At 44.6% G+C, this 71,877-nt stretch overlaps 1 protein-coding gene and 2 pseudogenes across 6 annotated transcripts; all 3 read left to right on the top strand.

The window, feature by feature from the left end:
- Positions 1–28,172: 28,172 nt before the first annotated feature.
- FAM111B (FAM111 trypsin like peptidase B) lies at positions 28,173–43,964 on the top strand. Of its 5 annotated transcripts, XM_055424185.2 has the most exons (4): positions 28,404–28,781; positions 29,303–29,429; positions 30,413–30,528; positions 39,994–43,964. In XM_055424185.2, the coding sequence occupies exons 2-4, from the start codon at positions 29,372–29,374 to the stop codon at positions 42,118–42,120; spliced, it is 2,301 nt and encodes a 766-aa protein (XP_055280160.2). In that variant the 5' UTR covers positions 28,404–28,781; positions 29,303–29,371; the 3' UTR covers positions 42,121–43,964. The 5 variants fall into 5 exon arrangements, with proteins under 5 accessions (XP_055280163.2, XP_055280164.2, XP_055280160.2 ...); XM_055424188.2 differs by lacking the exons at positions 28,404–28,781; positions 29,303–29,429 and adding an exon at positions 28,173–28,306; XM_055424187.2 differs by lacking the exon at positions 29,303–29,429 and having other exon boundaries at positions 28,404–28,722.
- A 20,165-nt stretch (positions 43,965–64,129) lies between these two features.
- On the top strand, positions 64,130–66,406 carry LOC129553748 (serine protease FAM111A-like; annotated as a pseudogene).
- Positions 66,407–66,496: 90 nt separating this feature from the next.
- On the top strand, positions 66,497–71,491 carry LOC148775788 (serine protease FAM111A-like; annotated as a pseudogene). Its single transcript, XR_016039022.1, has 2 exons — positions 66,497–67,361; positions 68,452–71,491. The product of XR_016039022.1 is annotated as a serine protease FAM111A-like (transcript).
- Positions 71,492–71,877: the final 386 nt, after the last annotated feature.

Below are 71,877 nucleotides of genomic sequence, written 5' to 3' on the forward strand. Positions count from 1 at the left end.
TGCTGTAAATCTGGTAGCTTGTTCAGCCCAGTGTGCTGTGTCAGGACCTGCTATCAGGAGGATTCAGGGGAGAACTAACGACTAGGGCGGGGAATGAAGGCTGAGTGTGAATGAGTCAGATTTAAAACACAGTGATGGGAAATCCTAGATAAAGGGGAGAGCTCATTCCACGCACAAGCCGCTTCTAACCGAAAGCTTGTATTATACACTCAGAATCCTTGATCTAAAAAAAATGCATACTTCAGGTCCTTGTTGAAACCCGCTGCGTCGGGCGGACACTTGGACCCCAGCTAGCTGGAAATAAACCTCGCTGTGTGTCTTGCATTATCGTGAGTGTCCTCTGTTCCTTTGAGGGAAAGGCGATTCCGGACTCTAACATTTGGGGGCTCGTCCGGGATCCCAAGACCCCTCCTCAAAGAGACAGACAACCTCCGATACCGAGGTTTGCACAAAAGCCGCAGCAGGAGGTTTGGCCACCTCCTAGAGGGGAGGACTGAAACAGGTCCTCGACCAGAGACTGAAACAGGTCTCTGCCCAGTCCCAATTGAGAATTCTCGTGGAAGGGAAGAAGCCGGTTACGACCCTGGAGGCTCCATTATTGGAAGTCGTGGGAGACGTCCCCGACGAAGGGGTGCCTGAACGACGTCCACAGTGGACGCCGTTTGGAACCCTAGGTAAGGGTCCTGAGTGTTGTGTGAATGAGACGGCGCCTGTGAATGTGGTGTGGCAGACTGGCCAGTGGGTGTTGAAATGCTTGGTTCGAATTTGTGTGTTTGCTGGAATTGTATCCCTTGTTTCTTTTTTTCTGGCTCTGCAAGGTCTGTTCAGGGGCAAATTGATCGCCATAGCCGGCGTAAGGCCGAGGCCCAGCATTCGCGCTGGAAGGCAGCTGGCTCTGCGGGAGAGAGGAGGTCTCTCCCAATCCGGAATCTGGTGGGCAGTGGATGCCCTTCGGTAAGATTACTTTAAACTGCAGGAAGCCTCAGAGGTCTCAGAGACCTAGTAGTGTGTTTTCGGCCAACGTTTGTCTGTCTTCCGTTTGTCGTGTTATCTTGTGTGCCGGCATTGTCTCTGTCTCTCTCCTGTGTCTTTTCTCTCCCATAATCTATTCTGTGGTCATGGGTCAAGGAAGCTCAGTAGCTGTTACAGGTGCTCTTCACCACGGAAGAACGGGAGCGGATTCTATCAGAAGCTCGGAAACGTGTCCAGGGTGTGGACGGGAGGCCCACAATGCAGCCGAACCTAATAGATGAGGGATTTCCATTGACCTGGCCCCAGTGGGACTTTGAGCACGCAGAAGGTAGGGAGCATCTCCGAGTGTACCGCCAGAATCTTATGGCAGGCCTCTGAGCAACTGCCTGGAGACCAAGGAATTTGGCTAAGATAAAGTTGTTCAGGGATTGGTTTTGGCTATGGAGATTAAATGAAAATTATGCTGCGAATACAATCCCCAGAGCTCGGGTCAAGTAAAAAGGATGAATCGGACCCTAGAAGAAACATTGGCAAAATTGGCAATAGAGACTGGCGGGGACTGGGCGACTCTCCTTCCTTATGCCCTTTTATTGTTTATGGGGTCCCTCCGCCGACCCCCTATAGAATCGGTCCAACTGTTTTTATAAACTAGTAAATTTTATATTGTAATGTCTAATTCATGACTAAAGACTCGCACTGTGTCTGTCTTAATATGTCTTGGTATGTCTTTGTCTCTGAGTAATATTTTTGAAGTTAATTTGTAAATGAGCTCTATTTAATTGGCTTAAAAAAGGGTAAGCGCTTACAAATCAAACAATTTTAAATTAAATAATAAATTCCAGGTTCATGTAAACTGGAAAATATTCAGTATTAAATACCTGATATTAATGTTTGTTGATCTATCTAATATAGACATGTCTTAGAGTAATTCTGGTATTTATGTTCACCAATCTATAGAATGCTAATATAAAGGTCAATTCTTGGTTGCTTAAGGGAAGTAAGATGTGTGTGTTCAGTAAAGAAGGTATGAAGAATGAAGTTACATTTTATGAAGGAAAAAGGTAGTAGGTCTGACTTACAGTTGGCTGTTCCAGGATGGGAGAACAAATGGGTACAGAAAGTGATAAAATGGTTTTGTGGAAAGTGGACCCCAAGGAAAGAGTTTTGTGTATAAGTTTATTTGTCTCTTAAGTGGTCTGTTCTATATTTGCCTCTGAAATCCTATATTGTTACTATGGCTGAGTGAATAGCTATTGTTTCACAGTGACCTATAATCCCATCTTGCCTGGAGAATCCTAGGGACGGGGGAGCCTGGTGGGCTTCCGTCTATGGGGTCACACAGAGTCGGACACGACTGAAGTGACTTAGCAGCAGCAGCAGCATAATCCCATCTTACTGAGTGCTCTAAACCTTTCTGATATTTGTTGACAACTTGACTTATAATTCTTATTTTACTAATAACTGCTAGCTATGGCTGTGTTATTTTCTATGTCACTTGTTTCACTGAGCCTGTGATATAATGCTGATATGCAGTTCCATATGAGATCAATAATTGTAATAATGTGACTCTGGGTATGAGAAAAAGCAACAAGAGGAAATATTTTCCTGGACCAGGAGGCTAGTAAGACAGTGGTCCAGAGACTTTCGCTACTTGCAAGGCCTGGTCCAATTTTAGCACACTGAGTGGCCCATCGCTTCCCTAGACCTGGGAATGAGCCTTCCCAGCAACGCGGGACACAACGGCCATGAAATGGTGTCACATGGTCAGATATGTGGCTATGAAGGGACCCTGCTGACTGGAAGCTGGTACTTGCCAGCTGCCTCTACAAAGATTACATCACGACCATTGCAAGCTGCTGACCTTCAACACCCTCTGAAAGAAGTTCAGGGTGAAAATCAGGAATGAGGCACTCTGTGCTCTGAAAAAAACTGGCAGAACAGGCCTTCAGATAGTCAGATCTTTTCAGAAAAATGTTTTATGAGTTCCAATTCTTGCATCTTCTCATACCTAGAAAAACACTAACGTCATTAATGGTGACATCTGCTTTGGCTATTAAAAAAAAAAAATTTTTTTTTTTACAATTAAAAGTCAAAAAATAGTTGCTATGGTTCAGACATCCTGGGAAATAACTATTTCCCAGATATCCTGAAAAATGATATTATGGGTGTGATTTCAGATTAGATGCTGTGACCTAATGTAGAACTTAATGCTCCTGTAATGCATTTTTGCTTCTGTACTTTGCTTGCTGCTTGTAAAACCATTTTAAGATAAGGTTGTTTTTAAGTAAAGATTCCTAAAATTGTTTTTGAGAAAGGATGTATAATGATCCCTGGATCAAACTCTACCCAAACGAAGATTCCTCCGTTTGAACAACAGGAAAGAGGGGAATGTAAGAATGGGTTAGCATAAGAACGGCCATCTTAGAGGCTGGAAAAACCATTTTTACTGAGTATGTGACTTGAGGGAAGAACTAGATAAAACCTGGGAGACAAGTTAATCTTAAATACCAAGAATGTGGGTGGCTTGGACACTGAAAATTAGGTAAACAGGTCTGATAAACTTATCTCCTTAAGACCCCAGGAGAGAGATAGGCACAGCTGTGGGGGTGTGTGTGTGGAAAATTCCTGTGAGTTAGGTAATTTAGAAATATCATGATTTGAAAATGCTATATAACCCCTTGGCTCTGAGTGCTCGGGGTCCTTGTTGAAACCTGCTGCGTCGGGCGGACACTTGGACCCCAGCTAGCTGGAAATAAACCTCGCTGTGTGTCTTGCAAAAAAAAAAAAAAGCATACTTCAGGAACAGCACAGACACAGCAATGGCCTCTTTTGGCTTTTTTCCTGACACTGGAACTTGGGTCATTATGGACACTGCAACTACTGCTTAAAAAAGAAATCTTAGCTGAATTGGCTTTGGGTGATTAGCCAATTCCCATCTCTTTATAACAGGCTTCCCAGGTGGCACTAGTGGTAAAAAGCCAGGCTGCCAATGCAGGAGATGAGAGACGTGGGGGTCAGGAAGATCCCCAGAGGAGGGCACGGCAACCCACTCCAGTATTCTTGCCTGGAGAACCCCATGGACAGAGAAGCCTGGTAGGATATGGTCCATACAGTCACGAGGAGTCACACACATCAGAAGCGACTTAGCACATCTCTCTATAAAAAATAGTAAACCTCTATAGAATTTACTGTTTACATTTGGTATGAGCTTAAAGGATGAGGTTCCAGCAATTAAAGAATTGTATCAGTCAACAAGCTTTTTGTAAGAATTGCAAATCACCTAGAAGGCTAAGGTAGGTTTTTCACTCACAGCATAGTATAACTCAGTCCGCTCAGATTATTAGACCCCTAAGGGCTGGCTGAATGTTACACTGGCTGAATGAAAGCAGACACCAAGAAAGAAAGGAAAGAGGTCGTTCTGGATTTCAAAGCACGTAGAAGTCTTAGATAGAATAAATGATTAAAACCAAGAAGTCGGCGCCATATGAAAACAACTATATTCTGGCAATCAGTATTCAGAAAACACGGAAGGTGAAAGAAGAGAAAGCAAATAAGATTTGTCTGTTTCAAAATGATGCCTCAGGCAGGTCTTATATCCAGAGAAAAATATTTATTCAAGGATTTAGGCTCAGACCATTTTAGAACAGACCTGCTGACCTTGAACGCTCCAATTAAGACAGTGATTCCAAAACTGATCATGAGCCTGAAATAAACAATAAAGAAGTGGGAAATGGAGTCTTTTTTAATGCGGCAAAACTAAGCATTTGATTATCACCGCATGTATTTTAGTATGTATTAGTTGCTCAGTTGTGTCCAACTCTTTGTGACCCCATGGACTGTAGCCCTCCAGGCTCCTTTGTCCATGGAATCCTCCAGGCAAGAATACTGAAGTGGGAAGCTTTTCCCTTCTCCAGGGGATCTTCCTGACCCAGGGATCGAACCTGGCTCTCCTGCCACTCAGGGAGATTCTTTACTGTTTGAGCCACCGCGGAAGCCCATAATTATCAATAATCACTGTTAAAATAGATAAATTAATTTTCCTACTAAAAATGCAGGTCTCTTATATATTGAGTTAAAAACAAAGTCTGAGAAGCACATATTATTATGCTTGGGCTGCAGAATCCCATAGGCTGGGTAGCCTAAACGACAGAAATTTATTTCTCACTGCTCTTGAGTCTGAAAAGCCCAAGGTCACGGTACCAGCAAGGTAGATTCATGCTGAGCCTTGTCTCTTGACTTGCTGGTGAATGCCCTCTCACCATGGCCTCACATGGAAGAGAGAGAGAAGGACAGAAAGAGGGCTCTGATCTCTCTTTTTCTACTGAGAAGGACGCCAGTCTCATCATGGGGACTTCACCCTCATGACCTCAACTAAACATCCAAAAATCATCACACCGGGGCTTAGGGCTTCAGGCACAAAAACATTCAACCCACACTGGGGCACATCTGCAACAAACAACTTGTGAGGGTTAAAAGGATGGAAAACAGACACACTAGACAAATGTTAAACTGAAAGCAAGCTAATAACATCAATAACTGAAGGAGAAAAAAAGAACTTAAGTTGAACATTTGATAAACACAGAGTCCTCCCCACAAGATGGGTTATGAAATCTTCCTGACAACACAAGACAGGTATGGAATATACAGACATGCAAAGAGTGATTAGTAAGTCCACAATCAAAGGGGGAGAATTCAGGACCCTTTCTGCAGAAAGCAACAGATGGAGTAAACTCTGTTTAAGGAGGATTTATACCATACCAGTATAATTTGAGTTTTTCGTGATTTCTGGTTTTCTACTTAGGTGTTTGAAAACCGTTCATGTGCTTGTCCATTCTAGCTGACCTCCAGGGATGCGTAGCCATGTTTAGAGCACTGGGCACTTGTTTCTAAGTCTTAGTTCTGGTCCCTGCTTGTGATCATCAACTGTCTATTGAGCAAGAGCTGTATCTCTAGTCCAGTGCTGACAGCCGTTCCTTTCACCTGCAGATAAATGCTGCCTAGGAGAAAGCGGGATGTGAGGACGGAGGAAAGGCAGGGGCTTCCTAGACATCCTAGGCCGTCTCCCGCCCAGGCGCTTACTTCTGTCACGATAAACGTGAACTTTTGTTTGTTTCCACAGCTCCCATCTCCACAGCAGTCTGCTCCAGTCTGGTGTTTCCTCTATGCTCAACCATCTGCTCAACATTTCAGACTTAATGGAGTATGTTTGGGGACAGATTGCTGTCTTTGTCTGTTTTTTATCTTTCCCATTGTCTTATGTAATTTTTGGTGTGAAGAAGACAGACATGTGTTCAGTTCACCACCTCTATCCCCTCTCCACCTGGCCTTCTCTCTGCACTCCTTCTCCCAGGCTGGCCCCACCCTCCACATCACACCAGCTCCTTTGTATTTACCTTGTACCGCTGCCCTTACAGTCAGATGAACTCGTGAACAATCCTTTCTTTTACCTTCAGGGAGGGCTTCAGTTTGGGAATATGGGGAGAAGACAGTGGACTATCTCTGATACGTCCTTTTAAAGTCTTTTGAAAGGGGAGAGGAGGGGATAGGTTACCAGGGACCGTCCCACCTCCCTCCCTCTCCTGAAGCAGCAGCTGTTTTCACAGAGTAAAAACAGGAGCAGTCCGACATAAGTTCTTGGCAACCAAGCCTTATCTTGTCTCCATGGGATGAGTAGCCGGTGTGGGATGTGTTTAAAAATTTAAGAATGATGCCCAGCATTAATAATAAAATTACTTAAAACAGGTAAAGGCATCAACCTTTTAATTTTTAGAAAAGTGTATCCATTTGTCTTGGTGGAGCTGGGTCCTTGCTGCTGTGGGTGGGCTTCCGCCAGTTGCGGGTAGTGGGGACCACTCTTCATTGTGACGTGTGGGCTCCCCATTGCAGTGGCTTCTCCTGCTGTGGACCACAGGCTCGGGCAGCATGGACTGCAGTAGCTGTGACAAGCAGGCTCAGCAGCTGCAGCTTGAGGGCTCCACAGCGTGGGCACATTCGTGGCGGCACATGGGCTTAGTTGCTCCAGGGCATGTGGGCTCTTCCCAGACCAGGGATCAAAGCCATGTCCCCTGCATTGGCAGGCAGATGCTTAACCACTGGACCACCAAAGAAGTACCGACACCAACCATTTCAAACAGTTTGTCTCCCCACAGGCGACTCCAGGACCTGGAGATCGTAACACCTCACTACCATCCTAACAGCTACCCACCTGTCCCTACCTGAACACACACACCTCTGCTAGCCTCTTTATCTCCTGATCTCATATGAACTTAGTCTAAATATTTATGTTTCTGTGTTCCAAAATCAGGCATTATAGAGGCTCTGCAAATCCCTTTTTGGCATACTCACTGAATGTCTAAAAACTATCCATGACAAATGTATCTAAGGTAAGACTTCATTTCCTGCCAGATCAGCCAGTCTTCTTATGTATGAACATTGAACTGGTCAGCGGCCATGAAATATGTTGAAAATGAGTTATTCTGCTTATATAGTCAGTGATTGTCCCAGAAAAGGTAGTGTCTTGAAAATGAATCTATTTCCTCTGTATACACTTTTTTTTTTAAATTGTACTCTGTGTCTGGAGAAGGGATGAGCTACCCACTCCAGTATTCTTGGGCGTCTGCTGTGGCTCAGTTGGTAAAGAATCTGCCTGCAATGAGGGCGACCTGGGTTCGATCCCTGGGTTGGGAAGATCCCCTGGAGAAGGGAAAGGCTCCCCACTCCAGTACTCTGGCCTTTGTCTTAGATTAATTGACCATAAGTGTGTAGGTTTTTTTCTGAGCTCTCTATTTCATTAATCTGTGTCTGTTTTTGTGCCAGTACCATACCGTTTTGACTACTGTAGCTCTGTAGTATAGTCTGAAGTCAGAGCACTTGATATTTCCAGTTTTGTTCTTTTTTTCTCAAGATTGCTTTGGCACTTCAGGGGCTTTTGTAGTTCCATATAAATTTTAGGATTGTTTAGTCCACTTTTGTGGAAAATGTCATGGGTATTTTCATAGGGACTAAAATTTAAATTTGTAGATTGCTTTGAGTAGTATGGCCATTTTAACAACACTAATTCTTCCATCCAAGAACACAAAATAACTTTCCATGTATTCATATCATCTTCAAGTTCCTTCATCAATGTTTTAAAGTTTTCAGAATATAAACGTTTCATTTCCTTAATTAAGTTTATTCTTAGGTATTTTATTCTTTTTGATGTGATTTTAAATGGGATTATTTTATTGTTTTGTCTTTCTCATGGTTTATTATTAATATGTAGGAAAGTAACAAATACTGCCTCCACTAAGGAATCTTATGAACTCACCTATTCACTGTCTTTTATTACTGTTTATTCAATCAGTAGTACTCACAGTTGAACACAAATTTCTCTACTATTATATGTACACAAAGTGCCAGTATTCTCACTCTGCTCCCACTTGCGTCCTAATAAGATAACATCTCCCCAAAAGACTCATCCTCCTCTTCTTGTCCCTCCTTTTACCCAGAAGAGTGTGACGGTAAGACAAAATGCCTCAACAGCTGTATCTGTGGTCCCCTTGAGCCATACCCTGGCTGTTTCAGCTCCAGATACCATGAAATTCCGCTTGTAGTCAGTCACTTCCATTTAAGACTCCTTCATTAAAAGTTTTATTACCCATTCCCAGACAGTCTATGTCTGTTCATTTAAATTTAACTATATAGGTAATTTCTATATAGAGAGAGCAAGTCTTCAACAGTACGTCAACTGAGAACTTCAAGATGTTCCAGCTGGGCTTAGAAAAGGCAGAGGAACTAGAGATCAAATTGCCAACATCCGTTGGATCATAGAAAAAGCAAAAGAATTCCAGAAAAACATCTACTTCTGCTTTATTGACTACACTAAAGCCTTTGACTGTGTGGATCACAACAAACTGTGGAAAATTCTGAAAGAGATGGGAATACCAGACCACCTTGCCTGCCTCCTGAGAAATCTGTATGCAGCTCAAGAAGCAACAGTTGGAACTGGACGTGAAACAACAGACTGGTTCCAAATCAGGAAAGGAGTACATCAAGTCTGTATATTGTCACCCTGCTTATTTAACTTATATGCAGAGTACATCATGAGAAATGTTGGGTTGGATGAAGCACAAGCTGGAATCAAGATTGCCTGGAGAAATATCAATAACCTCAGATATGCAGATGACACCACCCTTATGGCAGAAAGCAAAGAGGAACTAAAGAGCCTCTTGATGAAAGTGAAACATGAGAGTTAAAGCTGGCTTAAAACTCCACATTCAAAAAACTAACATCATGTCATCTGGTCCCATCACTTCATGGCAAATAGATGGGGAAACAATGGAAACAGTGACAGACTTTATTTTCGTCACCTCCAAAATCACTGCAGATGGTGACTGCAGCCATGAAATTAAACAACACTTGCTCCTTGGAAGAAAAGCTATGACCAACCTAGACAGCATATTAAAAAAACAGAGATATTACTTTACTGACAAAGAGCCATCTTGTCAAAGCTATGGTTTTTCCAGTAGTGAGATGTGAGAGCTGGACCATAAAGAAAACTGACCATTCACTGGAAGGATTGATGCTGAAGCTGAAGCTCCAGTACTTTGGCCACCTGATGCAAAGAGCCAACTCATTGGAAAAGACCTTGATGCTAGGAAAGATTGAAGGCATGAGGAGAAGGGGACGACAGAGGATGCAATGGTTGGATGGTGTCACCAATTGAATGGACATGAATTTGAGCAAGCTCCGGGAGATGGTGAAAGACGGGAAAGCCTGGAGTGCTGCCGTCCATGGGGCTGCAGAGAGTCAGCCACGACTGTGTGGCTGAACACGACATGGACAAAGGGCTTCCCTGGAGGCTCAGTGGGGAAGAATCCGCCTGCCAATGCTGGAGACAGGGGTTCAATAGGTAGGGAAGCTTCCTGGGTAGGGAGGCGCCTCTTGGAGAATGAAACAGCACCCACTTCAGTATTCTTGCCTAGGAAATCTCTGGGAATGGATAAAGGAGCCTAGTGGGCTACAATCCATGGAGTCACAAAAGAGTCGGACATGACTGAGCTACTGAATGACAACAGCAACATATACAGATAAAATTTGCTACCTTTTTTTTGTTCACCACTATTTGCTCTTCTCTTTTTCTGTTCCAATATAAGGTTTATGTTCCTATTTATTTGATGTTTGGTTGGAATTCTCACTCTACTATTTTCTATATATGAGTGATATATGATATAACTAGTGATAAAATGTCTGAAGTCTTCCAAATCCAAAATATCTTTCTTTGACCCATGAGGGATTGACACCCTGTGACCTCATGTTTTAGACTGACCTTTTTATTTTTCCTTTTTATGAGGAGGAAATTGAGGCTCAAAGAAAGAAGGTAACCTGTTTAGGTCATATTGCTCTTAAGAAGTGGATGATTAGTAAAGGGGTTGGAAGGGAGCGAGAGTGACTAAAATAGGGATTAGGAATCAAAGGATAAGCTAGGGCTTAACCCAACTTCAACCCACTCCAGTATTCTTGCCTGGAGAATCCCAGGGACAGGGGAGCCTGGTGGGCTGCTGTCTATGGGGTTGCACAGAGTCGGACACGACTGAAACAACTTAGCAGCAGCAGCAACCCAACTTCAAGTTTATGAAATGGCGTAAGACTGCAAAGAGATGGCTGGAGGCGAAGCTGGCATGAGTGCACACCATGTCAGTACAGGGAGGCTCATGCACGTCTATACACTCCACTTTATAGCTTGCTGTTTGCCCTAGGTCCTCACGAGTGTGTGACTGATTCTCAAATGTCAGTGTACCTGAGGCCCACTGACCATAAACTGTAATAAATAATCTCTACGCTCTGCGCAGTGTCTCAATACATTCTGCTTATGTAACACAGAAGCTGGCAATCAGGCAGGATTCATTGTTTCTTAGTTCAGGACACAGTTTGGGTAAGAAACTCCATCCAAGATCAACTCGTAGGTGTCCTTGGCTCCTGTGTTTGGGAGGGACGTTGGATAGTGGGGGAACAAGGTATTCAACCATCCCATTTACTCTTTTCTTCAGAGGCAAATCCAGTAACGGACATTAGGTCTTTTGGCTCCTAACCCGGAACAATTTATGCAATCACAAATGTCTTCTCCTGTCTTAAATGAGAAGAAGCAGACAGAAACAAACAGCTGAGTCTTTCTTTGTGTGTCAAGCCTTCACTTTTGCTAACCTGTAGCAGTGAGGACTAAAAAGGTGCAATTCCTCTGAAAATCAGAGCGAAGGGGAGAGTATAGACAATGGGGAGAGAGAAAGGTTGGGGGATCCTGGCCCTGAGGATTGCAAGAATGCTGGACTCAGGGGAGGCACGGGCTAACTGTCACCCATGTGCCCTTCACGCCCACCCCTGTCCAAGGGGACTTTAGGGGGCACTTGACCCCCAACCCTCTGGCTCTGTTGCTTTCCTCTCGAACCCCTAGTCTTCAAGAGTCCTCCCTGCTCCTCTTGAAGCTTACATTCTGATGCAAGGAAACAATAACTAAACTAATTTAAAAAATCATACTATACAGTGAAGTGCAACATATGAAAAATTGGCTAAGTGGCCAGAAGATGACAGAGGGGAGAGAAGAATATTTTATAGGGGTGGTCAGGGGAGATATCTCTGAAAACCTGGCCTTTGACACAGCTCCAAAGAAAGACAGGAGAGAGTCAGGCCTGCATGTACGGGGCGGTGGTGGGTGCAGGTGGTCGATTCCAGATCACGGAAGCTCTCCAGGAAGTACCCAACATGTCCACTGGAGTAAAAAAAAAAAGTCAACCTCCATTTATGTTTTTATCCAAAAAAAAAAGGAAAGAAATTGAGCTAACATTTAGTATATTAATTATAGAAAAATATATATACATATATAATATAAATAATACATATGGGGTGGATGCTCAGTTTGTTAAAAATCCTAGGGGTGGGAAATTAAAATTATAACAACTACTACACTTCTTAAAGCCACCCGAAAGGCAAAGGATAGATTTTATCTATGTCTTTTTCTTCAGACTCCACCATTTTACCTGGACTATACTATATATCAATATTTCATGTATAGCATCTTTTTAATCTCCGTGTATATATTTTTATAGCCTCCACTTTAAAGCAGTGTTCCTTTCTTTGTTTTTTTTAATAGCAACTAATTGTAGAAGGAAATGGCAACCCACTCCAATGTTCTTGCCTGGAGAATCCCAGGAATGGAGGAGCCTGGTGGGCTGCCATCTATGGGGTGCACAGAGTCGGACACGACTGAAGTGACTTAGCAGCAGGCCTAAGCCTTGAAGACTAAGTGAAATTCGCTCAGTCATATCTGACTCTTTGCGACCCCACGGACTAAACAATCCATGGAATTCTCCAGGCCAGAATACTGGAGTGGGTAACCTTTTCCTTCTCCAGGGGATTTTTTCCAATCCAGGGATTGAACCCAGGTCTTCCACATTGCAGGCGGATTCTTTACCAGCTGAGCCACAAGGGAAAACAAACAATATTGGAGTGCTTCTCCAGCGGATCTTCCGGGCCCAGGAATTGAACCGGGGTCTCCTGCGTTGCAGGCAGATTCTTTACCAACTGAGCTACCAGGGAAGCCTTGAGGATGGGTCCCTAATAATTGAACAGATGAACAAATGGTTGGAAGGATGAAACAGTATGAGAAGAGATGATTTACTGGAATTGCATGCATTGAAATACTGCAAAGGCAGCCTTAGCACCATAAAACACTTTGGGCGTTGGCATCTGACGGGAATTAAAATCATCCAAGGACCGCCCTCGGGCGATTTATCCACTGTGTTCCCTACTCTGTGGAAGAGGAAGTGGGTGGAAGTGAACGATGATGAGTAGAGACAATCCTGTGGAAAAGCCCCAACCCAGAGTCCGGCACTGAGTGGACAGTTCCCATCTCTCATCTCACTCTCCTCTTTTCAGCCTCACAGCCAAGCAACCCGCTCCACACGGTCAGTGCCGTCAGTGCCGGGAAACAGCCGCTGAAACAATGCGAGGTGGCTTGCAGGCTTTGCTCCTATGTTGCTTTTACCAAATCGACAAGGGAACTGATGAAAACAGATGAGCTGAGCCTTAGTTAACTGCGAGGAAGGTCAGTTGGGGCGGGGGAGAGGGGTGGGGGGAAGGCTGAGCCAGCACGAGCTAGTGCAACCTTGGACTAACAGTGGTACTCTCAGGGAGCACGTGACACAGCATCTGTCACCTCCACTTCTCCGTTCCCTGCCACAATTGCAGCACCTTAAAGGTGTGTGAGACTGCAGGGAGAAATATCAATAACCTCAGATACGCAGATGACACCACATTTAAAGCAGAAAGCAAAGAGGAACTAAAGAGCCTCTTGATAAAAGTGAAAGAGGAGAGTGGAAAAGCTGGCTTAAAACTCCACATTCAAAAAACTAAGATCATGTCATCTGGTCCCATCACTTCATGGCAAATAGATGGGGAAACAGTGGAAACAGTGACAGACTTTATTTTGGGGGGCTCCAGAATCACTGCAGATGATAACTGCAGCCACGAAATTGAAAGATGCTTGCTCCTTGGAAGAAAAACTATGACCAACCTAAACAGCTTACTGAAAAGCAGAGACATTATTCTGCCAACAAAGGTCCATCTAGTCAAGGCTATGGTTTTTCCAGTGGTCATGTATGGATGTGAGAGTTGGCCTATAAAGAAAGCTGAGCACCAAAGAATTGGTGCTTTTGAACTGTGGTGTTGGAGAAGACTCTTGAGAGTCCCTTGGACTGCAAGGAGATCCAACCAGTCCATAATAAAGGAAATCAGTCCTGAATATTCACTGGAGGGACTGATGCTGATGTTCATGTGTAGAGTCTTCTCTGTTGTTGGAAGAGGGTGTTTGCTATGACCAGTGCGTTCTCTTGACAAAACTCTATTTGCCTTTGCCCTGCTTCATTCCGAGCTCCAAAGCCAAATTTGCCTGTTACTCCAGGTGTTTCTTGACTTCCTACTTTTGCATTCCATTCCCCTATAATGAAAAGGACATCTTTTTTGGGTATTAGTTCTAAAACATCTTGTAGGTCTTCATAGAACTGTTCAACTTCAGCTTCTTCAGCATTACTGGTTGGGGCATAGGCCTGGATTACTGTAATATTGAATGGTTTGCCTTGGAAACGAACAGAGATCATTCTGTCATTTTTAAGATTGCATCCAAGTACTGCATTTCGGACTCTTTTGTTGACCATGATGGCTACTCCATTTCTTCTAAGGGATTCCTGCCCACAATAGTAGATATAATGGTCATCTGAATTAAATTCACCCATTCCAGTCCAATTTAATTCACTGATTCCTAGAATGTCAACGTTCACTCTTGCCATCTCCTGTTTGACCACTTCCAATTTGCCTTGATTCATGGACCTAACATTTCAGGTTCCTATGCAATATTGCTCTTTACAGCACCGGACCTTGCTTCTATCACCGGTCACATCCACAACTGGGTATTGGTTTAGCTTTTGCTCCATCCCTTCATTCCTTCTAGAGTTATTTCTCCACTGATCTCCAGTAGCATACTGGGCACCTACCAACCTGGGGAATTCCTCATTCAGTATCCTATCATTTTGCCCTTTGATACTGTTCATGGGGTTCTCAAGGCAAGTATACTGAAGTGGTTTGCCATTCCCTTCTCCAGTGGACCACATTCGGCTGTGGTCCATGTGATCAGATCGACTAGTTTCCTGTGATTATGATTTCAGTGTGTCTGCCCTCTGATGCCCCCTCACAATACCTACCGTCTTATTTGGGTTTCTCTTCCTTGGGCGTGGGATACCCAGATGATCAACACCGAAATCAGATTGATTATATTCTTTGCAGCCAAAGATGGAGAAGCTGTATTCAGTTAGCAAAAACAAGAACAGGAGCTGAACGCGGCTCAGATCATGAACTCCTTATTGCCAAATTCAGACTGAAATTGAAGGGAGTAGGGAAAACCACTAGACCATTCAGATATGACCTGAATTAAATCCCTTATGATTATACAGTGGAAGTGAGGAATAGATTTAAGGGACTAGATCTGATAGATAGAGTGCCTGATGAACTCTGGATGGAGGTTCGTGACATTGTACAGGAGACAGGGACCAAGACCATCCCCATGGAAAAGAAATGCAAAAAAGCAAAATGGCTGTCTGAGGAGGCCTTACAAATAGATGGGAAAAGAGGAGAAGCAAAAAGCAAAGGAGAAAAGGAAAGATATAAGCATCTGAATGCCGAGTTGCAAAGAATAGCAAGGAGAGATAAGAAAGCCTTCCTCAGGGATCAGTGCAAAGAAATAGAGGAAAACAACAGAATAGGAAAAACAAGAGATCTCTTCAAGAAAATTAGAGATGCCAAGGGAACATTTCATGCAAAGATGGGCTCGATAAAGGACAGAAATGGTATGGACCTAACAGAAGCAGAATAAATTAAGAAGAGGTGGCAAGAATACACAGAAGAACTGTACAAAAAAGATCTTCACGACCAAGATAGTCACGATAACGTGATCATTGACCTAGAGCCAGACATCTTGGAATGTGAAGTCAAGTGGGCCTTAGAAAGCATCACTACGAACAAAGCTAGTGGAGGTGATGGAATTCCAGTTGAGCTATTTCAAAACTTGAAAGATGATGCTGTGAAAGTGCTGCACTCAATATGCCAGCAAATTTGGAAAACTCAGCAGTGGCCACAGGACTGAAAAGGTCAGTCTTCATTCCAATCCCAAAGAAAGGCAATGCCAAAGAATGCTCAAACTACTGCACAATTGCACTCATCTCACACGCTAGTAAAGTCATGCTCAAAATTCTCCAAGCCAGGCTTCAGCAATATGTGAACTGTGAACTCCCAGATGTTCAAGCAGGTTTTAGAAAAGGCAGAGGCACCAGAGATCAAATTGCCAACATCCGCTGGATCATGGAAAAAGCAAGAGAGTTCCAGAAAAACATCTATTTCTGCTTCACTGACTATGCCAAAGCCTTTGACTGTGTGGATCACAATAAAGTGTGGAACATTCTGAAAGAGATGGGAATCCCAGACCACCTGACCTGCCTCTTGAGAAACCTGTATGCAGGTCAGGAAGCAACAGTCAGAACTGGACATGGAACAACAGACTGGTTCCAAATAGGAAAAGGAGTACATCAAGGCTGTATATTGTCACCTTGCTTATTTAACTTATATGCAGAGTACATCATGAGGAACGCTGGGCTGGAAGAAGCACAAGCTGGAATCAAGATTGCTGGGAGAAATATCAATAACCTCAGATATGCAGATGACACTACCCTTATGGCAGAAAGTGAAGAGGAACTAAAAAACCTCTTGATGAAAGTGAAAGAGGAGAGTGAAAAGGTTGGCTTGAAGCTCAACATTCAGAAAACAAAGATCATGGCATCTCGTCCCATCACTTCATGGGATATAGATGGAAAAACAGTAGAAACAGTGTCAGACATTTTTGGGGGGGGGCTTCAAAATCACTGCAGATGCTGATTGCAGCCATGAAATTAAAAGACGCTTACTCCTTGGAAGGAAAGTTATGACCAACCTTGATAGTATATTAAAAAGCAGAGACATTACTTTGCCGACCAAGGTCCGTCTAGTCAAGGCAATGGTTTTTCCCGTGGTCATGTATGGATGTGAGAGTTGGACTGTGAAGAAAGCTGATCGCCGAAGAATCGATGCTTTTGAACTGTGGTGTTGGAGAAGACTCTTGAGAGTCCCTTATACTGCAAGGAGATCCAACCAGTCCATTCTAAAGGAGATCAATCCTGGATGTTCATTGGAGGGACTGATGCTAAAGCTGAAACTTCAATACTTTGGCCACCTCATGAGACGAGTTGACTCACTGGAAAAGACTCTGATGCTGGGAAAGGTTGGGGGCGGGAGGAGAAGGGGACGACGGAGAATGAGATGGCTGGATGGCATCACCGACTCTGTGGACATGAGTTTGAGTGTACTCCGGGAGTTGGTGATGGACAGGGAGGCCTGGCGTGCTGTGATTCATGGGGTCGCGGAGAGTCGGACACGACTGAGCGACTGAACTGAACTGAACTGAACTGAGACAGCATATTAAAAAGCAGAGACATTACTTTGCCAACAAAGGTCTGTTTAGTCAAGGCTATGGTGTTTCCTGTGGCTAGGGTCCCGGAGGGACAGGTTGGGGCAGCAGGAAGCGAGACGGGAGGGAAGCAGTCCGGGAGGTGGTGGGGTGGGCCGGGGCAGTGGAAGCTGATGTGTGGATGTGAGAGTTGGTCTGTGAAGAAAGCTGATCTCCGAAGAATTGATGCTTTTGAACTGTGGTGTTGGAGAAGACTCTTGAGAGTCCCTTGGACTGCAAGGAGATCCAACCAGTCCATCCTAAAGGAGATCAATCCTGGGTGTTCTTTGGAAGGACTGATGCTAAGGCTGAAACTGCAACATGCGACGAGTTGACTCACTGGAAAAGACTCTGATGCTGGGAAGGACTCGGGGTGGGAGGAGAAGGGGACGACCGAGAATGAGATGGCTGGATGGCATCACCGACTCTGTGGACATGAGTTTGAGTGAACTCCGGGAGTTGGTGATGGACAGGGAGGCCTGGCGTGCTGTGATTCATGGGGTCGCAGAGACTCGGACACGACTGAGCGACTGAAATGAACCGAACTGATGCTGAAGCTGAAACTCCAATCCTTTGGTCACCCGATGCGAAGAGCTGACTCATTGGAAAAGACCCTGATGCTGGGAAAGATGGAAGGCGGGTGGAGAAGGGGACGACAGAGGGTAAGATGGTTGGATGGCATCACCGACTCGCTGGACATGAGTTTGAGTGAACTCCGGGAGTTGGTGATGGACAGGGAGGCCTGGCGTGCTGTGATTCATGGGGTCGCGGCGAGTCGGACACGACTGAGCGACTGAACTGACTCAAGTCACGGGGCAGAGCGCGGAAGCCGGGCGAGCCACCCGGAGCTGCCATTGGCCGTCGTGACTGTCAGTCCGCGCTCAGCTCCGCTTGCCCCGCCTCCTTGCTCCGCCCCGTCCCCGGGCGGATCCTCCCGCGCGGTCTGCAGGCAGTCTGCGTGGAGCTTGCATGGAGTCTGCAGGCAGTCTGCGGGTGTCCATCCACCAGGAAACAGCTTTACCCGCCGCGAAAACTCGCTGGGCTTGCGCGAGTGCCAGCGTGGGCCCGGGAAGGGGCTGCCCGCGCAGACCTCGGTCACAGGCCCCGTGCAGGAGGGTCCCGGAGGGACAGGTTGGGCAGCAGGAAGCGAGACGGGAGGGAGGCAGTCCGGGAGGTGGTGGGGTGGGCCGGGGCAGTGGAAGCTGATTAGAACCGCAGCGGAGAAACACAGTGGGGGCCGCGGGGGGAGCACTAAGGTCACGTGCCAGCTGCCCGCGTGCTTAGGGAGTGAGCCTGACTCTGCTGGTAGCTGTGTGCCTGCAGGCCAGTTGCTTGATGTCGCTGGCCACAGTTTTCTTTTGAAATGGGGATGACTGAAGTTGCTCCCTGGGGTGTTATGAGGATGAAATTCGTTAATGTTTGTGAAGTCCTTAGTTTTTGTTCAGTGAAAAAGGATGGTCGCCAGCGGGGTTGGCATCACTTTTTGAGAAATGCAGGTCACCCCACCCGGCCACACTCCAGCCTTATGGCCTCAGGAGCTCCCAGGAGCTCAGAAATGTGTTTCAAGGATATCACTACAGGATCCCCAAGAAGTGCTGGTCTGAGCTTCTCAGGCAGATCTGTTGATGCCTCTACTGGTTAAAAGATGCAGATATCCAAGCCTCACCTGGTGAATTTACGTTGAGATTGAGTCCCAGAATCTGTGGTTTATTAAAAGCTACGGAGAAGGGGACGACGGAGAATGAGATGGCTGGATGGCATCACCGACTCTGTGGACATGAGTTTGAGTGAACTCCGGGAGTTGGTGATGGACAGGGAGGCCTGGCGTGCTGTGATTCATGGGGTCGCAGAGACTCGGACACGACTGAGCGACTGAAATGAACTGAACTGAACTGAACTGAACTGAACTCATGTGATTGAGTTTGAAAGCAAACGGTTGGAGAATCACAAAGGAACAGATCGTTTTAATTCACAGATAAGGAATCAAGACACCCGCCGACCCCATCCCCCAAAACGCAACCAGAGCTTGCCTAAGGTCTCCATTCAGGGTCCTAAGAAGCTGTGAACTCTAAGGTTAAACTCCGCCCGGACACCCCTCCACCTCTGCCCCAACTAGTCCAGTGGCCTCAAAAGTATCTTGTTTCCTATCTGTGAAATGGGGGCAAAAGTCACACCTAGCTCAAGGGGTGACTGCAAAGATCAAATATGACCCAGAAAAGTCCCCTCTGGGAATATGAATTGGACAGAAGTGTTCATCCATGTCTAGCCCCAGAGCCTGCAGTTCCTGCAGGTGCCTGCTGCTGTTGCTGCTGCTGCTAAGTCACTACAGTCGTGTCCAACTCTGTGCAACCCCATAGACAGAAGCCTATACTCCAGGCAAGAACACTGGAGTGGGTTGCCATTTCCTTCTCCAATGTGTGAAAGTGAAAAGTGAAAGTGAAGTCGCTCAGTCGTGTCCGACCCCTAGCGACCCCACAGACTGCAGCCTACCAGGCTCCTCCATCCATGGGATTTTCTAGACAATAGTACTGGAGTGGCTTGCCATTGCCTTTGCCTGGACCCTGCAATTTGCTCGATAAAATAAGCCTCCTTGGAAACTCAAGTCAGTAAGTGAGGGGCCTCGGGGAGATACCCAGGCCTCTTAGTTTGGCCTGAGTCTGGTCCAGCCCAGTTCTGAGCCATCCCCAGAACCAAGACAGGAGCTCAGAGGATGGTTTCCAAGTCATGGTGTGCCTGCGAGGATGCGTGAATAAAACCATCGAGCTCACGCTGCTTCTCGGCTTCAGGCAATGTCCAACCCCATAGTACTTTTCCTGGTGAGGAAAAACTCCCTGCTTGCTGGCGACCTCCTTGGAGCATCTGGTGTCCTGCAAGGGAGGGCTTTACCGCCCCCCAAGTGTGTTGTCTTCCTAGGACAGGATGGACCAAGGGTCTCTGTAGACAGTTTAGCTGCCAGGCCTTCAGGGCTAACCCTATGGTGCTGCTAGAAATTTAGAGCCCCCACCCCCTCCTCTTTTAAGAAAGGAACAGGGTTGGAGGGAGGTTGAAGAGGGACGGGACATATGTATACCTCTGACTGATTCATGTTGACGTAGGGCAGAAAGCAGCATTGTAAAGCAATTATCCTCCAATTAAAAATGTTTTAAATGTTAAAGTAAAAAAATAAATTGAAATAGATTCACAGACGTAGAAAACAAACTTACAGTTACCAAAGGCAATGCGTGAATGCTCAGTCATGTCCCACTCTTTCCTCTTCCAGGGGGTCTTCCGATCCAGGGATGGAGCCTCGGCTCTGGTGCCTCCTGCATGGTGGTGGATTCTTTACCTGCTGAGCCATCAGGACACCCCTACCAAAGCGGGTGGTGGGGGATAAATGAGAAGTTTGGGACTAACATATACACACCACTACTATACACAAAACAGGGAAACCACGAGGACCTATTGTGTAGCACAGGGAACTAGACTCAGTATGTCGTAATAACCTATGATGGAAAAGCATCTGAAAAATAATATATATACATGTATATATGTATAACTGAATCATTTTGCTGTACACTTGAAACTAGCACAACACAGTCATGTAATTCGGGAAGATCCCCCTGGAGAAGGGCATGGCAACCCATCCCAGTATTCTTGCCTTAAGAGTCCCATGGGCAGAGGAGCCCAGCGGGCTACAGTCCATGGACTCGAAAGAGTCAGACACGACTTAGCGACTAAACCACCACATTCACATAATTGTGAATTAATTATGCTTCAGTTAAAAAATTAAAAGTAAAAAAAAAATTTTTGTAAAAGAATGAAAGGGAGGGAACAGCTTCTAAGTTGAACTGTGGTGGGCCCACTGTAAACTTATGGGTGAGGAGGAGGAGACCTTCCCACTGGACTCTGGCATATTCGAGGACCAGCTCTGGGATAGGATGTCCAGGCCTGCAACCCCGACTCTTCCCCAGAGGCCAGCTCTCCAGCCCTTCACACTGTGTCGCCTTTATACATCTGATGACAGTTCCCCTGTTCAGTTCAGTTCAGTCGCTCAGTCGTGTCAGACTCTTTGCGACCCCATGAACCGCAGCACGCCAGGCCTCCCTGTCCATCACCAACTCCCAGAGTTTACCCAAACCCGTGTCCATTGAGTCGGTGATGCCATCTAACCATCGCATCCTCTGTCGTCCCCTTCTCCTGCCTTCAGTCTTTCCCAACATCAGGGATTCCCCTATAAAACTCTTGCTCATCCCTCATCCATCAAGTTTGAATCTAAATCAACATCTCTCCCTCTCTCCTTCTTAACTTCTCCCTTTCTCTCTTTCTCTCGCGTATTCTCCTCAGGTTGAGGAAAGGTGTCTTTGGCTCCTAAAACATGTTGTTTCCAACTCTAAATACAGACATCAGCCCATGCTGTTAGGACTATTTGAGTGTGGGTAGAGCTTCCCAGGTGGTGCTAGTGGTAAAGAACTGTGCCTGCCAGTGCAGGAGACATGAAAGACACAGGTTTGATCCCTGGGTCAGGGAGATCCCCTGGAGAAGGACATGGCAATCCTCTCCAGTATTCTTGCCTGGGAACACCATTGACAGGGAGCCTGGCGGACTGCAGTCCACAGGGTCGCAAAAAGCTGGACATGACTGAAGCGACTGAACATCACGCATGGAGTAGAGACGTCTTTCAAGGTTTGAGCAGCTCTCAGCCCTTCACACTGTGTCGCCTTTATACGTCTGATGACGGTTCCCCTGTTCAGTTCAGTTCAGTCACTGCTTTATCTCATTATGGGTTTGGCGGTGGTGGTGGTTTAGTCACCAAGTCCTGTCCGATTCTTGCGACCCCATGGACATAGTCTGCCAGGCTCTTCTGTCCATGGGATTCTCCAGGCAAGAATACTGCACTGGGTTGCCATTTCCTTCTCCAGGGGATGCTCCTGACCCAGGAATCGAACCCGCGTCTTGTGCACTGCAGGCAGATTCTTTACCAACTGAGCTACGAGGGAAGCCCCGTTATGGGTTTAACAACAATTAAATAACCCAACCACCTGTGACTTGGTGGTGGTGATTTAGTCACTAAGTTGTGTCCGACTCTTGCGACCCAATGGACAGAGGAGCCTGGCAGGCTACAGTCCATGGGATTCTCCAGGCAAGAATACTGGAGTGGATTGCCATTTCCTTCTCTAGGGGATCTTCCCAACCCAGGAATCGAACCCGGGTATCCTGCATTGTAGGCAGATTCTTTACCAACTGAGCTACAAGGGAAGACTTGGCCAGATGTATTCTTGCTAAATTTATAATAAAATGCAGATGACTTACTGCATATGGCCAACAAGGTGTTTAGTCAAAGGGACTATGCAGTGTGTGGTCCTATCAAAGGTAAACACTCTGTCTTCAGGGATGTCAGACAATTTCAACAACATCCTATCCGCAGAAGCTGAAAGTGAAGTCTCAGTGGCTCAGCAGATTCCTTGAGCACTCCCTAACCGTCACTGCTGCCAGGTTGTGGTGGGTTTGCATCGAGCTCTCAGGGCACAGCTTCAAAAGGAAAAGCAATGCTGGAGCTCTGCCACAGACCTAGAGGTCCTGATTCAGCCAGCGCTAGGCTGTTAGTTTTTCGATGAGGGTCAGTGTAAGGTTGAAATGGAAAACTGCCTCCTAAGTGGCCTCAGGCCAACAGTTCCAAACATATGGTTTAGCTGCTATTCCAGTGGCCAGTAAACAGAGAGTAAAACATCAGCAGGTAGCTCAGGAAACCAAGATGCTTTGGGATTGGCAGGAACCATGTTGGGATGCCATTACAAATGGGCAAAGGTCCATTGGGAGGTAAAAATACAAATGTCACCTAAGAAGCAGGGGGACCTGGGAACAAGACAGGCTTTTTCTTTATCAATTATTTTTTCCCTTGCCTTTTTCACTCACTAAGTATGTCCAACTCTTTGTGACCCCGTGGACTGCAGCATGCCAGGCTTCCCTGTCCTTCACCAACTCACAGAGCCTTCTCAAGCACATGTCCATCAAGTCAGCAATGCCATCCAACCATCTCATCTTCTGTCGTCCCCTTCTCCTCCTCCCTTCAATCTTTTCCAGCATCAGGGTCTTTTTCAATTAGTGTGTTCTTCACATCAGGTGGCCAAAGTATCGGAGTTTCAGCTTTAGCATCAGCCCTTCCAATGAATATTCAGGACTGATTTCCTTTAGGATGGACAGCTTGGATATCCTTGCAGTCCAAGGGACTCTCAAGAGTCTTCTCCAAGTTCAAAAACATCAATTCTTCGGCACTCAGCTTTCTTTATAGTCCAACTCTCATGTCCATACATGACCACTGGAAAAACCATAGCCTTGACTAGATGGACCTTTGTTGGCAAAGTAATGTCTCCACTATGTAATATTCTTCCAAGGAGCAAGTGTCTTTTAACTTCATGGCTGCATGTTGAGGCTGGCTCAACAAGCCAGGGTTTTCCGAAAGCACAATAGGGGGAGAGAATGAGAAAGACATGAGAATTGAAAGCAAGGATCAGAAGACCAACACAGCTCCTAGGTGAAGGTGCCCAAACTGATCAACTCAGCTTTATTACATGTTTTCAGGCAGGGGAGTCTGCGCAAGGGAGACCGTGCTCTCAGAAGCATATGGAGCCACAAGGCTGTTAAGATAGTCTAGGAATGTAACATAAAGATGAACTAAGAAAGATTTACTTGTACTAATGATTTAGGTTGCTGTCTCAATAACAAAGCTCCGGATGCGAAAAACATTTGACTCAGAGACGCCAGGTCATGGAACAGTCTGATGATAGCTTTCCACCTCCAGGCACACATCCTGCTTTCAAGATGTTTTTCTGTTCCCTCTGGACTTAATCGAAGAGTCCTATGTCTTAAGGTATCTGGTCAGCAAGGTTGATAATGCTTTCGCATGCCTTTCCTGGGGTGTGCTTTTTCTCTCTTGTACTTGCTTCCTACAGTGGCAGTCACCATCTACAGTGATTTTGGAGTGCAAAAAAAAAAAAAAAAAAGGCTCTCACTGTTTCCATTGTTTTCCCATCTATTTGCCATGAAGTGATGGGATGGGATGCCATGATCTTAGTTTTCTGAATGTTGAGTTTTAAGCCAACTTTTTCATTCTCCTCCTTCACTTTCATCAAGAGGCTCTTTAGTTCTTCACTCTTTGCCATAAGGGTGGGGTCATCTGTGTATCTGAGGTTATTGATATTTCTCCTTGAAATCTTGATTCCAGCTTGTTCTTCATTCAGCCCAACATTTCGCATGATGTAGTCTGCATACAAGTTAAATAAGCAGGGAGACAATATGCAGCCTTGACTTACTCCTTTCCCAATTTTGAACCAGTCTGTTGTTCCATGTCCGGTTCTAACTTTCCTTCGTGACCTGCACACAGATTTCTCAGGAGGCAGATAAGGTGGTCTGGTATTCCCATCACTTGAAGAATTTTCCATAGTTTGTTGTGACACACAGTCAAAGGCTTTAGAATCCCAGGGACGGGGGAGCCTGGTGGGCTGCCGTCTATGGGGTCGCACAGAGTCAGACACGACTGAAGTGACTTAGCAGCAGCAGCAGCAGCAGTGACTATATAACATCCAGCTGAAGACTAGCAGGGGAGTACGCTTTCTGCCCCATTCTGATGCCTATACCAGAAGCTTTCTCTATCTCCTTTATACTTTAATAAAACTTTATTACACAAAAACTCTGAGCAATCAAGCCCCGTCTCTGGCCCCGGATTGAATTCTTCTCCTCCAGAGGCCAAGAATCCCAGCATCTTTTCATTCAGCAACAACCTTTCAGTTATCTGGGTCATGAAGATCTTTTTCCGTATAGTTCTTCTGTGTATTCTTAATACACCTCTTCTTAATATCATCTGCTTCTGTTAAGTCCATACTATTTCTGCCCTTCATGGGGCCCGTTTTTGCATGAAATGTTCCCTTAGTATCTCTTATTTTATTGAAGAGATCTCTAGTCTTTCCCATTCTATTGTTTTCCTCTATTTCTTTGCATTGATCACCGAGGAAGGCTTTATCTCTCCTTGTTATTCTTTGGAACTCGCATTCAAATGGGTACATCTTTCTTTTTCTCCTTTGCTTTTTGCTTCTCTTCTTTTCACAGCTATTTGTAAGGCCTCCTCAGAAAACCATTTTGCCTTTTTGCATTTCTTTTTCTTGGGGATGGTCTTGATCCTTGCCTCCTGTACAGTGTCACAAACCTACATCCATACTTCTTCAGGCACCTGTCTTTCAGATCTAATCCCTTGAATCTATTTCTCACTTCCACTGTATAATCATAAGGGATTTGATTCAGGTCATACCTGAATGGTCTAGTAGTTTTCCCTACTTTCCTCAATTTAAGTCTGAATTTAGCAATACGGAGTTTATAATCAGAGCCACAGTCAGCTCCCGGTCTTGTTTTTGCTGACTGTATAGAGCTTCTCCATCTTTGTCTGCAAAGAATATAATCAATTTGATTTTGGTATTGACCATCTGGTGATGTCCAGGTGAAGAATCTCCTCCTGTGTTGTTGGAAGAGGGTGTTTGCTATGACCATTGCTTTCTCTTGGCAAAACTCTGTTAGCCTTTGCCATGCTTCTTTTTGAAGGTCACAAACAAAACCCTTGTGTGCACCAGGACCCAGGAGAAAGGAGAAGTGACCCCACAAGAGACTGACCCAGACTTGCCAGTGAGTGTCCAGGAGTCTCCAGTGGAGGAGTGGGTCAGGAGTGGCCTGCTACAGGGTCGGGGGCACTGAGTGCAGCAGTGTGTGCAGGGGAGCTTTTGAAGGCAGTCAACATTTCCTTCATTACCTCCACCAGAGTTTGGTCTCAGGGCAAACAACAAGGAGGAAGCACAGCTCCATCCATCAATAGAAAACTGAATTAAACATTTACTGATTATTACATATGAAACAGATCTCCAGCCCAGATTCGATGCATGAGACAGGGTGCTCAGGGCTAGTGCACTGGGATGACCCTGAGGGATGGGATGGGGAGGAGGTGGGAGGGGGGTTCAGCATGGGGAACACATGTACACCCATGGCTGACTCATGTCGATGTATGGCAAAACCACTACAATATTGTAAAGTAATTCAGTTCAGTTCAGTCGCTCAGTCGTGTCCGACTCTCCGCGACCCCATGAATCACAGCACGCCAGGCCTCCCTGTCCATCACCAACTCCCGGAGTTCACTCAAACTCATGTCCACAGAATCGGTGATGCCATCCAGCCATCTCATTCTCCGTCGTCCCCTTCTCCTCCCGCCCCCAACCTTTCCCAGCATCAGAGTCTTTTCCAGTGAGTCAACTCGTCTCATGAGGTGGCCAAAGTACTGGAGTTTCAGCTTTAGTTAGCCTCCAATTAAAATGAATTAATTAATTTAAAAAAAAGATTTACTCAGTATGGCCCCGCCATCAGAACAAGACCCACCCTCCCCGTCTCTGCCATCAGGAAGCTTCCATAAGCCTCCACCCTTTGCCTTTCCCTGCATCTCAGAGGGCTGGTGAATGGCCGGCGTCGTCGCCGTCGTGAAGCTGAAGCGTCTGTCTCTGCGTCCCTGTCCTTCTTTCCCTTCAGCCTGTCACACCTTGCCGTGGTCAGTTCTGTGCCCCTTCCTGACCCTCCCTGGGCATTCACTATCATGTATTAAATGTGAGTTCTTGCATTTCGCTCATCATTCAGCTGTAGTGCATTAGTATCTCTAACTCAACGTGTCAAAAGTAGAATTCACAGACACACAGGCCAACAGCAGCTCCCTCCCTGGATTTGTCACACCAGTTAAGGAAGACTATCCTTACTCCATTTACTCAAGCCAAAAGCCCAGAAATCATCACTGAAGCCTCTTTTTCTCTTGTTTCTTGAACCCCCCATCCATACACAAAGCTCATGGTTTTGCCTTCAAAATAAACAGGGACTTCCTCCATTTATTCAGTGAACTCTAGGCTTCCACTGAAGGGGGCATGGGTCCAATCCCTGGTCAGGTAACTAAGATTCCCCCACCCCTTGAAGTGCAGCCAAAAATAAAAATAAAAAAAATAAATACATGTAGAATCCAACCAGTATTCACACCTCCACCACTGTGGAGGCAGGCAAGCTGTGCCCGCCACATTGGTGGAAAGCTGGAAGAACCTCCTGCTAATTGCTTTCTTCATCTTCATCCACTCTTGTCCCCTAGAGTTTTTGGTTCACACAGCTGCCAGCGGTTTTGTTTTTTAAGTCAGGTTATATTATAAGCTTATTTCAAACTGTTAGAATAAATCTTCAATTTATAATAAAATCCAACCCACAAAGTGCTTAGTGGCAATGACAAAAACAAGTGCTCCTTAAGGTATGTTCCTTCCCAGGACAAATTCTCTGTCCCTAGAAATGTCGGGCAACTTCAATAGCACCATTCTCTACTGCTTCTTCCTTTTTACAACTTTTTAACATCTCCAGGGTCTACAAAGATAAGAGAATCTGTAAGTCCCTTGTGCAATAATTCGTTCTCAATCTACGAATGGTTACTGTTAATATCAGTTACCTGTTTGCTCTAAGATGATTTAAGGAAAAACAGTGATTTGATGAAACTCTCATTTTTTCTCTTTTCTTCTAGCTTTTTACAGTTACAGTTCTAAAGTTTATTTTCTCCAAACCCCACTGAGTACCTGGAATTTAAGCAGTGATTATAGTTTCTCTGTATATATTTTACATTAAGCCAAGTTAGGAAAAGCTTTCAGTACTATTCCAACATCATCGACTTTTACATAAACATCTATTTCAAATGAGTTGTCACCATCTTCACGTTATCAATTGCGTTCTCCCCTTCTTTGAATAGCTTTTCCAAAATAGCAGCTAATACTGAAGGCATCCCTTACTATTGTTTCTTAAACTGTACGATGTTTTCTCAAGCCCCTTCTTTGGTCGTCAGTTTGGAAATGCCCTCTCTTGGGACTGGAAAATTCTGCATATACCCATGCAGGGCCTGGGCAGCAGGAGAGCAGGAGCTGGTCTGTTCCTCCTGGCTGGAGGATCCGTGTGCAACGAGCTCTAGGCTAAGCTGGCTTCTTCTTTAGGGACAGAAAGTCGGCTGCCTGCCTTGCGCCGTTTCTGCACTGGAAGCTGACCTAGCTCACGGGGCCGACGCGCCCACGGGCTGGGTCGGGAGCCTGTCCAGAGCCCAGTCCACAGTCACCGCCCACCCGGCAGCGGCCGGAAGGCCGTGACGGCCGAGCTCCCAGCGCCGCGGGGCCGGGTCGTGGGCCTCGCGGCTCCCGAGGCCGAGCGCTTCGCCCCCCGCGCCGCGCAGCCGCCGCGAAAGCGGCCCCGCGGGGACGGGTGAGTCCGCCGACTCCGCCCGCTCCTGACAGCAGCGGGCGCGGATGGGCGGGCTGGGTGAACGGACCGGCGGCCCGAGGCCCGACCCGCAACGAGACCGCGGGCTGCGGCCAGGCTGCGGGGGCGCGCGCGAGTGGGCGGGCCGGAGGCGGGGCGCGCGTCTCCGCCCCCGGGCCCGCACCGGCCGCTTCCGGCCGCGGCTCTCAGCGGCTCGGCCAATCGGCTTCTGCGGGGGCGAGCTGCTGTCCAATGAGGGCAGACGGCCGCCGCGGCCTGGCCTCCCATTGGCCAGGCGGTTGGGGATAACTGGCTTCCGCTTTCGCGCGGGAACAGTTCCCGCTGGGGGCCGTCCTCGTAGCCGTCGCGGATCCCTCTCCTGCCGTCGCCGTCACCGTTGGGGCAGATTCTCCGCCTCTGTGAGTGGCTCCTCTGATTTGAGGACGACGTGTGGAGTTCTTGGGGCGGCGAGGCGCAGGTTTGTCAAGGGCGCCAGTTAGAAGGGTCTCAGCCCAGACCCAAGAAAGTTTTGGAGGGAGGGGGCATAAGCAGTTTTCTGTGGTGGCAACCCCCTCCCCAGGTTCAAAGCTCAAGAGTTTTACCTGGAAAGGCACTTCCAGATAGTCTAGGGAGCGATTCCAGTTAACGTCTGTGTGCCTTGGGCGTGGAGGGGCGGTGGTGGTGGTTGAAGTTGATTTAGTAGTGGAGATTCCCATAACTGCTTCCCAAACGTAGTGAGGATGGATTCAGCCATCTTCTTCTTTAAAAGAAAAAATTCAGAGGGGAGAATTCTCAGGATCAGTACAAGTTTGATCTGAACCGAGCTCCTTGCTTTCCAAATGAGGAAGCTGAGATCGCTAAAAGGAGTATCGCCTCGCGAAGGTTTGATGGATTGTGGAGGTTCTTTCCTGGCCCCGGGTAGTTCTTCCGTTGCTGGTGTGATCAGTTCTCAGCTGAATGCCTCCGAGTGTTCATATATCCGGACTCCCCTCTGTGCAGGTCTCTCTCTTCTGTGTCCTTTGAACGCCTGCCACCTTGGTCTCTCAGCTCTGTCTCCTCAAGTCAGGAATGCCAACGGGCCCTGCCTGGCTGCCCCTCCTGGCACCCTGTCCTGGATTCTCTCAAGGTACTCAGCTGGAGTCATCACAGGATGCCCTTCATTTGTCACTGTCCCGAATTGCATGATGTCTAGTTCCTTGCAAATTCCTGTTCCATCTGTTTAGCTTATTGTCTTCTTTTGCTTTCAGGCTGAAGGGCAAGTCAGGTCCCTGTCACTTTGTTTGGCCAGAAATCCAAAATAATAACCGTTTTAATGTTCTTGTCTACTAGTTCTACCATCTGAGTAACTTCTGGATATGTTTCTGTTCATTGATTTCTCTCCTCATTGTGGATCTTATTTTCCTGCTTCTTTTTATGCCTCAGAATTGTACTGGATATCAAACTTTGTCAATTTCACATATATGGGTGCTAGAAATGTTTCTATTCCTATCAATATTCTTGAGCTTTGTTCTAGTTGTGTTAGTGGAAAAGTTTTATGCTTCCAAAGTTTGCTTTTAAATTTTGTCAGGTGGCACCAGAGCAGTCTTTGGTCTACGGCTAATTTTGTCCCACTTTAGAGGTGATACCTTTGTCAATACCTAATATGTTATGAATTATGACACAAATTATTGTCAGCTGGCCATGAGAAACAGAAACTATTCTCAGCTGAGTGTGAGAGACAGACCACTAGTCAGCTGAAATTTCAGGGGTACCCACTACAGATCTCTGACACTCTGTGTAGCTGTAGCTCTCTAGTACTCTAGCCCTACAGACTCCAGCCTCCTGGGCTCACCAGGACTCTTAGCTTGTCTTCTCAACTTGGGGAAAGTGCCAGGCTCTGCTTGTGTCTCCCTTCCCTGAGACACAGCCTGGTGATGCTTCCCAGGCAGTGAGCTAGATGTCCCTGGGTCCTACCTCTGATTTCTCTCTCTCTCTTAGGAGTCAGAGAACACTGTTGTGCCCTGCCTGATAACCAGTATTTGAAACTTATTATTTCATATATCTTGTGTTTTATTGTTTTATTCATTAAGGGGGTGGTAAATTTAGTCCTTGTTTCTCTGTCTTGGCCAGTGGTGGAAGAAAATCATATTCTCTTGAGAATCATCATGAATTTCATAAAGACTGAAGAGAATATGTCATTCAGTGCTACAGGAAATGACCAGAGTACCAGACCTGAAGCTTCAAAGGTGTGTGTACTTTTAAACAACTTTGCTGGAATGGCACGCTAACTATAGCACTGTCTTAGGATCCTTGAAAGGGATAAGTGTATAAAGAATGGCAATTATAACCCCTTCTCATGTATTGTTTAAAATATATTTAAAATATATTTAGGGAGGTCATATATATGTGTTTGTGTAAAAACAAAATGATTGTATATGAATTAACAAAGCAAAGAATACCTTGTTAAACAGCAAGGTGACAGTATAGACAGTATCATTGGAAATATAGATGGGCAAAAATAATAAGGTAGTTACTGTATACTGAGAAATTACTGAGTACTTGGAATTAGGCTTGTCATTTCCTATGGATTATCTCCTTTAATATTTAATAAAACTCTTTGCAATAGATATTATCATCCCTAAATAGAGAAACTGACCCTCACTTTTCTTCTTTAAATTGCAAAAGTAATGGACTTCAGAGCAAGGGTTCAAACCCAGGCAATCAGATTTCAGAACCCAATTTGGGACCAACACACGGTTTTACTCAAAGTATGCAAAATGGTGATACTAAATCAAAATACAAACAAGTGCTTTGAGAGTGCAGAGAGAAGAGTATTTAATTCAGACTCAAGAAATTAAAGTTATGTCATGTGAGAAATATCTTAAAGAATGGCCACAATTTCGCAAGGTAGGTGGATCAAGTATAAGGGAATAGTCTGGGTAAAGTCATGTACACAAGCAAACCTATTTGAGGAATAGTATAGCTAGACTTGATGGTATGTAAGGAGAATTAAAGAACATAGTAGGCAAGTCATACTGGGAAGACGATTTGGTACAAGATCACAGTGGGGTTTATATCAGTAAAAACATTTTGTCAGGGGAAAATCATCTAACTTTGAAATAACAAAAACGATTCATTAGATTAAAAGTAAATGAAATTTAAAATTAATTTTCTTTATGCGCTAACCACATTTCAAGTGCTCAGAAGCCATATGTGGCTCATGGCTCGTAGAACATTTCCATCATTACAGAAAGTTGCAAACTGCTACTCTAGGTTAAGGAACTCTATCCTTACTTCTCAAAGTGTGGTCTGTGTACCAGCAGCATTGATACCACCTAATAGCTTCTTAGATCTATGTGATCTGCATTTTAACAAGATACCCAGATGATTCTTCTGCACATTAAAATGTGAGAAATACTCTTCTGAAATACCCTTCCACTGGAAGATTCTATGTGGTGAAACCTATCATTCTTATCAGCATTGTTTGCTAATATTTATTTAGCTTTTGTAGCCTTGTTTCAGAACGAGACATTTTGAGCCCCTTGAAGGAAAAAATAAATGGATTCATTGGTTCACACATCTGGAAAGTCCAGAGGTCAACTGAGCTTTATTCAGTAATACACGATTGAAGGCAGGAGAAGGGGACGACAGAGGACGAGACGGCTGGATGGCATCAGTGACTGAATGGACATGAGCTTGAGCAGCTCCGGGAGTTGGTGAGGGACAGGGAGGCCTGGCGTGCTGCAGTCCATGGGGTCGCAGAGTCGGACACGATTGAGCGACTGAAAAACAACAGTGTTTCCAAGGACTTATTTATGTTTTCAGTCTCTGTACTCTGCTTTTCATGCACTCCTCTGGCTGGCTTTCTACTTAGTGACAATATAGCTACAGTAATTTCAAAGTTCGTTCTTTAGCATCCAGATGTTGAGTCTGTCATGTTCCCCCAGGGCAGCTTCTCTTTGCCCTCTAATTGTCTCAAGTTTAAGGAAATGGCAACCCACTCCAGTACTCTTGCCTGGAAAATTCCATGGATGGGAGGAGCCTGGTGGGCTACAGTCCATGGGGTCAAAAAGAGTTGGACATGACTGAGCGACTTCACTTTTCACTTCGGTAAGCTCAACCTTCCTGCCAAAAACCTTTTGGCTAAAAAGGCACATTGAGGAATCAAGATCTGCTCCTGCACTGGCATGAATTATTTCTATACACTTTTATGACCAATGGAAAAAAATTGGACAGAGGTAAAGTAGCTTTTGGCAAGCCACTCCAGTACTCTTGCCTAGAAAATCCCATGGACAGAGGAGCCTGGTGGGCTACAGTCCATGGGGTCACTACTAGTCGGACACGACTGAGCGACTTCACTTTCACTTTTCACTTTCACGCATTGGAGAAGGAAATGGCAATCCACTCCAGTGTTCTTGCCTGGAGAATCACAGGGATGGTGGAGCCTGGTAGGCTGCCATCTATGGGGTCTCACAGAGTCGGACACGACTGAAGCGACCTAGCAGCAGCAGCAGCAAAGTAGCTTTTTGGAAAACAGCTGCTGTATCTTTCACTTTCTTGAACTTCATGTTTAGGTATTTGGATTTTATTCTGTAAATAAAGGAGAAGTATTTATGATTTTTACCCTTGTATTATTTACGAAGAAGGATTTAGCTTAAATTTTAAGTTGAATATTTTAGTGTACAGTCCTATGCATGCGTGCTTGCAAAGTTGCTTCAGTCGTGTCTGACTCTTTGCGACCCTGTGGACCTGTAGTCCACCAGGCTTCTCTGTCCATGGGGATTCTCCAGGCGAGAAAACTGGAGTCAGTAGCCATTCTCATCTCTAGGAGATTTTCCCTACCCAGGGATTGAACCCAGGTCTCCTGCATTGCAGGCATATTCTTTACCCATTTGAGCCACCAAGAAAGCCCATACAGTCCTGTGGCTTATGACAAATGACCACAGTCACGTAACCGTGACTAGAATCAAGATGTAAAACAGTTCCTTCACCTTAAATGGTTCCCTTTTGCTCACCCTGGTTCTCCACCCACCCAATACCTTGCATGTATCTTCTCTGGTCAAGTTTCTATTAAAATATTTTGACCATATTTATATTGGTTTCTTTCATTTCTTATTGCTGAGTTTCGAGCGTGCTTTATATATGTTAGAGACTCTTGATCTGTCAAAGATTTGCAGGCACTTTATTTCAGTCTGTGGCTTGTCTTTTCATGATTTCTCTCTTCTCATTCTCTTAATCCTGTCTTTAGGGGGGAAAGTTTTCAGTGTTGATGATGTTCATTTTATCCATTTTTAAAAATTGTGCTTTTGTTTTATACCAAAGAATACCAAATCTAAGATCACAAAAATTTTCCTCTGGGTTTTCATTTAGAAGTCTTATAATTTTAGGTTTAAGTCTATGATCCACTTTGAGTTTATTATTTTTACAGTGCAGTGTATAGACTGAACAATAGTAGTACCATATGTTCTATTACAGTACTGATACAATACAGTGTTTAGGCTGAACAATATTAAGAGTAAATCTACACAGTGGTGGTTTAATTGCTAAGTCGTATCTGACTCTTGACAACGCCATGGACTATATCCTGCCAGGCTTCTCTGTCCATGAGATTTCCAGGCAAGAATACTGGAGTGGGTTGCTATTTCCTTCTCCAAACCCACACATTAGTATTTGTTAATTAATTGATTGATTAATTCTTACGTATGTTATCTATTTGCTCCACCACAATTTCTTAAAAGGGTGGCCTTTACATCTTTTTTAAAAATTAATTGAATATAAGATAGATGACATAATGATTGAATATATGTGTATATTATGGTATATTATGAAATGATTACCACATTCATCACCTCACAAAGTTAAATTTTGTTCTTGTGATGAGAACTTTTTAAGATCTACTCTCTTAGTTACCAACTTTCAAATATACAATACAGTATTGTTAACTGTAGTTACCATGCTGTACATTAGATCTCCATCTTATAATTAGAAGTTTGTACTCTTGACCAGCTTGACCCATTTTCTCCACCAACCCACCCCAGCCCACCCCTGGCAACCAGAGTCTGTCTTCAGGGAATAATCTGGAGGAATTATATGGTTTGCTTCATTTTTTTGTTTTGTTTTTGTTTTTCAAGGATCACTGTCTTTTCTTGCCTAATGTCTTGTGCCTTGAAAAACATTTCATAATTTTATCCATTTATCCAGTTGTTTCAAGGAATAATTTAAGTTAGGTCTATTTTTCTCTATCTTGGCCAGAGTGGGATTTCAGGACATTGCTTTTGTATTCTTTCGAGAGGTTTTAATAATAAGAATAGGCCATAATAGGATTAATCTATCTTGACTGCTTTCTTATCCTTAAACATATAAATAAGGACATACCAGAATGTTAATTAAGGGCATCTTCAAGAATTCTACAGGAAATATTGTGTTAAATAATCATTAGAAGCATTTTGTTAACAATCAGGGAGAATGGAGGAATACTCACTATTAGCTTTTGATTACAAAATCATCATTACATCACACTATACTGGTGATTTTAGCCAGTACAATACAATAAAATAAGAAAAATAGCAAAAATACAATTAAGGGACTTCCCTGGTGATTCAGGGGCTTCTCTGGTGGCTCAACAGTAAAGAATCTGCCTGCAATGTGGGAGACCTGGGTCCAGTCCCTGGATCAGGATCCAGATCAGTATTCTGGCCTGGAGAATTCCATGGACAGAGGAGTCTGGTGGGCTACAATCCATGGGGTCAGAAAGAGTCAGATATGACTGAAGCAACTTAGCACACAGCTGGTGGTCCTGTGATTAAGAAACTGCCTTCCAGCGCAGGGGTGCAGATTTGATCCTGGTTGGGGAACTAAGATCCCACATTCTGCATGACTTACTGAGCCCACGCACTTCTGGAATTAAAATTACAGTTAAGAGTTGAAAAACTTCCCTGGTGCCTCGGATGGTAAAGCGTCTGCCAAAATGTGGGAGACCCGGGTTCAATCCCTGGGTCGGGAAGATCTGGAGAAGGAAATGGCAACCCACTCCAGTATTCTTGCCTGGAAAATCCCATGGATGGAGGAACCTGGTAGGCTACAGTCCATGAGGTCACAAAGAGTTAGGACACAACTGAGCAACTTCACTTTCACTTTAAGAGTCGAAAAGGAAGGAACAAGGCATATTCTTGAAACATCCACAGATGATATGACTGCCTATTTTGAAAACCAAGAAGATCTATAGACCAAATACTAGAAATGACTATTATATAACAGTTGACTAGATTTTAAGATTGATATTTACAAAAAATATGAATTTATCTTCATCAGCAATAATCTTTCTGATTATACTTTCTGTATAATATCAAAAAATTGTTTTATGATGCCTAGAAAAATTTCAAGTACCCAGGAATAAATGTGAGAAATGGTTTGCAAGTCCTTCATGTATAAAATTGTACAATTTTGTGGGAAGACATGAAAGGAGACCTCAGTGTCAAGATAGCAGGTATTCAGGAGTAGGAGAACTCAGCACTATTGGGATGTCAGTCCTTCCTAGATTCATTTATTGATTGAATACAAGCCCAGTTAAAAGTCCAACAGTTTATTTTTCTGGCGTTTTAGATGATGACCAAAATTTATTTAAAAAGCAGAGGGCTAATACCTAAGACATTTCTGAAGATAAAGTGAGGGAAACTGTCTTATCAGATATGAATGCTTATCATAAGGTTGGAAGTAAGATAATATTTGGTGCAGATGTGGAAAAATATACCACTGGAACAGAGCAGACACAAACCCATAACGTATATGAAGAGGTCTTTGCATTACTTTGTTGGGGCCTCCATAACAAAATACCAGACTGAATGCTGCTAAGTCACTTCAGCCGTGTACTACTCTGTGCGACCCCACAGACAACAGCCCACCAGGCTCTCTGTCCCTGGGATTCTCCAGGCAAGAATACTGGAGTGGGTTGCCATTTCCTTCTCCAAAGCATGCATGCATACTAAGTCACTTCAGTCGTGTCCGACTCTGTGCGGCCCCAGGGACAGCAGCCCACTAGGCTCCTCCGTCCACAGGATTCTCTAGGCAAGAATACTGGAGTGGGTTGCCATTTCCTTCTCCATTTTCATGATAGAGGTTATAAATTATTAGGAAATATTACCACAAACCTATTGACCTAAAACAAAAGTTTATCATCTCATTATCCTATAGAAAATCAGCTGAGCCAATCTTGGAGAAAATAATGAGCAGAAATCCAAGTGGGTACCACTGATTTTCTCTGATCCAGGTTTCACAGATTGAAATCAAGGTGTAGCAGAGCTGCCTTTTTTTTTTTTTTTTCAAACTGAGGTTTTGAGAAACTTCTTACCTTATTTAGCTGATTTTCTGAATTCAGGTCCCATTTCCTCCCTGACGGTCAGCCAGAGTTGACTTCAGCTTAGAGGCAGTTTTTATACCTTCTGATGATCTCCTTTTGCCATCTTTAAACCAGCAATGGGGGAGTAGAGTCCGTTTCATTCTTTGAATCTCTCTGAAGAGATAGTTAATAGCTGAACTAACTTTTAAGACAGTATTTTAACTATAAGTTCTGTTCAGTCGGTCAGTTGTGTGTGCCACTTTGTGACCCCATGGACTGCAGCACACCAGACTTCCCCGTCCATCACCAACTCCCAGAGCTATAAAGCTAAAGACAAAATGAGAGTATCCAACAGTGTACTTAGTTGGGTAAATTTGTTTTTCACAGTGTGTGTGTGTATTAGTCACTCAATTGTGTCCAACTCTTTGCAAACCCATGGACTGTAGCCCACCAGACTCCTCTGATGGGATTCTCTAGGCAAGAATACTGGAGTGGGTTGCCATGCTCTTCTCCAGGGGATCTTCCAGACTGAATGACTGAAAAACAAATATGTACTGTCTCAGTTCAGGAGGTTCAGAGGCCAAGGTCAGGTGGTTGGTAGGGTTGGTGCTTTGTGAGCTCTGTGCAGGAAGGATCTACATGAGGCCTCTCTCCTTGACTTGTTGACAGCCATCTTTAACCTCTGTCTGTTTATTTCATCTTCCCTCTGGGTATGTCTATCTCTGTTCAAATGCCTTTTTATAAGGACATGGTCCATAATGGCCTGGGGGTCCACTGTACTCTGGTATTACCTCATTTTTAATGCATTATATCTACAACAACCCTATTCCCAAATGAGGTAACGTTCTAAGGTACTTTCTGGGGTTAGGACTTTCAATATATAAATTTTAGGGGGTCATTGTCCAACCTTTAATCTTACGTGGCAAAACTGATGGTACAGACCAATGAAGAAAGGATTAGCGATTTAATTAGTAGTGCTGGGACAATTAGTTATCCCTATAGGAAAAGCAATCCACAAACTCAGAAAGTGAAAGAAAGTGTTGGTCACTCAGTCGTGTCCTACTTTTTGTGACCCTATGGGCTGTAGCTTGCCAGGCTCTCCTGTCCATGATATTTCCCAGGCAAGAATACTGGAGTGGGTTGCCATTTCCTTCTCCAGGGGATCTTCCCAGTCCAAGAATCCAACCTGGGTCTCCTGCTTTGCAGGCAGATTTCTTTACCATCTGAGCCACCTGGAAAGTCTACAGACTCAGAGAATACATTTTTGATGCATATGATGAGTGAATAATATGTGTCTAGGATATATAAAGTACTTTCAATAGTAAAAAGAAAAATAATCCTATAGAAAGGTGGGTAAAAGACATGAACAGGCAGAAATTATTAAACTTATTAAACTACCAATAAGCTGCCATTTCAGGGGAGGGATAAATTGGGAGATTTGGAGTGACATATGCACACTACTGTATATAAAATTGGGTTTCCCTGGTGGCTCAGACGTAAAGAATTTGCCTGCAGTGCAGGAGACCCGGGTTCGATCCCTGGGTTGGGAAGATCACCTGGCAGAGGACATGGCAACACACTCCAGTATTCTTGCCTGGAGAATTCCCATGGACAGAGGAGCCTGGTGAGCTACAGTCCATCGGGTTGCAAAGAGTCGGACACGACTGAGCGACTAAGCACATACATAAAGTAGATAACTAATAATAGCCTGCTGTATACATGGGGAATTCTACTCAGTGCTCTGTGATGGTCTACATGGGAAAAGAATCTTAACAGAAAGAGTAGATATATATGTATGTATATATATATTACATATATATAACTGATTAACTTTGCTGTACCCCCCAAATTAACACAGCATTGTAAATCAACTATACCCCAGTGAAATTTTTTTTAAAGATGCCATTTCACACTCACAAGATTGGCAAACTTTAAAAGTTGGGCAATACCTTGTTTTGATAAGCATGTGGAAGCAATGAGAACTCCCATTTCCCACTGGCAGAGGTGTAAAGTGGTAAATTTAATAAATAATTTGACAGTGTTTAATAAAGGTGAGTATGCATATTCCAGAAGTTGAGCAAATCAGCTCCTAAGTCTGTTCTCGAGAGACACTCTTGCATGTGTGCACAGGGAAACATGTTAATAGATATTCACAGCAGAACTGCACTACTGTAGTTAGTAGAAAAAAAACCTAGAAATAACTGAAATGTACATAAACAGTTAATTTCTTCAGTGGATTCTGTTTAACTGTGGAAGTGAATATAAAGCTCCATCAACTGGAAAGAGCCTCAAAAAAATAGTGAAACAGAGGGCATATTTAAAAGATGCATATATGCAAAAATCAAAAACAGACAAAGCTAAAGAGTATGCTACTTTGTGTGTTAGTCACTCAGTCCTTTCCAACTCTGAGACCCATGAACTGTAGCCCACCAGGCTCCTCTGTCCATGGAATTCTCCAGGCACGAATACTAGAGTGGGTAGCCATTTCCTTCTCCAGGGGATCTTCCCAACCCAGGGACTGAGCCCTTGTCTCCTGCATTGCAGGCAGTTCCTTGGCCATTTGAGCCACTAGGGAAGCCCTTACTACATATACATATGTCCCTAAAGAATCTGTTGCCAGCAGATTATCAAAATACTTTTTCCTAGGCTATTGTCAACTGATTGTATGTGTATGATATGTTTTGAATGTGGATTTGTATGTCTAACCAGTCCTGTGATTTATTAATCATGTTAGTATCTTTCCTTCGTGCTGTTGATACCATGTGCAGAATAAACTAGACAGTAAATATTTCATAGGAATTTTTTAAAAGGTAGTACTTCAAATGTCCAAGTGACAAACTTTGTTATTAAGTAAATAAATGTAAATGTAAAAACCAGTCAAGCTAGATCTCCCAATTACCAAACATTTAAAATAGTAGTTTCAAGTCTTTCTGAAAAATTAACCATAATATTGATTTCCTTGGGCAGGAAGAAAGAACAGGAAGGGTGAATTGATGTGACCTTCCGAGAAAGCATTTTGGCAGTGTACATGGTGAAGTACATTTATAATCTATTTCCGCTGCTGGGAATCTAGCATAGGAAAATATTTTAAGACTTTAGACAGAATGTTTTGTGTATATAAAAGTTTGTTATATTTAGAGTAGTAAAAAATCAGAAATAATCTAAATATCCAGCAACAGAAGAATGGATTAAAAGCTATTGTACAGTGAACTATCATGTAGCCCCTCAAATTGTGTTTGCAAAAGCACTGACAGATTGCTTAGCGAAACATGAACTCATATGCAGCATGATATATTTTGATTTTATAATTCAAAAGGCATGGAACATTATTATTAAAGGTGATCCTTACTAACTTTTAAATCTTTCCTTTTCTAAGGATACTGTCATGGAGGAGGCATGTTCTGGCACACCTGTTGATCAGTCTGTATCTGACATACGAGAATGTAACAGCACCATTAAAATTAAAAGTGAAGTCAGCAAGCAGGAAACATCCTCTGAACAACAGACGCTACATGCGAGCACCAGTGAAAAATGTCGTTTCACCTTTACTTTGAGTGAACGCTCCAGGAAGGAAGACCGTAGTGTGTTCACAGCATATGGTGGACCCAATGAGAGTATCTACTCAGTTCTGAGTGCTCGCGACCATTTCACGGAAAGGATGGAGAAACATGTAAATGAGAACATCATTGTCTATGAAGAAAAAACAATACAAGGGTATGTAAATTTAGGAATGCCTCTCAGATGCCTACCTAGTGGTTCCCATTTGAAAATAACATTTGGTCAAAGAAGGAATAACCAGGAAGATGATCAGGTATTACGCCCATGTAAAAATCCAGACACTGAATGCATTCTTTTTCATGTTGTTGCTGTTGGGAAGAACTTAAAGAAGATTCTTGAGATTAAGGAACTTCATGAACGAGGAACTACACTTTGTATCTATGCCTTGAAGGGTGAGACTATCAAAGAAGCCCTGTGCAATGATGGACGATTTCGCTCAGACCTAGACACATTTGAATGGAGAGTAATAGAAGGTCACAATAAAATTCATGGAAAACAGTCCATGGTGGATGAAGTATCTGGAAAGGTCTTAGAATTGGACATTTTTAAAAAACCATCTATCAAGAAACGTACCCATAAAAATATTAAACCAAAAAATGAAAATGCCACTGAAGAAATTAGTCCCCAGGCTTTAACACAGTCTAAGAGCGAAGTCTGTGAACCAGAAAAAGATGGAGAAACTGTAGAACACAACAGAGGAAAAATTCTCCCACCTCAAAGTCTAGAGCCTGATATTAAACAGAAGACATGCCGGTCCATTTTCAAAATTAAACGTTATTACAATAGGAATTTTTACAGAAGACTTAGGAGAAAAACCCCACAAGTTAGGCGAAGGCCCTCTCTAGGTAGGCAATATGCTATTCCGGAAATCCAAAGGGAGACAACTAATCTCTGGGTAAAGAACTTACAAATATTGAACAAAGTTATGATGCATCAGTATCCAAATTTTAATAAAGAGGCACTTCGGATACAAAAGTATTTTCAGGAAGAACAGAAGAGAATGAAACTGCCAACGTTTAAACAATTCACCGTGTATAAAAAGTACTTTGGAAAAGTAACTGAAAATTCTACTTCAGTTGCAACCTGTGAACGTCTTGTTCATCTTAGTAAGTCAGTTGGGTTCATGAAATGGGACAATAATGGAAACACAGGCAATGCTACTTGCTTTGTTTTCAACAATGGTTTTATTTTCACCTGTAGACATGTTTTACACTTCATCGTGGGAGAAGGTACAGATCCAAGTTCATGGCCGTATATAATAAGCACATGTGCAAAGGTCACTTTTGCTTATAAAGAGTTCTGCCCTAACGACGTTGATTGGCTTTCCTTCGAGCCATGGTTTATAGTGTCTGGTGAAACTCTAGATTATGCCATTTTAAAACTAAGTGAAAATGGAAATGAATTTCCTCCAGGCCTATCAAAATTGATTTCGCCTCAACCATCTGCTGGTTTACTTTATTTAATTGGTCACCCAGAAGGCCAGATCAAGAAAATAGATGGTTGTTCTGTGATTTCTCTAGAGCAACGGTTAGAGAGGTACAAAGAACATTATCCAGATGGGGTAGTACCAGGATCCCATTCAGACATTTATAATGCTTTCCCTATGTTTACCCAGAGAAGTTTCCTGTCAGAGGTTTGGAGCACGAACACACTTAATTATGATACTTGTTTCTCTAGTGGGTCTTCTGGCTCCCCAGTGTTTAATGCATCTGGCAGGTTGGTTGCGATGCACTCTTTTGGGCATTTCTATAGCCGTGGAAATAAGGCTTATGCCCTTATTGAATATGGCTATTCTGTGCAATCTGTTCTTTGTGATATTAAACAGAAAGATGAGAACTTGTACAAATTATTACACGAAGAGAAAAATGAGAGCCACAATGAAGAGAAAGATAACAAACAAGAACTGTCACTTCAAGATCATCAGATTGAATCCATGCAATATTAAGAAAAGGATGCTGCTTTCAAAAACACATGCCAGTGATTTAAAGTATTGCGATGGCCAAAACTTGGTTTGGTTTTTTTTCTGTATGATGCCTCTAGTAGTGCTTAGTTATCTTTAAGTTCATTTGAAACAATTTCAATATTTTGTATTAGTATTAATACTGTGACAGCTGTTGTATCAGCAGGCATTTTAAAAAAACATAAAAATTATACATCTGTGTCTCTTTTGCTGTCTCATATACAAAATTAGTGAATTTTTCTGTAGCCATTTTAATATTGAAGATGGAAGAAAACATTGGCATATTATGCTTTATTATTTCAAGTAAGGTTAAAACTATTGAAATTAAAAAAAAAAAGATTTGTGCAATGTATGGAAAAGGTGCTGTGACAGATCGTATGTGTCAAAAGTGGTTTGCTAATTTGTGTGCTGGAGATTTCTCACTGGACAATGCTCCATGATCTGATAGACCAATTGATGTTAATAGCGATCCAATCTAGACATTAACTGAGAGCAATCAGTGTTATATCACACAGGAGATAGCTGACATACTCAAAATATCCAAATCAAGCATTGAAAATCATTTGCACCAGCTTGGTTATGTTCATCACTTTGATGTTTGGGTTCCACAAAGGTTAAGTGAGAAAAACCTTCTTGACTGCATTTCCATATGGAATTGGGCTCCAAAATCACTGCGGATGCTGATTGCAGCCATGAAATTAAAAGATGCTTACTCCTTGGAAGGAAAGTTATGACCAACCTAGATAGGATATTAAAAAGCAGAGACATTACTTTGCCAACAAAGGTCCGTCTAGTCAAGGCTATGGTTTTTCCCGTGGTCATGTATGGATGTGAGAGTTGGACTGTGAAGAAAGCTGATCGCCGAAGAATTGATGTTTTTGAACTGTGGTGCTGGAGAAGACTCTTGAGAGTCCCTTGGACTGCAAGGAGATCCAACCAGTCCATTCTAAAGGAGAGCAATCCTGGGTGTTCATTGGAAGGAATGATGCTAAAGCTGAAACTCCGATACTTTGGCCACCTCCCTGGAAAAGACTGATGCTGGGAGGGATTGGGGGCAGGAGGAGAAGGGGACGACAGGATGAGATGGCTGGATGGCATCACTGACTCGATGGAGGTGAGTTTGAGTGAACTCCGGGAGTTGGTGATGGACAGGGAGGCCTGGCGTGCTATGATTCATGGGGTCGCAAAGAGTCGGACACGACTGAGTGACTGAACTGAACTGAAAACAAATTGTAATGGGTGGTGAAAAGTGGATACTGTACAATCATATGGAATGGAAGAGATCATGGAGCAAATGAAATGAACCGCCACCAACCCCACCAAAGGCCAGTCTCTGTGCAAAGAAGTGATGTGTGTTTATGGTGGAATTGGAAGGGAGTCCTCTATTATGAGCTCCTCTGGAAAACCAAATGATTCGTTCCAATAAGTCCTGCTCTGAATTAGGCCACCTGAAGGTAGCACTTGTACGAAGTGCACGAATTAGTCAACAGACAGCGCCTCCTCTTCTGTGAGGATGGCACAGACCGCGTGCTTCTCTGATAACCAGGCAGGAATGGCCACAGCGTAGCCGAAGCTCTGATTCATCCATCGTCTTCGTCAGACATTGCAGCTTCAGATGTCCATTTGTTTTGCTCTTTACAGAGATCTCTTAATGGAAAAAATTCAACTCCCTGCAAGACTATAAGAGGCATCAGGAATAGTTCTTTGCTCAAAAAGATGAAAAGTATTGGGAAGATGGAATTATGAAGTTGCCTGAAAAATGGCAAAAGGTAGTGGAATAAAACAGTAAATACATTATTCAGTAAAGTTCTTGGTGTAAATGAAAAAAACCCTTTTGACCAACATTTGGGGCTGTTTCTTTAAAGTATAATGAATATTATTTCTCAATTAGAAAAAAACTAAGAATCATGTGGATGTACAAAACACATATTAGAGCTCAAAGGAGCAATGATTTTTTTTTCTCTCATTGGCTTTTTTTCTTTTCAGCAATCTCAAGCATCACTTAAAATACTTCGGTTCGGTGGTACAGTGCTTACTGGGTGGACTACAAGGATGTATTGTACAACACAGGAAATAGAGCCAATATTTTATAACTGTAAATGCAGCATAACCTTTAAAATTGTATAAAACTTTTAAAAACTATAATCAGACTGTGAAATGTTGTGTTTGTTCTACTTGACCAGATGCTTAGCCTAAATTCTAATACTGTGGAAGAAAAGGAAAATGGATATTGGGTAAACTAGCAGCCTTATTTTGGAGAAGGCAATGGCAAGCCACTCCAGTACTAGTGCCTAGAAAATCCCATGGATAGAGGAGCCTGGTAGGCTGCAGTCCGTGGGGTCACTAAGGGTCGGACACGACTGAGCGACTTCACTTTCACTTTCACACATTGGAGAAGGAAATAGCAACCCACTCCAGTTTTCTTGCCTGGAGAATCCCAGGGATGGGGGAGCCTGGTGGGCTGCCTTCTATGGGGTCACACAGAATCGGACACGACTGAAGTGACTTAGCAGCAGCAGCCTTATTTATTTATTTATTGGGCTCCAAAATCACTGAAGATGGTGACTGCAGCCATGAAATTAAGATGATTGCTCCTTGGAAGAAAAGTCATGACCAACCTAGATAGCATATTAAAAAGTAGAGACATTAATTTGCTAGCAAAGGTCTGTCTAGTAAAAGCTATGGTTTTTCTAGTAGTCATGTCTGGATGTGAGAGTTGGACTATAAAGGAAGCTGAGCACTGAAGAACTGATGTTTTTGAACTGTGGTGCTGGAGGAGACCCTTGAGAGTCCCTTGGACTGCAAGGAGATCTAACCAGTCTATCCTAAAGGAAATCAGTCCTGAATATCCATTGGAAGGACTGATGCTGAAGCTGAAACTCCAATACTTTGGCCACCTGATGTGAACTGACTCATTTGAAAAGACCCTGATGCTGGGAAAGATTGAAGGCGGGAGGAGAAGGGGACGACAGAGGGTGAGATGGTTCGATGGCATCACTGACTCAATGGACATGAGTTTGAGTGAACTCTGGGAGTTGGCGATGGACAGAGAGGCCTGGTGTGCTGCAGTCCGTGGGGTCGCAAGGAGTCGGACACGCCTGAGTGGATGAGCTGAGCAACCTTAACCCCAGTCCCACCCATTTACCCCCTTGCACCTTATGTGCACCTCCTTCCACACATGAAGCACACCTACCCCCCTCCACGATAGGCCAGCATTGCTGGGTCACGTGTGTTTCTCTTCATCACACTTGAACGACACTCCTCATGGCCCAGAGACATATCAGCCCATTCCTCCTCATGCTACTCACACAACTGATACACCAGAGGGGAGTATGGCCAGAATCCAGGAACTTAAATTTTTATTCAAAAAAGAGGATAATGGAAAAGTTGGCAGTTACAACCCCATTACTTCAGTTCAGTCGTGTCCAGCTTTTTGTGACCCCATGAATCTCAGCACGCCAGGACTCCCTGTCCCTCATCAACTCCCGGAGTTCACTCAAACTCATGTCCATCGAGTTGGTGATGCCATCCAGCCATCTCATCCTCTGTCATCCCCTTCTCCTCCTGCCCCCAATCCCTCCCAGCATCAGAGTCTTTTCCAGTGAGTCAACTCGTCGCATGAGGTGGCCAAAGTATTGCAGTTTCAGCTTTAGCATCAGTCCTTCCAATGAACACCCAGGATTGATCTCCTTTAGAATGGACTGGTTGGATCTCCTTGAAGTCCAAGGGACTCTCAAGAGTCTTCTCCAACACTGCAGTTCAAAACCATCAGTTCTTCGGTGCTCAGCTTTCTTTATAGTCCAACTCTCACATCCATACATGACCACTGGAAAAACCATAGCCTTGACTAGATGGACGTTTGTTGGCAAAGTAATGTCTCTGCTTTTTAATATGCTATCTAGGTTGGTCATAACTTTCCTTCCAAGGAATAAGCGTCTTTTAATTTCATGGCTGCAATCACAATCGGCTGTGATTTTGGAGCCCCCAAAAATAAAGTCTGACACTGTTTCCACTGTTTCCCCATCTATTTGCCATGAAATGATGGGACCAGATGCTATGATCTTTGTTTTCTGAATGTTGAGCTTCAAGCCAACCTTTTCACTCTCCTCTTTCACTTTCATCAAGAGGCTTTTTAGTTCCTCTTCACTTTCTGCCATAAGGGTGGTGTCATCTGCAATTCTGAGGTCATTGATATTTCTCCTGGCAGTCTTGAAGCACCTTGAAGCACCTTGTGCTTCATCCAGCCTGGAATTTCTCATGATATACTCTGCATATAAGTTAAATAAGCAGGGTGACAATATACAGCCTTGACGTACTCCTTTTCCTATTTGGAACCAGTCTGTTGTTCCATGTCCAGTTCTAACTGTTGCTTCCTGACCTGCATACAGGTTTCTCAAGAGGCAGGTCAGGTGGTCTTTTATTACAGTCTCTTTCAGAATTTCCCACAGTTTATTGTGATCCACACAGTCAAAGGCTTTGGCATAGTCAATAAAGCAGAAATAGATGTTTTTCTGGAACTCTTGCTTTTTCCAAAATCCAGCGGATGTTGCCAATTTGATCTCTGGTTCCTCTGCCTTTTCTAAATCCAGCTTGAACATCTGGAAGTTCACGGTTCACGTACTGCTGAAGCCTGGCTTGGAGAATTTTGAGCATGACTTTACTAGCATGTGAGATGAGTGCAATTGTGCAGTAGTTTGAGCATTCTTTGGTATTGGGATTAAGACTGACCTTTTCCAGTCCTGTGGCCACTGCTGAGTTTTCCACATTTACTGGCATATTGAGTGCAGCATTTTCACAGCATAATCTTTGAGGATTTGAAATAGCTCAACTGGAATTCCAGTGGCAAGCCACTCCAGTACTATTGCCTAGAAAATCCCATGGATGGAGGAGCCTAGTAGGCTGCAGTCCATGGGGTCGCTAACGGTCGGACACGACTGAGCAATTTCACTTTCACTTTTCTTTCACTTTTCCACTATCTTTGTTCATATGATGCTTTCTAAGGCCCACTTGACTTCACATTCCAGGATGTCTGGCTGTAGGTGAGTGATCACACCATCGTGATTATCTTGATCGTGAAGATCATTTTTGTACAGTTCTTCTGTGTAGTCTTGCCACCTCTTCTTAATATCTTTGCTTCTGTTAGGTCCATACCATTTCTGTCCTTTATTGAGCCCATCTTTGCATGAAATGTTACCTTGGTGTCTCTAATTTTCTTGGAGAAATCTCTAGTCTTTCCTATTCTGTTGTTTTCCTCTATTTCTTTGCATTGATCGCTGGGAAAGGCTTTCTCATCTCTGTTTGCTATTCTTTGGAACTCTGCATTCAGATGCTTATATCTTTCCTTTTCTCATTTGCTTTTCACTTCTCTTCTTTTCACAGCTATTTGTAAGGCCTCCTCAGACAGCCATTTTGCTTTATTGCATTTCTTTTCCATGGGGATGGTCTTGATCCCCGTCTCCTGTACAATGTCATGAACCTCCGTCCATAGTTCATTAGGCATTCTTGTCTATCAGATCTAGTCCCTTAAATCTATTTCTCACTTCCACTGTATAATCATAAGGGTTTTGATTTAGGTCATACCTGAATGGTCTAGTGGTTTTCCCTACTTTCTTCAATTTAAGCCTGAATTTGGCAATAAGGAGTTCATGATCTGAGCCACAGTCAGCTCCTGGTCTTGTTTTTGCCAACTGTATACAGCTTCTCCACCTTTGGCTGCAAAGAATATAATCAATCTGATTTCGGTATTGACCATCTGGTGATGTCCATGTGTAGAGTCTTCTCTTGTGTTGTTGGAAGAGGGTGTTTGTTATGACCAGTGCGTTCTCTTGGCAAAACTCTATTAGCCTTTGCCCTGCTTCATTCTGTATTCCAAGGTCAAATATGCCTGTTACCCCAGGTGTTTCTTGACTTCCTACTTTTGCATTCCAGTCCCCTATAATGAAAAGGACATCTTTTTTGGGTGTTAGTTCTAAAAGGTCTTGTAGGTCTTCATAGAACCGTTCAACTTCAGCTTCTTCAGCGTTCCTGGTTGGGGCATAGACTTGGATTACTGTAATATTGAATGATTTGCCTTGGAAATGAACAGAGATCATTCTGTCGTTTTTGAGATTGCATCCAAGTACTGCATTTTGGATTCTTTTGTTGACCATGATGGCTACTCCATTTCTTCTAAGGGATTCCTGCCCACAGTAGTAGATATAATGGTGTTCTGAGTTAAATTCACCCATTCCAGTCCATTTTAGTTCACTGATTCCTAGAATGTTGACATTCACTCTTGTCATCTCCTGTTTGACCACTTTTCATGGACCTAACATTCCAGGTTCCTATTCAGTATTGCTCTTTACAGCATTAGACCTTGCTGTTATCACCAGTCACATCCACCACTGGGTATTGTTTTTGCTTGGCTCCATCCCTTCATTCTTTCTGGAGTTATTTCTCCACTGAGCTCCAGTAGCATACTGGGCACCTACCGACCTAGGGAATTCCTCATTCAGTATCCTATCATTTTGCCTTTTGATACTGTTCATGGGGTTCTCAAGGCAAGAATACTGAAGTGGCTTGCCATTCCCTTCTCCAGTGGACCACATTCTGTCAGACCTCTCCACCATGACCCGTCCGTCTTGGGTGGCCCCACACGGCATGGCTTAGTTTCATCAAGTTAGACAGGGCTGTGGTCCGTGTGATCAGATTGACTGGGTTTCTGTGATTATGATTTCAGTGTGTCTGCCCTCTGATGCCCTCTGACAACACCTACCATCTTGGGTTTCTCTTACCTTGGATGTGAGGTATCTCTTCACGGCTGCTCCAGCAAAGCACAGCTGCTGCTCCTTACCTTGGACGAGGGGTATTTCCTCACGGCCGCCCCTCTTGACCTTGAATGTGGAGTAGCTTCTCTCGGGCCTCCTGCGTCTGCACAGCCCCCGCTCCTTGGAGTTGGGGTTGCTCCTCTGGGCCGCCGCCCCTGACCTTGGGCGTGGGGTAGCTCCTCTCGGCCGCTGCCCCTGACCTCAGTACAACCCCATAATAATGATCAAATTCTGTTTTGTAGGAATTGCCAGGATGCCCTGCTCCAGTAGGGAGTTTGAATTACGATCAGTTCATGTTATAACTCTTGGTTACTGCTCACTGGGGTTGGAACAGCCTGTCCATTTTCCCTCAAAACCCCAGATTTTGTTTTTCAGGGTGTTCTTTCCTGTCTGTTGTCTCCTGTGGCCATTTCCTTCTCTTTGCAATGCGTAGTTTTATTAAGTTAGGGTTTATGTTCAGTAAAATACATCTTTTTTCTGTACAGGTCTGTGAATTCTCACAAATGCATATGCTTAAGTGACTACTACCCAATTAAAATGCTAAGCAGCATCTTTAATATAGATACACTGCTATCAGCATGCTTATAAAATTATAGTGATAATTTCAGTCAGTGTATACCTCCCCCTGACTTCTCGTTAATTTGTTAATTTTTGTTTGTTTTACATCTGGGTCGTTTGAATCAGAATCCAGTTTCCACATTGTATTTGGTCATCTAAGTCTCTTAAGCTGCTTTTAAAGTGTAAATTCGCACTTCCTGCCTCTCTTTTTCAGACATGTGTTTATTGGAGAAGCTGGGTCATGTGTGTCCTGTAGAATGTTCTACACTCTGGACTCCACTGTTTCATCTCTGTCACGCCACTGAATGTGTAGCTGTGGTCCCTGTACTTCCTGTAAACTGCTAGTTAGATCTAGAGGGCTGATTATATTCAGTTTGGACTTGGCCACCTCATGCATGAGCTGACTCACTGGAAAAGACTCTGATGCTGGGAGAGATTGGGGGCGGGAGGAGACGGGGACTACAGAGAATGAGATGGCTGGATGGCATCACCAACTCAATGGACATGAGTTTGAGTGAACTCCGGGAGTTGGTGATGGACAGGGAGGCCTGACGTGCTGTGATTCATGGGGTTGCAGAGAGTCGGACACGACTGAGCGACTGAACTGAACTGAACTGAAAGTGGTGTCAAGGGAAATTTGGCCTTCCTGTTATATTTACTATGGGCCAGTATCTGATCTTCATTTTCATTACCATCATGAAATTTAGAATAAGTCCTACCGGCTTCCTGTAACTGAGTGTTGAATACAGAATCTCTGGAAAGTATACCACTTCAAAGCACTAAGCCAACATCATTTCCCATCATTTTGAATTAAGCTTTAAAATGCTCTCCCACAAATATCCCCTGTTTTTTTGATGATGGAGTCTAATTCTAAAAATTCTTTCTGCATAAAATTTTTTCTCATATTCTGCAAGTTACCCTCAGATCATAGTATCTTTAAATCTGATGTGGCAGTTAATGTTGCATGTCAACTTGACTGGACCACAAGGTGACTGGATATTTAGTCAAATGTTATTCTAGGTTTTTCTGGGAGAGCGATTTTGCATAAGATTAAGATTAAAGCAGATTGCCCTTCTTAATATGGGTGGGCCTCGTCCAATCAGTTGAAGGCCTAAATACAACAAAAAGACTGAGACTCACCTGTTTTAGGAGTGAGAATTCTTCCTGTATGACTGTCTTTGAACTGGGACACTGGATTTTTCCTGCATCTGGACTTGAAACATTGGTTCTTCCTGGGTGTCAAGCCTGCCTTGTTCTCAGAACTTCAGAGGCTGACTTGAACACACCATGGGATATCTCAGGTCTCTGGTTTGCAGGTTCACCCTGCAGATGTTGGGACTTTCCAGCCTCCACAAATATGTGGGCAAATAACATAATAAATGCATACATGCATTCATACATAATCTCATAAGCCAATTACCTGTAATAAATAAATGTACATATCCTATTGGTTCTGCTTTACTGGGGAACCCTAATACACTAACAGGACCATAGGGCAAGAGAGAAATTTGTTAGCTTTCTCCTACCAGAAGACAAAGAGCAGCAGAGAGAAAGTGTCATTCAACATTCGGTTCAGTTCAGTCACTCAGTCGTGTCTGACTCCTTGCAACCCTATGGACTGCAGCAGGCCAGGCCTCCCTGTCCATCACCAACTCCCAGAGTTTATCCAAACTCATGTCCATTGAGTTAGTGATGCCATCCAACCATCTCATCCTCTGCTGTCCCCTTCCCCTCCTGCCTTCAATCTTTCCCAACATCAGGGTCTTTTCCAATGAGTCAGTTCTTCACATCAGATGGCCAAAGTATTGGAGTTTCAGCATCAGTCCTTCCAACCAATATTCAGGACTGATCTCCTTTAGGATGGACTGGTTGGATCTCCTTGCAGCCCAAGGGACTCTCAAGAGTCTTCTCCAACACCACAGTTCAAAAGCATCAATTCTTCGGCGCTCAGCTTTCTTTATAGTCCAACTCTCACATGCAGACATGACTACTGGAAAAACCACAGCTTTGACCAGATGGATTTTTGTTGGCAAAGTAATGTCTCTGCTTTTTAATATGCCAACTAGGTTGGTCATGACTTTTCTTCCAAGGAGCAAGAGTCTTTTAATTTCATAGCCACAGTTGCCATCTGCAGTGATTTTGGAGCCCAAAAAAATAAAGTCTCTTACTGTTTCCATTGCTTCCCCATCTATTTCCCATGAAGTGATGGGACCAGATACCATGATCTTAGTTTTCTGAATGTTGAGCTTTAAGCCAACCTTTTCACTCTCCTCTTTCACTTTCATCAAGAGGCTCTTTAGTTCTTTTTTACCTTCTGTCATAGGGTGGTGTCATCTGCATATCTGAGGTTATTGATATTTGATTCCAGCTTGTGCTTCATCCCACCCAGCATTTCTCATGATGTACTCTGCATATAAGTTAAATAAGCAGGGTGATAATATACAGCCTTGACTTACTCCTTTCCCAATTTTGAACCAATTTTTGTTCTATGTCCAGTTCTAACTGTTGCTTTGTGACCTGCATACACACTTGACAGGAGGGAGGTCAGGTGGTCTGGTATTCCCATCTCTAAGAATTTTCCACAGTTTATTGTGATCCACACAGTCAAAGGCTTTGGCATAGTCAATAAAGCAGAAATAGATGTTTTTCTGGAACTCTTGCTTTTTCCAAAATCCAGCGGATGTTGGCAATTTGATCTCTGGTTCTTCTGTCATTTCTAAAACCAACTTGAACATCTGGAAGTTCTCGGTTCACATACTGTTGAAGCCTTGCTTGGAGAATTTTGAGCATTACTTTGCTAGCATGTGAGACGAAGGCAATTGTGTGGTAGTTTGAACATTCTTTGGCACTGCCTTTCTTTGGGATTAGAATGAAAACTGACCTTTTCCATCCTGTGGCCACTGCTGAGTTTTCCAAATTTGCTGGCATATTGAGTGCAGCACTTTCACAGCAGCATCTTTTAGGATTTGAGAGAGCTCAACTGGAATTCCATCACCTCCATTAGCTTTGTTCATAGTGATGCTTCCTAAGGCCCACTGGACTTCACATTCCAGGATGTCTGGCTCAGATGAGTGATCACATCGTGACTATCTGGGTCATGAAGACCTTTTGTGTTTAGTTCTGTGTATTCTTGCCACCTCTTCTTAATACCTTTGCTTCTGTTAGGTCCATACCATTTCTGTCCTTTATCGAGCCCATCTTTGCATGAAAAGTTCCCTTGGTATCTCTAATTTTCTTGAAGAGATCTCTAGTCTTTCCCATTCTATTGGTTTCCTCTATGTCTTTGCGCTGATCACTGAGGAAGGCTTTCTTATCTCTTTGCTATTCTTTGGAACTCTGCATTCAGATGGGTATCTCTTTCCTTTTCTCCTTTTCCTTTTGCATCTCTTCTTTTCACAGCTATTTGTAAGGCCTCCTCAGACAGCCATTTTGCCTTTTTGCATTTCTTTTTCTTGGGGATGGTCTTGGAACCTACCTCCTGTACAGTGTCACAAACCTCTGTCCATAGTTCTTCAGGCACTCTGTCTTTCAGATCTAATCCCTTTAATCTATTTCTCACTTCCACTGTATAATCGTAAGGGATGATTTCGGTCTTACCTGAATGGTCTAGTGGTTTTCCCTACTTTCCTCAACTTAAGTCTGAATTTGGCAACACGGAGTTCATGATCAGAACCACAGTCAGCTCCCGGTCTTGTTTCTGCTGACTGTATAGAGCTTCTCCATCTTTGGCTGCAAAGAATATAATCAATCTGATTTCGATATTGACCATCTGGTGATGTCCATGTGTAGAGTCTTCTCTCAAGGTTAGCAACTGATATTTTCTTTGTCTTAGAAGCCTCCCAAATACCGTAACTCCAATTCTAGGAAGCTTACCCTTTGTAAATGAAGGTTCTAAATTTCAGGTATGAGACAGGAGAGGTTTTGAATTCAACTGCTATTGGAATTTAGCAATGTGAAAGATTAGTCTCAGAATTCTTCTGGTACTGGTGGAATGGGTATTCAAACCAGTCTTCCCATCCTGCCTACACATGCAGGCACACTGAATAACCTGAAAATATAGAGAAAAAGTAGGAAACATCTGTGTGCAGATATCAAAGCATTATGAAAGCAGGGAGTACAAGGCCAATATTCAAGTGAGAAAGTGGGTTCAAAGGGTGAGCTCTGTTGTTCGTGTTGCTAGTACCTTAGAGGCACCTGCCGTTTTCAGAGGAAATGGTTGAGCATCTCACTAGCTAACCAAACATTGGAAACAAATCATGAAGCTGAGGGAAGCAGAGGCAAAAGTTAGAATTTAAGGCCTATCAAGTGGTAGGGGGGGTCTAGTAAACTCTGCAAAATTTTATATGGGAACAAAATGCTGCCCGTCATTATAAGAATGTCCCCTAAGCACCCCAACCTGCACAGGGATGCAAGTCAGAAAACATCCTCGACCCCATCTAAGTTAGGATGATCTAACCTGGATGAGCCCTGGTGACTCAGACAATAAAGGATCCGCCTGCAATGCGGGAGACCTGGGTTCGATTCCTGGGTTGGGAAGATCCCCTGGAAGAGGGCGTGGAATCCCACACCAGTATTCTTGCCTGGAGAATCCCCATGGACAGAGGAGCCTGGTGGGCTATGGTCATGGGGTTGCAAAGAGTCAGACATGACTGAAGCAACTGAGCACAGCACAGCCTAGATTAGGTTAGTGACTCCAACCCAGCCATCTCCCAGAGCGAATGGTAAAGTCTCTTTGGAGGAAGGTTATATTATCCTGAGTGTCTTTTTTTTTTTTTCCTACAAGACAAAATTTGCTACTGAAAAATGAGATCTTAGACTTGAAAGAGAGATTTTACAGGAAGTCTATCAAGAAAACTGGCAGAGAGGTAGACTTGATGAGAAAAATGTGATGATATTCTTCAATCTAATACCAATATGTGAAGACTTCCCTGGTGGTCCAGTGGTTAAGAAACCTACCAATGCAGGGGACACAAGTTCGATCCCTGATCTGGGAAGAGCCCACGTGCTTCAGGACAACAAGCCCATGTGCCCAGGCCACCACAGTGAGAGGCCCACACCCTGACTAGAAAGTAGCACCCACTGGTCACAACCAGGGAAGGCTCACACGCAGCAACAGAGACATGGGGCAGCCCAAAATAAATATAATAATGTGAGACACACAGTAGTTGTTTACTGGGTTATAATTATTAATAATCCGAGAGCCCAAAGTACTCAGTCAACAGGGAAGCATTCTTTCCTAACAACTACTTGAATAACAGAGAATTAGGTTCTCTCAACATCTGACTTATTCTTTCTCTGCCAGGCAGTGTGGGCTGACATTTCCTGTTTTAGTATTTACTGAAACTGAAAAGAACAACTTAGCAACAAAAAGTGTGCTATAACTTTAACCAGAAGGATACTTTGAGACATTCGTAGAATGGTGGGCCCTCTTGCCAAATCCTGGGAGCCCACGGCTCCTCCTGCTGCAACCACACTCAAAGATTGCAAATCACATGATCCTGATGTTGCAACTAAATCTACACTGAACATTATTGAGGGAAGCTCCAAATTAGCTGAATCAGATCCTCAGACTTGTTTTTCTTTAACTCATGCACAGGTGAAGACCCTCTCTCAGTGTCCCGTGCCACTGCTTGCGCGTGCCTGCCTTCTCACCACTACTTCTTCCTCTGGACCAAAGATGGGTCCAACTGAGTGGGCCAGACAGACGGGGGTTCCAAGTGGTTCTAGTAACATTCTCCATGGAAACTGCAGGTGTAGCTTATCACTGGGGTATACAGAAATCAGACACACAGACCCTAGGATAGTTCTTAGACACAGGTCAATGAGAGAAACGGACCGCTAACCCATAAAGCATGCTCACGGGAATCCTCACCCAACAGATAATTGTACTGGAACCATGTCGTTGCTGTTCAGTCGCTCAGTCATGTCTGATTCTCTTGCGACCCCATGGACTGTAGCCCGCCAGGCTCCTCTGTTCACGGGACTTCCCAGGCAAGAATACCGGAGTGGATTGCCATTTCCTTCTCCAGGGGGATCTTCCAGACCCAGGGAGTGAACCCAAGTCTCCTGCATTGGCAGGCAGATTCTCTGCCACTCCATCCCCAGGGAAACCCCGCATAAACCAGCTAAAGATGAGGCCCCTGTGATGGGGTTCCTCCAGCACTCGCCCCGTCTTTGCTGCACAGTCGTCAGGGACTTCATCCGACCTTGCAAAGGGCAGCAAAGAAGGAAGACCAGAAAGTGGCCCACACCTTGCTGGCGAAATACATGCCATCCAGCCTCATTGATCATATTGGCTTCAGCCCTTTTTGTTTGCTTGGTCAGCTGGGCAATTAAGTAGAACTGAAAGACCGCCTCAGTGGACATGGGTTTGAGCAAACTCCAGGAGACAGTGAAGGACAGGGAAGCTTGGTGTGCTGCAGCCCATGGGGTCGCAGAGTCAGACACAACTGAGCGACTGAACAACAAAAAGACATCCACTCACCACGAAATCTGGCTGTTGAGTCTCTCAGTCCAATCATGTGGTTCCACTATTCCACTATTGCCCGCGAGGGAGGAGAGGGTGCTAAAATACCTTAACTGCCAGGCTTCAGGGCGTAGAAATGAAAGTGAAAGTCCTCAGTCATGTCTGACTCTTTGTGAACCCATGGACTGTACAGGGTTGAATTCTCCAGGCCAGAATACTGGAGTGGGTAGCCCTTCCCTTCTCCAGGGGATCTCCTGACCCAGGAATCGAACGGAGGTCTCCTGCACTGTAGGTGGATTCTTCACCAACTGAGCTATCAGGGAAGTCCTCAGGGCATGTCTACAATTGGCTTTGACACCAGCCTGCTTTTGCTGTTGTTGCTACTATAAAAAGGCTAGGAAGGGAAGTTAAGTTTAGTGCTTTGTGGCCCATCTGCTTTGTGCATGGAAGTTCTAAATCAGTACTTTTTAATGGAAACAGTTTGGCCAAAACTCTGTTACAGAATTTGGGGATCCATTAAAACAAGGTTTAAGGAGGAAAAGAAACTTCCTAATATGTAATATATTATATATGTAATATAACTTAAAATGTATCTAAAGACAGTATCCACAGATTCAACCAAAGGATGGAAAATATTTGAAAAAAAAATTCTGTGAAATTCCAAAAAGCAAAACTTGAATTACCACTCATCTTCAACTATTTACATAGCACTGAAATTATATCTGGGCTTCCCTGGTGGCTCAGACAGTAAGGAAGGAACCTGCCTGCAAAGCACAGGTTCCATCCCTGGATCAGGAAGATCCCTGGAGAAGGAAATGGCAACCCACTCCAGTATTCTTACCTGGAGAATTCCACGGACAGAGAAGCCTCGCAGGCTACAGACCATGGGGTCACAAAAGAGTCCGACAGGACTGAGCGACCAACACTGCTAAGTTAACCTAAGTAAATTCCTTAGTTCTGATCCAAGAATCCCTTTGCATTTTTACAGTAATCCAGGGAATCACTAGTGGTGGAGAAACGGATATTTAAGACCTTCTCCACCTACCGACTCTACGGACAAGAGTTTGAGCAAGCTCCAGAAGTTGGTGATGGACAGGGATGCCTGGTGTGCTGTAGTCTATGGGGTCGCAAAGAGTTGGACACGACTGAGCGACTGAACTTAACTGAACTCCCTAGTGAAGGTGAGGCCGGTCATGAGTAAACCGAAAGGAAGCTGAGTCAGCCCAAGAGGCCAAACCAATCCCAGGCCGGGCACCTTCAGAGCGACAGAAGGATCTCAAAAGAGCAGGTGATGTAACGTCCCAGACCTCCCTCCTCACAGCTTTCTGCTATCCTCCCCAGCTCCCAGAGAGGGAAAACCAGTTTCCGGAAGGCCTCAAGCTCTGCCCGAGAGACCTGAGGCTTGGGAAGCCATCTCCCAGCAGTGTTGCCATTGGGCGTGGGGGATGTCAATCTTTGCCCCAGCTCCGTCCCCCAACCCCGGGTCACGGTCTCCTGGCGGGGCTCCGCCCAGGCGAGGAGGCCTCCCGGGACTTTCCTGGGAGGAAGCTGTGGGCGCTGACCTCATCCCCTGCGTGCAGGGTCATGGGGAGAGGACTGCCCCGCGGTGGGACAGACTGGATGGGAAAGGGCCGGGGTGGGGCGGCGTCCTGGACACGGAGCTAACATAGAAAGGAAGAAAGTGCCAGAGGCGAAGGCCTTGGGGCCAGATTCTCCTCTGCAAAATGGGGGTGCTAAACGTTGTCCCCACTTTGCAAAGGTGCTGTGAGGAGTTAAACATTGTTAAGAACATAGAAAGGTACCTGACAGAGAGCAGGGCAACGTTTGTTAATTAGCAACTGGCTTTAAGGATGATGGAACCCACACAAATTGCTGCAGTATTTTTTTTGGCTCTGTTGCCTAAGACTAAGGAAACAAAAGTGAAAAGAAACAAATGGGACTCAATTAAACTTAAAGCTTTTCCATAGCAAAAGCTGCCATGGACAAAAATGAAAATAAAAAAGCCTACTGAATGGGGGAAAATATTTTTAAATGATATGACTGATAAGGGGTTAATATTGGAATACAGAAATAGCTCATGTAACTCAGTATTTAAAAAAAAAAAAAATAACCTGACTTAAAAATGACAGAAGAACTGAACAGATATTTTTCAAAAGAAGACATACAGGCACATGAAAAGATGTTCAACATCAGTAATACTCAGTAAAATGCAAATCAAAACCACAATGAGATACCACCTGGGACCTGTCAGAATGGTCATCATCAAAAGTCTACAAATAACAGGGACTTCCCTGGTGATGCAGTGGGTGGGAATATGCCTGCCAATGCAGGGGCAACCGTGAGCACCTCAAAGCCCCTGTACCACGGCTGCTGAGCCCATGGGGAACCGAGATGACTCAGCCCGCGCGCTGCAGCTACCGAAGCCCACGCACCTAGGGCTCTGCAGCAAGAAAAGGCACCACGGCGAGAAGTCTGGTCACCTCGAGAAAGGGCAGCCTCCACTCGCTGCCACTGGAGAAAGCTCTCACACAACCATAAATAATCAATAAATGATTCAAATAACAAATGTTGGTGAGGATGTGGAGAAAGGGGAACCAACTTGATGGACATGTGTTTGAGCAAGCTTCAGGAGTTGGTGATGGGCAAGGAAGCCTGGCGTGCTGCAGTCCATGGGGTCACAAAGATTCAGACACCACTAAACGACTGAATGGAACTGTACACTACTGATGGGAATCTAGATTAGTGCAACCACTATGGGAAACAGTACGGAGTTTCCTCAAAAAACTAAAAATAGGCCTACCATGTGATCCAGCTGGGTATATAGCCAAACAAAATAAAGACATTAATTTGAAAAGATACAATATGTGCACTCCAGTGTTCATATCAGCATTATTTACAATAGCCAAGGTATGGAAGCAACCTGTGTCTTATCAACAGACAAATAGGTAAAAAGTGGTATATATAGATATTGAAATATTCAGTTCAGTTCAGTCGCTCAGTCGTGTCCGACTCTCCGCGACCCCATGAATCACAGCACGCCAGGCCTCCCTATCCATCACCAACTCCCGAAGTTCACTCAAACTCATGTCCACAGAGTCGGTGATGCCATCCAGCCATCTCATTCTCGGTCATCCCCTTCTCCTCCTGCCCCCAACCTTTCCCAGCATCAGAGTCTTTTCCAGTGAGTCAACTCGTCGCATGAGGTGGCCAAAGTATTGCAGTTTCAGCTTTAGCATCAGTCTTTCCAATGAACACCCAGGATCGATCTCCCTTAGAATGGACTGGTTGGATCTCCTTGCAGTACAAGGGACTCTCAAGATTACTCAGCCATAAAAAAGATTGAGATTCTGCCATTTGCAACCACATGCATGGACCTAGAGGGTTTTATGCTTAGTGAAGTCAGACAGACAAACCATATGATATCATTTATATGTGGAATCTAGAACATAAAACGGTGAATGTAAGCAAACAGAAACAGACTCACAGGTACAGAGGTCAAACTAGCTATTACTAGTGGTGAGAAGGAAGGGGGAAGGGGCAAGATAGGGGTCGTTCAAGAGGTACAAACTACTGCCTGCAAAATAAATAAGCTACAAGGATATACTGTCGAGAACAAGAAATCGTCTCTACTATAGTATATACACATTATACATATAAATATATAGCAACACTCATATACCATGAAATAGCCAATATTTTACAACAACTTTAAATGGAGTAAAATCTCTAAAAATATTGAATCATTATGTTATATACCCGAAACTAATATAGTATTATCAATCAACTCTACTTCAGCAAGAAAGTAAAATGAATAAAGGTGATCTAATCCAGAGTTTTGCACTAGGGTGATATATTTTTTTCATTTTTATTTATTTCTTAGGCTGTGCTGGGTCTTAATTTCACTACACAGGATCTTTGATCTTCATTGTAGCACGCGAGATCTTTAGTTGTGGCACTCAGTTGCTTAGTTGTGGCCTGTGAAATCTACATCCCTGACCAGGGATCAAACCTGGGGCCCTTGCGTTGGGACCATGGGATCTTAGCCACTGGGCCACCAGGGAAGTCCCTCACCGTGGAGATAAGGAAAAGATGGAGTATCAGGCCTCACTCCAGACTTGTTGAGCCATAGCACATTGTATGGGCTCTGTGAATTTGCATTTCTAAAAAGACTGTCCCAAGTATTTCTTTTAGACACTCAGGTTGGGGATCTCTGGTCCGGGACAATCTTTTTAAATTGCAAATGGAGGAACGGAAAGGTACCCAATCTCTCCACAGGGCTCCAGAAGGTTGTGAGGCCCTGAGAGTTAAAACCTTAGAACTCTTTTCCCTTCCAACTAGTTCCGTGGGCTCTAGGGCATTTACCTGATTTCTTTTCTGTGAAATGGGCAAAGGTAAAAAAAAAAAAAAAGAGGAAGAAGGGAGGGAGAAGTCACAGGAAATGACTCACGTTTGCACACATTCTCAGCAGACTAACTGGTTGCATTTATCACCATCAGAGGTCTTCCTACTCTGCATGTAGTGGTTTCAACAGTACCAGTGCTTGTTTCAAAAAGGATGACTTCACTCATGCTCATAGCATTCTGAGCTCCATATCTCAATTTCCAGGCAATATCTCAAAAGCCTATCAAATATTAATAAGTCAGATAGAAATCAGGATGCTATTCAAAGTTTAGAAGTCATCAGGATAGCTCAGCTTGTTCAGCAATTTCAACCCTAGTATTCTTTATGGGTGGCTTGCTGCTGCTGCTGCTAAGTCGCTTCAGTCGTGTCCGACTCTGTGCGACCCCATAGACGGCAGCCCACCAGACTCCCCCGTCCCTGGGATTCTCCAGGCAAGAACACTGGAGGGGTTGCCATTTCCTTTTCTAATACAGGAAAGTGAAAAGTGAAAGTGAAGTCGCTCAGTCATGTCCGACTCTTTGAGATCCCATGGACTGCAGCCTTAGCAGTAAAGAATCTGCCTGCAATGCAGGAGAGATGCAGTTTCGGAAAGATCCCCTGGAGGAGGAAATGGCAACCCACTCCAGTATTCTTGCCTGAGAAATCCCGTGGATGGAGGAGCCTGGCAGGCTACAGTCCATGGAGGGCGGGGCGGGGGTGGGGGTGGGACAGGGGTGTCACGAGCGAGTTGGACACTACTTAGCGACTGAAACAGCAGCATTCTTCACTACCATTTCTTGTCGGTGAAGGATTTGCTGCTTCCGAATCCACAATTTAAAAAAGGAAAAGAATCAGCTGGATACTAATTCTCTGGTGATTATTGCACTTTCTGCTCTCAGAGATCCAGAAACCGCTAATGATTCAGAGGCGGACAGTAACAGGTGGAAACTTTTGTGCAAGTTGGTTTCATTGTTACTGTTGCCCTTTGAAAAGTTACTCTATCCAAACCCCAGAAGACCCACAGAAGAGGAAGCGGTAAGAAACGACTTTAAGTGTATTGAATGCACGTTAAGTCCAGTTCTCCCAAATCATCACACAGATTGTAGTCACCAAATACACTCTTCAGCCCTGTCATCTTACATAGGGCGGAGACTCCTCTGTCAAACTGCGTGCAAGTCGTCAGCTTTGCGACTTCGCTCCCTTCTCAAGCGCTGGGTGGGCACTGCAAGCTTGCTCTCCGCCGAGCGCGCTGAGCTTTGCCAGCCCTTCCGGACGGAGATGTGTGACTGCCAGCTTTGAGATGCGCGGGCCCGGTAAACGTCTGCACTTGGGGAGGCACGTTTGGAGAATCGATTTGTGACGAGGTCGTCCACGCCCCCGGCATCCGCGGTTTCTCCCTAACTGTCCTCGTCGTGGGTCGGATCCCGGCTCTGGGAAGGCCACCCCGGCCCCGCCGCCCGCCGCGTCCTCCGTGCGCTCCAGCGGGCGGAGCCGCGCCGCGAATGCTCCGCTGTTCATTCTCCAGCCTTCCCGTCTCAGCTTTCCCAGTTGTCAGGACAGAAGCCGAGAGGCAGGGGCGGCGGGCCGGAGGCTCAGGCTGAGGGAGGCCAGGAGGAAATGAGAGCGTCTCCCCAGGGCCGCTGAGCAGCGGATCCCGGGAGCTCAGCCCACCTCCCTCCGGGCCTGCCCTTCCGAGCCGGGGTGGAGCTCGCGGCTCGCCAGGCGCCCGCGGAGCCGGGAGGACGGCGCCTGCCGAGGGAGCGGCCCCGGGGCGCGGGGGCTGGCACGAAGGGGCCGGCCGCGCTGGGGCAGACGGCGTCCCCTGCGGGGAGCCCGGAAGGCACGGGCTGCGGTCTCGGCGGCGCGTCCACCACGCGTGGGCCGGTGGGAGCGGCCGGCGGGCCTGGAGGAAGCCTGGGTCTGCGCCTTCTGAGTCCGGCCCCGCGATGAGGCCACGGCCAGGCTCGGGGGGCCCGGGAGGGCAGGGCGAGGAGGCGGGCAGCCGCGCGGAGAGGCAGGCTGAGAAGCAGCGCTCTCCCTGCGAGCAGCGGGCTCAGGCGCCGAGAGGCTGGCCAGCGCAGCCCCGGGACACGGTGAAGCCCGCCTCAGGCTCTGCCGGGAAACGGGGAGTGGCACCAGCACTCTGCAGGGAACTTCTTGCCCAGAAAGGCAGGAGCTGGAAGCTGAACTAAGCGCTGACGTGAAGAAGCCACCCAGGAGGTGAACACTGTACAGCGTCTCTGTTTTCTTCAATAAATCAATATTGTTCTTTAGAACAGAACAGACTCAAAAATTAGAGACAACTGATGCACCCTGCGCATCTTGGTCTGAGTAAATGAGTTTTGTGATGATATAAGAAAAACTCCAAAATTTTTAAAGAGGGAAAGTGCAATTAGGGTGAACCTGCCATGATGTTTCTAACTGTGAATTAATGTAGTAAAACACAGGGGTGACGCGAACAAGCAAACAAAGCAGGCACATTGTGAGTATCGAGGCTCATTGTACCATTGTCTTGTTTTTCTGTTTGAATATGTTCATAATCAAAAGTTATGAGAAATACAGTTTCCGGGGCTTTGTGACCTTGAGTAAACAGTCTGACCTGTCTGGGTGTTCACGGGCTTTATCAGTGACGTAGGATTAGTGCATCTCAGAGGGCTGGAAGAATTACGTGAGGTAGTCTGTGAAAAGCAGTTCTAAAACAGGGCAGAGCTCCTCACAGGCCACCTCATTCACTCACTGGCCGTGTCTTTGTGAATGTTTCTTTGCTGAGGGCTTGCCCTGTGTCAGGCTTTGTGACACATGTTGGGATTCTGAAGACAGACGGCTGCTACTGTCCTCAGCTTTAATTTTCTAGTGGTATACATCACTACTGAAAATTTCACTGTTTTGTTTGCATTGTTTATTCTCTGCTGAGGAGGTATCAGCGAGAAGACAGATGGGGAAGCACCTCTTTAAAAACTAAAGCTGCAGCTAAAGTTTCTCACTGTCTTCTCAGGCAGACTCTCACTTTAGGTTTGTTTTGTCTTCATGGCTCTTCCCATCTGTCTTCCTATAACAATATCATCTCGGTATTGTCTCCATCTTAAATGGAGGCCGAATTTTAACATCGGTATATCTAGAACACACTTTTCAATTCTCCAAGAGAAAAATCCATCTGTAAAAAGCAGAGACATTACTTTGTCAACAAAGGCTTGTCTAGTCAAGGCTATGGTTTTTCCAGTAGTCGTGTATGGATGTGAGAGTTGGACTATAAAGAAAGCTGAGCACCGAAGAATTGACGCTTTTGAACTGTGGTGTTGGAGAAGACTCTTGAAAGTCCCTTGGACTGCAAGGAGATCCAACCAGTCCATCCTAAAGGAGTTCAGTCCTGGGTGTTCATTGGAAGGACTGATGCTTAAGCTGAAACTCCAATCCTTTGGCCACCTGATGCAAAGAGCTGACTCATTGGAAAACACCCTGATGCTGGGAAAGATTGAGGGCAGGAGGAGAAGGGGACGACAGAGGATGAGACAGTTGGATGGCATCACCGACTCAATGGACATGAGTTTGGGTGGGACTCCGGGAGTTGGTGATGGACAGGGAGGCCTGGTGTGCTGCGATTCCTGGGGTCTCAGAGTCGGACACGACTGAGCAACTGAACTGAACTGAAGGTGCTTATACTGGCATCTGAGCTCCATATCTGCTTTGTAGGTCTGACCTTGGGCAAGTCATCTACGTTATTCTTTCTGTGCCTGCACAATGAAGTTGTGCCTCCGTGGCATAACTGCACCGGCAATTAGAGACGATGCTTGTAACATCTTTGGTGTGCTGCTCGATAAACAGGAGCTTTCATTGTTCAGGTCGTCGTAATTAGTGGATAAACTGTCTCCATGCTAAATTGACGTCTCTAAGGGCTTCCCTGGTGGCTCAGAGGTTAAAGCGTCTGCCCCCAATGCGGGAGACCCGGGTTCGATCCCTGGGTCGGGAAGATCCCCTGGAGAAGGAAACGGTAACCCACTCCAGTATTCTTGCCTGGAGAATCCCATGGACGGAGAAGCCTGGTAGGCTACAGTCCATGGGGTCGCACAGAGTCGGACACGACTGAGCGACGGAACGGAACGGAAGGAAAGTGAGGGTGGAGCTGAACGGGACAGTTGTGTTAGGGGGTCCCTGTTAACCTTAGTCTCTATACAATTAATGATGGCCATGAAGATACTGCTGTAACTTGACACTTTCTGAAACATGTTTCAGCTGAATTGTATGTCTTCAAGCCATCATGAGCTCTGAGCAGCCCAAGTCACAGAAGGACTCCACTGAATAGAGTAAGAGCAATACTGAGCAGTGCTTTTCTAAGGTATGTTTATAAACGCTGTTTGTGGAATATAAAGTATAGACTTAGCCATCCTTGAGACTGGGCTTCTTAGACCTTCTTGCCAATAAATGACTTCATTGTACGTAGGAAATAATAAATAATTTAAAATCTGTCTCATCCATTTTATTCTTCTTGTTTTAGTCAGATGGTGGGAGGAAGATGTTTTAATAAAACTCTTTGCTAGGTCAAAGGAAACTTCAACCAAAAGGGGGGGGAAAAAAGTTGTAATGCTTCCTGAACAACAGCCATAAAATCAAATATAACATCTTAAAATAAGCTATAGAGTGAAAATAATATGAATGCTATGTCATAGCATGAAAATATATGTCGTTCCCTAACATGGCTGATTTATTCAGTAACAAGCATAATCTATATTTGCACAGTGTGTCACAGTTTACAAAGCAATTTTTAAGATGTTTGTTCTTACCATAACCTCGTTAGGCAAGAAGAGAGAGTTTTATTTTCCTCAATTTGTTAATGAGAAGTGAGGAAAAGTGAGTCGTTGCCTAAGGCAGAAGTGGAATGAAACTTGGCCTTAAGCTTACAGATGTTAAGTCATCGCTCTCCCTACTAACTAGACTCTGTTATCATATAAAACCATCATCTCTTTTTCTGAGTCTACAGTGCTCCTTGAATTTTTCAACAAGAAGACAGAATTTTTTGGTGCAAATCATCATTATGCTCGAAAAAAAGTAAAAATTTTGAAGTTGAAAATTATAACCAAGACCCGAAGTAACAAACACTCTAAGAGAGCTGGCAGATTTAAGTATCTGTTTTTGATGCACTTGGGGAAAAGCTGCTTCTTTCTTTATATTTCTCTGAAAACACTGCACCAGTGTAGCAGTGTTAAGAACTTATCTAACTGGTAAGAGAGGAAGCTCAGCTTATATGTTGGATCCCAACTCAAATTCTGATTTAATTATATTCACTGGACTTTTCATATTCATCCCGAGTTTCCATGAAAAACTTTGTGAATGGTATGCAGCAAAGAGAAATAGAAAAGACTATTGTTGCATTCATAATTTTAAAGTACTTAACATTTCTGTTTAGGTCAGTGAAAACCAGCAGGATAATTTCAATACTTCTCAAATGGAGATGGACTCTAAGACAAGTTCAGAGAATATAGACAACACCCAGGCTGAAAGACCCAAAGACCAAACTGTGTCCCCAGAAGAGCCAATTTATGTTACCCTGGATGTAAACATCAAGCAAAACAAGGGAAGGAAACACAGGCTCCCATGTCATGATGGGGGGCGCTTATGGGAGGCTCTCAGCACTCTCGAGGTTGTCAGAAAGGCGATAAAAACTCATCCTGGCAAAGGAAGGCTGGTATACGGCGCAGAAGGAATTGACGGGTTCTTCACTCTTGGAATGGCCCTGAAAACCGCCACATGAGAGTTACCTTTTCTCGAAAGAAGCGAGACAGGGAAAGAGGAACAGGTATTTGGTTCGTTTGACAACACATCAACTGACTGTCAAGTTTTATATTCACGCAGTTGGGAAGACCAGAAAAACTCTTCTCAAATGCAGGTAACTTCACAAAGATGGGCACAAACTCTGCGTCTGTGCTTTCAAAGGAGAAAGCACAAAGAAGGCTGTGTCCGCGGATGGCAGACTTCTTTCCCTTCTGGAGAAGAGTGATTGGACCCTCACTGAAAACCTGAGCATCGTTTAGACAGCTCACAGTTGGCCGATGACATAGAGGGTTGAGGTTAAAGCTCTTTCAGGTTGAGGTTAAAACAAGCGTGAAAGCCAGGGCACCAGCTGCTCGAAATTCTCAGGTCGAGGCTGAAAAAAAGCATGGACACCAGGGCACCAGCTGCTAGAAATTCTGAGTCACAGGAAATAAAGCCTTATGTGTTGAAACAAACAGTCGCGGCAGACAAGCACCCTAGTTTGGAAAGAGAAAGTGATAAAATTAGAAAAAACTTGAGAATAATTTGGATAAAACACAGGGGAAAAATTGTTCGAGTTGTATAAAACAGACTTTGGGAAACTGACCAAAAACTGTGCTCGGGTTGAAGTGCACAAGCTGCTTCTGGGCTCCATGCCTCAGTCGGGTGCCTTGCACGGCACACCAGGAAGAGTACGTGTTCAGCCACTTGCTTTGTTTTGAAAGGGCTGTCCCTTTCCACTTGTCGGCATGTAATATGTCGGACTGTGGCAGAAGACAGAGCCAGGTGAGTGTGCATGTGCAAGTGGCCAGCGTGCTTATGAGATGCTCAAGATGCAAACAAGCACTGCTGTTCCCTGAGCACTGGTTGAGACACCGATGCAGAGCTTGGTTATGCAGTTCTGACAGTGAAGACACAGGGACAGCAAGTGCCTGAGGGGCTGTACGATGGGAATGATCCTGAACGGGACAGCAGACTGCTGTGTATTATTGACCATCCAGCTGCGGGGGCAAAGTCTACTGGTGCCTGTGCTGTGATCCCTCAGGAGCAGCGGGAAGAGAAATACTTGGAACACATTCAGGCTAGAGCTGCAGACCGGCGTGGTGCTTGTACGCAGTGTATCCATATGCACACCCAAAAAAGTTTCCAGGAGATAGTCCCCCGGCCTGACGTGGCGACCCATAATACCGCTTCTCACTTTGGGTCTTCCGGCTCCCCAGTGTTTGATTCTGAAGGCTCGTTGGTGGCCATGAACACTGCAGGCTTCGCTTGTAAGTACCCACAGGGGATTTCCAGCATCATTGAATTCGGCTGCACCCTGAAATCCATTATCTATGATATTAAGAAAAAACATAGAATGTGGTAGGAAGGAATGTTTCTAAACCTGCTGGATGCAAAGAAAGGTGAGTGTTAAGGATGAAAAAGAGTGAGAATTCACTCTACATCCCAGCTGTTCAGGGAATCTTCTATGGAATTGTTATTCCACAGGCAATAATAATAGGTTTCTAAATTCTGAAATGGTAAATCTCATCAACAACAATAATAATTGGACTACTTCCTATGCACCTAGCGCTTTTCTAGGTACACGAAGGAACTGGTTTTAACAAATCTGTGAGGTGGGCTATTATACCTATTTTAAAGTTAAGCAATGTGAACAAAGATTAATAATACTCAGTTTTATGACAATAAAATTAACCATTGTTTTTATTTTTTCATCTTCCGTACCTCCCCCTCGGAGAAGGCAATGGCACCCCACTCCAGTGTTCTTGCCTGGAGAATCCCAGGGATGGGGGAGCCTGGTGGGTTGCCATCTATGGGGTCGCACAGAGTCAGACATGACTGAAGCGACTTAGCAGCAGCAGCAGTATCTCCCCCTAAGCTCAGTTGCTTAAAGGCAGGATGCAAGACTTCTTCTTCTCATTATTCACAATGTCTGGCACATGGAAATTAAGGGCTTAGAAAATATGTAGGTTCATCAGTAGCAAAACTTACGGCTGCAGTTAATCTTAGGTGTATGGGTCAATCGTTCAGTCATGTCGGACTCTTTGCAACCCCATGGACTGTAGCCTGCCAGGCTCCTCCATCCATGGAGTTTTCCAGGCAAGAATACTGGAGTGGGTTGCCATTTCCTTTTCCAGGGGATCTTCCCAATCCAGGGATCGAACCAACATATCTTGCATCTCCTAAATTGGCAGGCAGATTCTTTGCCTCTGTGCCACCTGGAGTGGGTAGCTAAATGCTTGGTTAGAAATGTTCTCAAATGAAATCTTTTAGAATTTCCAAAATCCTCATGATCCAAACTGTCAGGATATATGTTTCCTGAAATTCAGAGGGTAATATCCATTTTCCATGTATTTATAGGCTCCTAGGAGGAAGAAAGCTGATCGCCAAAGAATTGATGCTTTTGAACTATGGTGTTGGAGAAGACTCTTGAGAGTCCCTTGGACTGCAAGGAGATCCAACCAGTCTATTCTGAAGGAGATCAATCCTGGGTGTTCATTGGAAGGACTGATGCTAAAGCTGAAACTGCAATACTTTGGCCACCTCATGCGACGAGTTGACTCACTGGAAAAGACTCTGATGCTGGGAAAGGTTGGGGGCGGGAGGAGAAGGGGACGACAGAGAATGAGATGGCTGGATGGCATCACTGACTCTGTGGACATGAGTTTGGGTGAACTCCGGGAGTTGTTGATGGACCGGGAGGCCTGGCATGGTATGATTCATGGGGTCGCAAAGAGTCAGACACGACTGAGTGACTGAACTGAACTGAACTGAACTGAGGGGGCTATCTTAAATACCATGTTACCTTGTAGAGATTTCCTAGTTTTTTGCCTGAAATCCTTTTCCTGCTCCAGGATGCTGTCTAGTGCCCACATCACATTCCACTGTTAGGTCTGCTTAGACTTCTCTTGGTTGTGACATTCCTCAGACTTTTCTTGTATTTTATGATCTTGACAGGAAGTTTACTGGTCAACTATTTTGTAAAATGCCTTTCTATTGGAATTTGATATTTTTTTCTAATACTCGTTGGACTGGGGCTGTGGGTTTTGGAGAGTAAGATCACAGAGGCAAAGTGTCATTTTTTAGCCAAGAGACGGAGGCAAGCTAAATGTCCACGGAAAGATGAATGGATAACGAAGATGTGGCACATATATGTGATGGGATATGACTCAGCCACGAAAGAATGAAGTAACGCCTGGAGAAGCAGCAAGGAGGGACCGAGCGATCACCGCAGTAAGTGAGGGAAGCCGGACGGAGACAAACACGTGACGTCACTGATCTGTGGGCTCTCGAATAAAAGATACAGATGAACTTGTTCCCAGAACGGAAAGAGACTCACAGACATAGAGAACAAACTTACGGTTACCAAAGGCGAGAGGGGGATCTGAGGAGGCATAAATGAGGAGGCTAGTGTTAACCTACACACAGTGCTAATGCAAAATAGACAACAGACCAGGGCATAAAGGGACTATGCTCGGTACAGTCAGCATTTTTGTAATAACTGCATATACACCTACATAGGAGGAGGCAATGGCAACCCACTCCAGTGTTCTTGCCTGGGAAATCCCATGGACAGAGGAGACTGGCGGGCTACAGCCCACGGGGTCACAAAGGAGTCGTACACAACTTAGTGACTAAACAACAACAACGTACACATACATCTCTGTATAGACACGTCTACACACGCATGCAGACGTGTATGTGCACATGGAGACATGTGGTGTGCTGCACACCAGAAACGAATGTGGTATTGCAGATCAATGATACCTCCATTGAATCAAATGAATAATTATGTTAATAATTATTATATAATAATTATAATTATAGTAAAGATATAAGTATGTGATAATTGGAGAGGGAAATGGCAGCCCACTCCAGTAGTCTTGCCTAGAGAATCCTATAGACGGAGGAGCCTGGCAGGCTACAGTCAATGGGATCGCAAGAGCTGGACACGACTTAGTGACTAAACCACCACCACCAGATAATAATAATAATATTGAATCACTGTTTTGAACCTGAAACTAATATAGGAAATCAACCATATTCCATAAATAATAAAAATAAATAAATATCAGGAAATAAGAAAAAAATAGTGTCATATCGTATCGGGGGTACATACTACCAACATGCTCTGTGACCTGAAGTTAGCCTTGACCACCTGACCAAAGTAGTGTTTATCAGATTTCTCTCCTGTAAAGTTACTTTCTTCTCTCTCCTCTGTCTAATGTACTCTTTGGAAGGAATTCATTGTGCACAGCCCACAGGTATGGAGTGCAGAGTTATGATTCATTTCCCAATGTAAACACCCCTGGAGTATTTACATAATTTGCTTGGACTCCACCTGCGTGGGAGACAACCTAGCACACACACAAGTCGTTGCTGAATGTCCCCAGCAAAGCTAGAATGATAGTTGGCAAAGCCTGTCTTTACCAACACCGAAATGTCTCTAAGGAGTAAAGCTCTGAAACAGGATGGGCTTGAACATTTATTACTGTCTTGCCAGGAGACACCTGTGCCATCATCCAAGCCACGTGTCTGTTTTCATACCTGACACATCGACTAATGTCTCTTTGTTTATTAAACCACAGGAGGACACAAATGAACATCCCAAATGCTCTGCCCTCCAGCCTAGGGGACTTAGTGAATCCGGGGTCCAGGTCATGGGGCTCCTGGTGGGGATGATCGGTACTTATTTTGGGAATCACCTTAACCTGTGTGTTCTCTGGCATCTGGGTGCATCGTTGCTGTGATGTCTGCCTCCAAGACAGCCAGACAGAGACCCCCTAAGCCACCTGCACACTCAAGAAGCCTCTCACTGACCGCTTCGGGCACCTTGCGGAAGAGGCGGGCATGTGAGATCGTCAGAGCTAGTCACAAGTGGTGGAGTGCTGGCAGAGGGCATCTAGAGGACGTGACCGCCTCTTGGCCCTGGAACTGGATCTGGACATCGGGGGCACCTCTGTCCTTGGAAGGGACATGCTGCCTACCATTTCCACAGAGTGAACAGTAAAGTCAAGTCACACCCTTGACTTAAGATACCGAATGGCACTTACATTTGGAATCTAAAAAAGAATGCAAAGGAGTCTGTGTATCAGTGCAAGTCAGAAACAGACTCGCAGACACAGAAAACAGACGTATAGTTACCAAAGGGGCGAGGGAGGAAGAGAGAGACAAATCGGGAGTACAGAGTCACAGATACAAACAGATGAGAACCAAGGGTTTACTCTACAGCATGGGGATTATATGCGATATCTTGTAACAACCTATCATGGAGCATAATCTGAAGCATAGAGATGAATCACTGTGCTGTACACGTGAAGCTGACACTATATTGTATATTCACTATATTTCAATAAAAGATTCTGGTGGGGGGAACGCAGAGACCCACCTGTCTTTTGACTTCTCAACACAAGCCACGCATGTTGCGTCCTTGCTTATGAAGCTGCTCCTCATCAGTTTGGAGTGGTCTGCAGCTCCCTTTGCCCTCCTCCCTGCCTTCCGTGTACAGGGGCCAGTCCTCAGTCTAAGAACCATCGCCTCAACCCCCTGAGAAGTACTGAGTGCTTGCTACCCTGCTGTCTGTCTCCCTGCTCACTCGTGGTTTCGGATGGAGGACCACCCTTGCCCTGGCTCCTCACCCCAGCTTCTGGGATCTTGTGATTCTGTTTCCTTCATGTGGATGTATGGCGACTCTGCCTTTGATGCAAGTGACCCGTGGGCTTCACTCCCTGCAGTGGGAGCCTGGATGCTTCTGAAGGAGCCCCCTGCTGACCCCAGGTAGCTTGT

Source organism: Moschus berezovskii, chromosome 14 (genome assembly GCF_049115385.1).
Source record: "Moschus berezovskii isolate FMDL1 chromosome 14, NW_MosBer_1.0, whole genome shotgun sequence".
Taxonomy (NCBI): domain Eukaryota; kingdom Metazoa; phylum Chordata; class Mammalia; order Artiodactyla; family Moschidae; genus Moschus; species Moschus berezovskii.

What these genes read in the sequence shown, in the direction of transcription:
- FAM111B (XM_055424185.2), top strand. Translation starts at nt 29,372, where the DNA reads ATGCCAACGGGCCCTGCCTGGCTGCCCCTCCTGGCACCCTGTCCTGGA. An exon ending in CTGTCCTGGATTCTCTCAAG is followed by an intron (nt 29,430 to 30,412) that starts GTACTCAGCTGG and finishes TGTCTTGGCCAG; the next exon opens with TGGTGGAAGAAAATCATATT. An exon ending in CCAGACCTGAAGCTTCAAAG is followed by an intron (nt 30,529 to 39,993) that starts GTGTGTGTACTT and finishes TCCTTTTCTAAG; the next exon opens with GATACTGTCATGGAGGAGGC.